Below are 72,089 nucleotides of genomic sequence, written 5' to 3' on the forward strand. Positions count from 1 at the left end.
GTGATACTGAGGGGCCAACAGAAATGTTAGATAAGCGTGATTTTTTTGTAAATGGGCAAAAGATTTCCAAACCTGTAAATGGTCCGTTAAGGCATGTTGTGTCCAGCCTAATACTGTGTAAATCATGGTCCTACTGAGTAATTATGACAAAATAACCAACTTTGAACTATATTTTTATAGCATAGCATATGTTTATTCTATTCGGAGGCTGTACAAGGATGTAATTCAATAAAAATGGACATTTAGCTGTGTCCTATTGATACATTTGGCCCTGGATGTGGCACTCCTGAAAAAAATAACAACAATTAATGTTATTTATTACACCTGTGCTAGTTTGGTCTGGGCATTATGATCTGAATATATATATATTTTTTTTTTACCTCCCTGCATCTCTTTCATCTGTATTAATTTAGTGCCCCCAGTGGTGTCTCTCCAGTTTGTAAATGTCCAACCACTAGATGGCAGTGTTGTTGTAGCAATACTGGCCATGGCACTGACAGTGAAATGGACGTCACTTCATAATTTCTAGCTAAACACAAAGGAATTATTATCATAAAACGTAATGCTAATTTAATTATTTACATAATGAATCACAGTGAGCATGATGACCATGATAATGCTCATATGTCTGGATGATATCGGTCAGTATTGAGTTATCTGACTTGCCACAAAAATAAGTCTTTTTTAAAGTCCCTGAGGACTATATTCTGAACTTGATTAGCTGTCATTATAAAGTCAGGAATATTAATAGGAACAAGATGGAGCAACTTTAAAAAGGCAAGGATTCAAAAAAAGATGTAAATGCACTGATAAATTGCATTCTTGGGATTAATTATGGGGATGACAGGTGTCTCAAATGTATCTAGTACTTTTCCATATAGATTAATAGCTGAATATCTGGCCACAGCTCATTTTAGGTCTTAACTATGTTAACAGAACATCCAAAGGTCACCAGTTGGGGCTCGAAGATTTGATTAAACTCATAAGTTAAGTTTGGACAGAAAGCCAGATTGCCATCACAGTTTCCCCCTTCTCATGATGCTGTCCTCCAGCTGAGCAGCCCGATTTTAGAAGCCCCTTTATCTTCTGATTCTTGGTGCATCAAAGTTTCTAAACTCTGCACCTTCAACGTGGCAAAGTGGAAAGTTGTGGTTGCTGTGCGCGAAGTAAATCTTAAGTAAATCTTGGGTGTTGACAACAGGCACGCATGGTTTCTTTTAGGTCTTATCAGAGAGAGAGAGAGAGAGAGAGAGAAAGACAAAGACAGACAGAGAAGGTAGGCTCGGTTGCCCAGAAGTTAGTATTAAACCCTCTGGTGGAATTCAATGAAACATCTGCCATGGGTGGTGACCTCTCTGAACCCCCTCCCCATGTTCCTTCAGCCTTATAACCACATAACAAGGCCTCTCATCACTTCAAACGCACGAGGAATAGTGAGTGAGCACCGATATTTGTAAAGGCTTTATTGGACAGAGACACCCCCCCCCCCCCCAATCGTTTTTTTTTTCTTCTTGTCTGTGCGCGCGCGCAGGAGCAGCTGTCATTGGGTCGAAGCGGGTGCCCGCGCGCTGCATATAGCGAGACTATCCTGTTTGAAGATTATGCTGCAGCTCCTGGCCATCTTGTATCAGACAGGATGAGACGTTGAACAAAAAAAAAACGAGTATAGGAGGCCCTCTTTTTTCAGAATACGGGTCGTTGACAGGCGAATACCACAAAGGCTGGAAACCACGTCTGCTGCTGTGTGTGCTGAAAACACCTCATACGAGTTGAGGATTATTTCGAGGACATCGTACTGAAACCATGAGCTGGGGGTCAGAGCTATGGGTGAGTCCCAGGGCACTTGTATGTATATTTATTGAGCCTAACGGTTCTCAGATAAAATAAACCTGCGCCTGAGAAGGCGCAGTGGCTCCATGTTTGCCGCTAAAACGACGTTTTGTATGCTATGCGTTGCTTTGCGGGTGTTCAGCCTCTGTGACGCCGGCCAACTAATTTGTAGCGGTAATCGTTGAAGCTTACATGTGTGTGTTTGCTCTGACTACCGTTACATTTCGCTTCAATATCAGTTGACATGATTTAGCTAGTTGGTCAAAGGAGGGGGTGCCCGGGAGGACAATCAGAGCTAGCGAACCATCCATTTTAGTTTACATTTGGGCATTTCAAACCACGCTTTGCACACACCCCCTCACCATATAACATAGATCCTGCGGGGCTAAGTTGTTGAGGGCTGTATGTTCATGTTGCAGTGGCTCTTGTTTCATAAATATGTAACAGTCTATTAAATTATGAGTGCATTGCACAGGCTGTATTATCACTGTCAGTAGAGGAAGTAGATAAGGTTAAGTTGTCTCTCTCATCTGCACACAAAGGATTGCTGAATAACTGCCGTTTCATTATTAACTAAATAAATAGCGTGCTCATTTTACTCCAGCTAAGCCCACATTTGTCGTCACAGTGATAAAAATGAGACATGGTTTATGGCATGGATTTTGTCAAATTTTTAATTTTATTCACAACTTTTGAAATGTAGTAGCCCCCCAAATCTAATAATAAACTATTTGCGTCTACAAACGGAAATGTCTGATAGGTTAGTTTCATTTGAACACAAATTGCATTTAGTTTGACTCCACCTTGGATGACCTTATATCTTACTAATGTTTGATTTGGTTCATCAAGCTCTGAAAACCTAGCACACATTGTGAGCAACAATAGAGGACAAAGTAGAGGCCTAGTGACCTTACTACAATAAATTCCTGTGCAATGATGTCACTTTTCATCCCACTTAAATTCACTTTTAAAGAGCTCTGAACTTCTTACAACCCGGTAGTACCAAGCCAGCCACTGAAACAGTGCTATTACCCCATATTCAGACACACAGATACTCACACATTTAGGGCAATGTGTTGTAAACTACAGCAGCGAATCATGAAAGATTACATGACTATGTCAAACAATTTTTACGACTTGATAATAAGCAGTTGTGGCGAGTTGAATTCCTGTTGTCAGGGTTTGTTTCAGTGGCTCGTGCTGTTATTTTGTTGTGGAAATGATGCACAGGAAAAGCAGTCATCCTGCTGTCTGTGTGCTGACAAACTGCCTGGCAGAGGTGCTGGCTTGTTGTTACAGGATTCATTACACATTTAGTATGAATGGTGGTATGTTTTCAGTATATGTGCGCTGGTGTGTCAGTGCAAACATGCATGAGTGTATGCAAGTTACTACATGGAGTTTCCATTTGAACCTGCAAGAAGGGCCACATTTTATTGACTCACTTTTATAGTGTAAGTATACGACGACAACTTTATTTTTCTCTGATAAAACTGCAGTTTTAGCAAAGTCAATATTATGAGTTGGATTTTTTTCCTTCTCTACCAAGCAGCAAAGGGGTCTGGAGATAGTTAAATCAGGGATGTGTTTTCCTTTCTAAGAAAAAAAGGAGGGGGAGGCACTCCCCTGAATTCTCCAGTAATTTACCTGGTCCAAAGTTCACAGAGAAAACCACTAGTACTCCACATTCTTTGCGTTTTCCCAGCAATGTCAGTCAGTATTTTTACTTTACTACTGCAATGCTTGACCGAGAAACACTGCTGCCCATGTAGTCATGCAAAGCGAACACAGCCTGAAGGTATTCTACAGGCTTTCATATGTCTGGAAAACATTTGAAAGTTTTTTAAACGGAGACTGAGCTTTTGCAGAAAATAATGTATTACAACCAGATGCTCGCTTTTTTCCCCCTTAGCAGGCTGAATGGAATCCAGACACTTGTTCCTTAAACCTTACTCCTTGCAACAGGGCAGCAGACAGAGTACAGTAATACTCTACAGGTGGCTGTTGCAACTGGAGAATGCATGCAGCTTATTTTCTTGTTGTCCTAAAACACACAGTGACGCCAGCACTGTTACTGTGGCAGCACCAACACTTTTATGTAGAGCAAGGGCAGGATGTTGTGGCTTAGGCTACAAGTACCTTGTAGTTATTAATCCAAGGTGACTAAATGTCTAAATCTCTAAGTCTTGTTTTGTCCGAGTAACAGTCCAAAACCCAACACTGATATAACACAGAGATAAGCAGCAAATCCACACATTTGAGGAGATGAAATATTTGGCTTTTTTTTATCATAATAGTTTCTGATTAATATTCTGCTGATCAACTAACTGATTAATTGACTTGCTGTAGTCATTAGATTTGTATAATTGCCTATGCATCCTAAATTAGGCTTATTTAATTAATCATAGTAAAATTCCAAGTAAACACCAGTTATTCTGGATTCCTGTAATGTTATTTTTAAGGGCAAGATCCAGTATTTTGGACATCAAATACATTTTTCGGTGTTTCTGATCACCGTCTTTTAGGTTAGTTAGCTAAAGTTGAAAAAATGTGATGGTGCAACATGACAGATGAAGGATTAGGCACGGCACATTTTATCATGCTCATCCTGTTCCTCGCAGTGAACAGGAAAGTAAATGATATTTCAGGAAGTGAAGTCACAGTCGAGCAGGGTTTCTCAACCTCTCATGAACACCATTACTCTGGTGAGGTGGAGTGCAAACAGGCCTTGCTGTGATATTGTCCCCCTTTTGTAGTTCATAGAGACAATAGAGAGGCTGAGTTCAAGCTGTACAGAATCAATTTACATTGATCAAGTAATTTACGTGATTTGAAATTGCGAATGTTGAGCAGGTTATGGCTGGAATGGCTATTGTTTAGGCTTTGTGAGTAAAGCGCCACAGTCAGTTGATGACTCCAAAATATCGAATGCCTTTGGTGCAACATCATAGCACTGATTATAGTCTTCACCATCCACTTAAAGACAGAGTCTGGGAATGTTTGCTGCCATGAAAATTATGACCATCACTGGCCTGTCCTTGTAACATTACCAACAAGGTACCAAAAGAAGTTTCACAAAAACGTTTTTTTACTTAAGGAGGAGTCCATCCTCCATTGACCTGCAAATATTCAGGGCCTCAAACCTCACTACTTTGAGAGAGTTGTGCTTCAGAATACTGAAAATGTACTGGAGGATGGAAAAGTTTTGGTCAAATTCTTAGGAAAAGACAGTTGTTTTCTTTTTGAATGAAGTAAATGTATCATGCACAGTAAGGACCCCAAACCCTTTCCAAAAGAGACATTATGTACAAATGTAAGCAAGGAAGAAGGAAGTCAAATGTGGTGAAACATGTGACTGTTTCTCAGTGGAACAGTCGTCAGAAAAAAAATAAATTATCAAAGACTATTTCATGAATAACTATAGAGGCATTACGCTCTAGATAACCATTCTAAATCAGGTTAGCTGTGCTTGTTGAGTTCGAAGAAAGTGAGGCCGCAACATCTCAGAAGTGTTTCCTCTCGGGGCTCTGGTGTCATAACTAGGACTGGTACTCTGAGCAGCAGAGGTGCCACTGACCAGGCCAAAGCTATCTTGTCAGGAAAGATCAAACAGACTGGTGGTTATACCACTCACACAACATTCGCAGACTTAATATCAGCAGTACATAGTAGCTTAAAATGAAAAAAAGAAGTTGAATCTTGTCCTCCGGTTTTGTGACTACTACACCTTTCCACTATGACACACCTTGTTTCACTTCACTTGAGTGGTTTATTTGAGAACTGGATGTAAGCTACGTTCGCCGCTAAATCTTCATAGTCTGTAGGATGTAAAAGTATGTTCTCCTGTCCCACAACTTATTGACAAGGCAACATGGACAAGGTTGAAACTCTACTCAAGGAGCAGCAGCTTAAGGTGAGTTGAACTGTACAGGGGTCATCAGCATTGGCTTTAAAATAGCAGGCAAATGTGTGGTCCCTGACTGAACCATGCTTTGCTAGTTGCTTTGTTCAAATGGTGCATTACTTTGTTTATTCAAGGTTAGTTGAGGCGTGAATATCTGTAGTTGTCTTGCCATAGGGGACAGCTTGAGAGATGAAGGCTCTAGTTTCTCTAGTGGTTTTTAATTTTAGGCACACGCCTATCTGTTAGCCATCGCCCTTAATGTAATTAAGAAGGGAAAGTGGTATTGTCTGGAGAGGCCTTTTAAAGTCGCTTGTTTTTTCTCATGTCGTTAAGTGGTGCTCCAGACTTTGCCCGAGGGTCACAGACAGAAAAGTTCAATCAAAACCTCATGGTCTTGTTTTTGTGGATTTCAGTCATGCATTCACAGCAGTGAGATAGCAGGGCGGATCTCCTGGTAGTGTTGTTTGGAGTTTGAAACAGTCTGATGCTAGACTGAGATTTCCTCAGTGTTTTCTGCTGTTGTATCTCATCTTGGCCCAGACTCCCCCAGGGTCCTGCCTCATCCCCTGCTGTTCACTTGACATGCAGGGCACTTCCAGGATTGAAACTTGAGCTAGTTTGTTTCCTTCTGTCAGTGTGCTGGAGTCAGGGGGGGTCAGAGACTGAAACCTTTGGCAGACTACGACTGACATCCCTGCAACCCCCCATTAAATCTTCTACTCATTGCCACCCACCTGCTGACTCAGTGATACCACCCCAACCCCATTTTCTCTTCACCTCTTTCTTTGAACCTCCATGACGGTAAAATCGTGATGAATGGATCCACATCTGATCTATAGGCCCCAGACTTCAGCCCGGGGAGTGAGAGGCAGAAAGAAGGAGGATGAGGGGGGTGGGTGAGGAGGTATTTAAGCAGAGGAGGTTCACATTGACATAAGACATGTAAATTAATTACAATAAATTGGCATTTCTTTTTTGTCTGATCCTTTGTAATACTTACAGACTACCCCTGCTTTTCAATTTGGCCGGAAATACGTCTTATTGAATGAGATTTGGTGGAGGTATAGGGGTTCACAATTTATAGTTTGGAATAGTTAGTTAGTTTCGTTTATTATTCTTTCGGAGATTCACTTTGTGTCTGTGGTAACTGTCACACAACAGCAACAAAAGACATGGCACAACAGCAGAGTGCTCCACAGCGACCTCACCAACAGTCAAGAATAAAGTACAACTAAACACAAATGAAACACCTATCGTATCAAGAGGATTGTAAACATCTGTTTTTCTGTATATTTTTCTTGTCTTAACATTACAGCAAATGGAATATTTTGGGGGTTTTGTTCCATCTTCTTTGGCTCCAGGAAATTGTAAGAGGCATTTTCACTGTTTTTTGATGTTTTATACACCAAATGATTAATTCAGATATTCTGTCTTGGGCGTTTTCTGAACACAAGTGTAGTCCTTCCGCTTCCTCAGAACTGAATAGCAGAGGTCTGAGCAATTTTGTCATCTTGTCCATGAAAAGGTGACTCAATCCTTCCCACCACAGACTGTTGCAGCCTCTAATCTTGTAGCCATTCCCTCTTCTGTTATTTGTAAAGTCAGCCTCTAATCAGTGCTGTGACAGTGGAAATTATACCGCTGTTGGGTCTCAGTCACATGAGCTCTGACATATTGTCACCTGAGCTTCATAGCCGTCCATGTTCTCCTAATTACTGCTATATTGTGACAGCCTCAACAGAGTAATGGAGTAACACTAGCACAGAGATTGCCTGCAATGTTTTCTGTTTTACGACTACTCAGAGTGAAGGATGGTGAACAAAGGGCTACAACCTCTTTTCTTTGCAACCTCTCCATTGAAACTGCAAATGCTTCCAAGCCTAAGTGTACCTCATTGTAGACAAACGTGTAGCATATAAACTAGCAGTGATAGCATAGAAAGACACAAATAGCAATAGAAAATATGATTTCTTGGAAATGAGCGCATATCTAAATGTACAAAACAACTGCTAAATAAACAAGAGACATCAGTGTGCTTCAGGAAATGATAAAATATGTGTGTCTCTTTTGCATATTTCACTTCTGGAGTGTTTTCACAGTCTGTGTCTATTATCCCCAAAGAGCAAATGGATGTGACAGCACAGATGTTTACTGCGGCTAGCTAGCACCCACACCAACTGCATGTGTGTGTGCTAAAGTGCTAAAGATGCTACTGTACATTTTATTGGCTCTGCTTTCTCAGTTCTCCATCTGTCCTCTTTTGTGATCATGACTTAAGGAGACGTTTCTGAGGCCAAGAAACGGTGGGTTTGCTGCTCGTCTGACAGTAGTGGTTTGTTATTTTGCTTCCTGAAATCTCTTTATTTCTAAATGATACCAGATGTGGTCAGTAGACATGGTCGGTACCATGTGAGCCTTTTTAGTAGTTACTTTATGGCTGCTTAATGTGAAATGATTCAAAGCCATAATGAAAACTGGCTCGTGCAGCCATGCAGTTTGCATGCACATTTGTCTCCCACTGCTTGAAAATATTCTTACTGCTGAAGATAGGTCCAGCTTTCACTCCAGCCCACTCTTGCCTTTCTTTGCATTTTCTCATTTGCTCTGTTTTGCTTTTCCTCTCTCTGCTTTCATCACACTGACTCACTGGCTCTGTGAGACTGGATACAATCTTGTGTGTTACTTCAAAATAAAGCGTATACGCAATGAACGTGGTTGTTCAATGTTTCTCAGCTTAGATTTCTCCTCTTACAGTGGAAGAATTAACATTTTTTTGTGATTATTGAGAGGCTGTGTGGGCTTGAGGAGGACTCCTGGCAAGACAGTAGATCATTGTGGTCTGTTACTGCTCTCCACTCTGCAGGATGCTGCATCAAAACCTTTTTGTTCTAGCTGAAATATCTTCCTTAATTTAGTTATTTATAATAAGACAGTTTGTGGGGCGTGTGGACATTTATATGTGCATGATACCAGACAGAGAGGTTGGAGGTCATTGATTGTATTAGTAAATCGTTTTGGCAATAAATGCCATTTGAAATTATGTCCACCACTTCCTCTCGCGAGGTCTGGATTTATTCAATAACAAAGACAGTCTTCCTCACTAACTTAATAAGTTTATGTCTCCCAGCGTAGGTGTTACCCTTCAGTATGTTTTACATTAGCATAGGACTGTCACACATACAAATGTATTAAACACACTGAGAGATCTGAGTCTTCTCATGATGAGTAAAAGAAATGCCATCTTTACTCATATCCTGAGATGAGGCATTTCAGGGTGGAGTGAAAGTGCTGCCACACAATTCAGAGAACCTGCCTGAAAAACTGTTAGACATGCCAGCAAAAAAAAGGAACACCCAGAGATTTCAGCTCATTTTGACGACATAGTTAAAGTACTTATGTATTCATAAGTCCTATGAGGCCTTCCCCCCTCTCCAAAAAGGGATTGTAAATATTCTAACATCAGCATAAAACCTTTTGTTGTTTGCAAGAGAGAATAAAGCTACTGTCTCAAAGTCCTTGTGGGCTGTTAGCAGGTTAAAGTGTTGTGTTTTCATCCAGTAGAATAAAATCAGCTGAGTAACTCAAATAGCAAATTATGTGTGGTGTAAGAGGAGGAGATGTAGTAGGAGATCTGACATAATATCTTCCATCACTGGAGGCATTCATTTGTGGTAAAGTGTTTTCTTGTTCGACAAAATCATTTCATTTTGAGTAAATAATTCTTCAGCAAATGTGAGTGAGGGAGTGTTTACTTTACCGTACTAGTCATATGTGCCTGCATGACTTTTATCTTGTCTTATTTCACCTTTGTGCATCTAAATTAAATGAGTTGTTAAGTAGGTAAATACTGCATCAACAACAGAAACAAAGAGTACCTTACACTCGTGTTTACCTGGAGAGGGAAACAAGTGGTCTGAGACTCAAAAGTCAAGAGTCCTACTGTGGTATGAATTGATCCTCTCTTGTCGTCTGAAGCTAACTTAATAAGCTGCAGCTGTAGTGAATGGAGAGCCGTTGCAAGAAGAGAAGTCTTATTTCTCACTGACAGTAAAAGGCAGCGCGTCACACAGATCTATTTATGAACTGAAACTGTAAGCAAGACTGACAGTTGGGTCTAAGTGTAAAACACATAAAATACAAATATGTTTAATCTAGTCTCTCATTTACTACCATCATGTTTGCCAGAAGACTTAATTATATGCTGGTGCTGTTTGTTTGTCTGTTATTTTTTTCCCCTCAAAGCGAAGTTCCATGGCAGCTACAGTATGATTAAATTTAAAGACTGACACCTATTGGCAAGGAAGTATAGTAATCATAAAGGTATTATTTTGACCCACTGCAAGAGAGCATGTAGTTATTATGTTCAAATCATGGTTGTTCTTAAGTGGAAAAAAGGTCTACATGAGACATGTCATGGCAGCACATGGCTCGAGTGCCTTGGCAAGCTATTCACCTGAACCATGTATAGCATCTATACTGTTAGTGGACAGCTGGGCAGGGGTGTCATTTACAGTAACACTGAAGTCTGAAGTTCATGCCATGTGTTAACGTTTTCCTACTGGACAACGAGAACGTGGCTGATACCAATATTGATATTTAAATCTGAAAATTATATGTTGACCAATGGTAATTTCTTTTACATAAGCACATGACATAAACAGTCAATCTTTATACAGATATATACATATACCAAGATTTGCTTTTTTAAAGAATTGTGACCAAGATACATATTGAGCGGGATCATACTGTATAAAAGATGGAGGACATGACAGCCAAAACGTCTCGCCCCCTGGGGGCTGGCTGCAGTAGAGGTCATAAACCCCACCCCCTCCATGTTAGTGGATGAGACGTGGGCCAATCAAAGAATATGTCAAATATATTCTTCCCAAAGATGGGTTCTGTTATTTTAGGTAGTTCTTATCATTGGTGTTTGTTCAAGTGTTCAATTTTGGTTTTAATTAGTTATTTGATGCTATAAAAAGGGGGTGTGAAGTCATGATTGATGGCTGTGATTGACTGTGATGTGCTCACCATTGGGTCCGGCAGGTATATGGGCGGGACGTTGATACAGCGGCTGCACCCCCCGATCATTACTGTGCAGACTCTGCCTCCAAATGACCTCAAACCCAGTCTGGCATTTCTGTACAGAAAGTTCTTGTTACTTATCGGCCAACATATTCACCAATATCTGCACTAAGCTAATATCAGCCGATATCACCATGTCAGTCAGAGTCATTGTGCTCATTCATTTCTCCATCAGTACCCCACTTGCCTCAGTCGTCCATATCCATCTAGTGTTATCAAGCTTATGGGCTAAGAGATGGCCTATCTAAGGCAAATTGGAATTGCTTCCAACTTCTTCACTGAATGAATCAGGGATGAATTCAACTAAAGCTAACAGCTTGCTGTGTTGTAACAGCTTGCTATATAAAGTGTCATTGCGGTTCTCTCATATTCTAAAGTTTGACGTTTTCCTTAATTCCAGAGAATGTGTTATATAAGAGTTAAAGAGCTTTATCCCCCTAAAAGAACAAAAACAGCTCAACAAGAACAATGGCTAATCTGTGTTTGCTGGCCTAGCAGGATTAATCCACAGAACGGTGGCGTCCTATTGGGTGGTAATGGTAGTTAGTAGGGAGGTGTAGTAATCAGATTAATAACGTCATTTAATCAAGTGCTGTACTGGTTACAACATTTCTGTCATTGCCTCTCATTATACGTTTTGTTCGTTTGTTGTTCATTTGGTGTGTTTCAATTGATGAGTGTGTTTTTGGATTGGGCATTACCAGGATATATGGTGTCTTTGCATTGCTATATGCTGGATCTTAAATCACGGCACTGCTTGACCAAGACCTGTTCTTCTATCGTATTTTACTCCCCTGAGATGGATTAACTCCGTTCGGGGCTCCTTTTTTCTACGTGTTGTTGTCACTTGAAAACCTCGACCATGTTGCGCAGAAGAAGTGAGTTTTTCGTTTTCCTGGACAGTGCTCGTTCTGTAAAATCGGAAAAAGAAGAACAAAAGGAAGAGCCCCAACTGAGCCCTTATGATGAGTATCTGCAGGTGCTGCTGCAGATGAAGATGACAAGTGCTGTAAGTGAGCAAAAGAAGAAAAATTCTTGCAGAATTATTCTTTCTATTTAAACATACAGTATCATTAATCAAGTAACAAAGGCTGTGTGCCAGTCACAGAATGAGTGTGGTGTATACCTTTGCATAATATAATATGACAAGAAAAAAGTTTCTGCTTTGTAAAATGAAGAACTCATTAGACACCTGTTTAGTGGACTTTTACAAGGGCCCAAAAAAAGGTTTCTTTTTCATGTCTGTCATGAATGAGTTGACCAGCCTTCTAGTTACTATGACTCAATTGAGAGGCAGCAATTTCCTGTTGCTTAACTGCTGCAATAAGGGTGGGTATTTCTTATGGAGTGAACCGACTACTCATATATGACACTGTTAAGTGACATGGACAGAGGTAGAGTGATTAAATAGCAACTGGGGTCGTGCACAGGCAGGCACAGAGAAGACATGTTTTATGAGCACAGAAGCACGATACACGTGTGCATACACCAACACACATTCTTAAATTTCAGACCAGCAGAGGCGTTGTTTCTATTAATACCTACATGGCATGCAAACAAGAGCTCTTACACATAAGGTTACCCACTGCGCCAAACAGCTGTTCATATTTTGCAGAAAGTTTGGTGTGTGTGAGTCTGTTCGTTTGTGTATTTTTCCTCTGGGCATGCACTTGTTTTGTTCTTTCAGGGGAATATTCTGCAGAGATATCAACCAAATATCGTGATAGTGAAAATCTCCTCGCAAATGTCAGTACAGTTATTAGTGGTTGGCCTTTATTTAGCAAAATTACAGTAATGCAGTCCTTGATGAGCCTGTGACACAACAAAAACTGAAATAAAAAACGTAAAAATCCATGCAGCAAGATAGATTTATTTGCTGTATTCGCTTATTTTGACAAATTGTCACGTGGAGATATAATTTGTTTGCATTCATGTGTTAAATCCTCGTTTAGGGTGGGTGGACAGGGGGCTGACAAACCCATCTCAACCTTTAATAACCCAAAGACAAATGCTGAGGGCAGCTCTTCAGCGGTCAACCACATGATCATGGGTCTTTGTTTATGTGTGTGCACGAGTGTGTTTGTGAGGCTACTGTCCCTCTTTCTATGACTCCTCTCTGACACAGAGGTTACACCGGGCTATGGAGGCATTGTTCCGCCCCTCTTTCTCGCACAAAGCCCGGTGTGTGTTTGAGAGAGGGTTCGGCATCTCCCCCCAAATATTTGTTCTTGTTGCTGGACGCCCACTGTCGCGAGACACAGTGAAGCGCTGCGTTGACCAACTCATGGACGACAGTACGTATCAGTGGCTCTGCTTCACTGAGCACACTGCCTCTCTGAGTCATCTCACTGGCTTGTCTTGTCAGTAAGAAGCGGTATAATTTTGGAAATTTGGATAATTACTACAAGAGTAACTCCAGAGCGTCAGCCTTTTTCTGCCACATGGCTTTATTTGATGAGGCACGGCTAGTTTTGCTAGAACAATAGGCTATTTGTTTATCATTTGACTTGGCAGGACCCTCACAGCCTAATGAACAGTTTGGGATGAATGCAGTTCCTTCCTCACCCTTCTCATTCTCACTGCAGTTTGTGGTTTGTTAGCTAATGAGGCTCCTGAAATAACTCATTCATGTTTACCATAATGCTTCTAATAGACGAAAGCATAAAAACCACCTTCTCTCTTTTAACTACTCAGACTAAATAGGACATATGATGCAATCAGTACAGTAATCATAGTTTATCCAATCTCAAACAATTAATCAGTATAGACTCCAGGTCATGCTCTTCATGGGACAGTGAGGCACATGGGGTTTCAGTCAGTCTTAGATGTTTTCAGCAGAAGCCCATACCCACCAACCCAAGCTACTGTCCTTACAAAAAGACAAAGGCATCTGTAGGCCTCTTGTCCCATTGTTCTCCTTCCAGCAGAACATCTGTCCCCACAGCCTCTGTGAACCCCCTCGCCCCCACCCCCCCATCAGCTTTTCTTTGTGTCAACAGGTTTCCTGTCAGGGGTTAAACTTCATGTTGACACACTGACACAATCTGAAAGCTTGAAGCTAAATTTGGAAAGTGTAAGTTTAGTTGTGAAAACTCAATGCCAAGTTTTGGAAGGTTAAAGATCAGTTTTTTAGTCCTTGCAAGAATTAGCTCATTCATACTACTGTGTCCAGCTTCATACTTTGCACACAGAAAAAGGTTTGATTGAAATGCTTGGAGGTTAACAGTTCTATTAATCTGATTAATGGTTGCATGAAGGTAAAGCCACAAATGCGATTTCTCATCAATTATATGTTTGTTGTCAGTTCATATCAGGTGATGCAGAAACTAATCAGGCACACTATGCACCCATCGGTGAAATCATCCATAATAGCATCCATCTGAAATCTGTACTCTCTTATACCAATTAGATTAATGAGAAATCTATTCACTGAGACTTGTTCTGCTTGGACTTTCTAATTGTAACATTTGTGATTACATTAAATGTTATTTTTGCCTTTTGCAGGTATCTTTTAGGGACATGTGGGATTTTTTATTTTATTTCAAACATTATGAATGTGTTAAATTGTAGTGTTTTTTGTTGATGCTGACTCACTCTTCATTTACATGTTTTTGACTTAGTCAGCGATTTCCAGTTTCCTGTTCATTCCCCTCAGTCTACCACTGAAACATCTCCCTTTCTTCCTCTTCTCTTGAGTTGTAAATGGCACATTGATTTTTGCTGTGATCATCAGAGCAGCAAACCGACCTCTGCAGAGGTGGTAAAACTGTAATAAAACAAGAAGCGTCCCCAGGAGCGTTTGTTTTAAAAACAGTGCAGCCCTGTTATCACCAACCATGTTGTAAAATGGTCACTTTGCTCCCTTTCTTTGTGTCTGGCAACTTAACGCTTAATCTGTCTGTTTTTGAAGGTCTTGATCCATGATCTCATTATCTTGCCTTTATCTCCCCAGAAAACAGAGATGATCAAATGGTTCTTATTCAGTGTTGTTTGCATTCCTGCATCATGAACCAACTTGTTTCGGAGGTTGTCAGGTGCATTATTATGTGAAACCCATCTGTATTTAGGAAATTTTTCAGGTCACAGAACAGTTCTTCTACATGCTCCATTTATTCCAGATCGTGTGTCTTTGAAAAAAATAAACAGCAGTGCCACGAGAGCTACTTAATGTGCCAGAGATTTTGTCATTAAGTTGAATGTGTCATCTTTGGTCTTAGAAGATCATATTTTCTGTAATAGATAATCTCTTCACTATAACCCTTGTTGATATTGTCACCATTAGTAGTAGTGTTATTACTCTCTACTGCCTCCTGTGGTAGAAAGGACAAAAACAGGAAGCCACATAATAGTTTACGTGCTTTTATTGTGGTACTCAGACATTGCATTTGTTTGTTTGTCTTTTTTGACAATGAATGAAAGAATACACAGACTGTTAAGGGTACTGGTGTATTTCATACTTAATAAGCTATGACAAAAAGGGAAAGGAAGTTGTAAATATTTCAGCATCTTCAGATACTGTAGATGGGTTTCAAAGTTTCAAAGAGCAGGACATGGGATTGATATGAGCCTGCATCTGCCTGCACCACTATCACCTCTACCGTATGCTTGTCCTTGTATTTGTGCTCTGTCTATGTTAAACAGGGAGGAGGGGTAGGGATGCAGGTCAATGGGCCCTCACTATATGTGTGGATGCGATCAAGAGATCTGATCTGGAATGGTAGCTAAATAACGTGCATTAGTTCAGATTAACTGGCAGTCTAATACATTAAACTGCACCATAATCTCCATCACCAGTTGGGAAGGGTTGGAGGTCATGAGGCTGATCCTTAAACAAGCATGTGTTTGTTTTCTTACAGCACATGGGCAACCTACATTTAGTAACTGCTAAGTGTCTCCTTTGTTCTCTGTTTGAACCTGTTTCCCATTTCCTGGATAATAAAAAATATTTAGCTACGCTGTTCTATTTATTTTCTTTCATGTACTACCACAATAGTACATGCATCACAGTGAGTGGGACTGTGTCCTGAAATAACAAGCAGAGTGGGGCTGGTTCGTCTCCTGAAGGGATCCCCCCACTTGCTCCCTCCTGCAGGATCAAGGTCAGGAGTCAGAGGCCGCAGATGACAGAATGGAAGTCTAGAGTTGGAGCAGGAGTTATGAGTCTTTAGTACAGGGGGCCATAGGAGGAGGTTTTACAAAAATTCCTTTGCAGGTCTGAATACGAGTCTAGTAACTGTTCGGCCAACTGTGACAGAATTCCTGACTATATAATTTGCATGCAGTGCACACATGCTAATTTAAGGAACCGGACAGTGGAATAATTTTACGATTTTTGAAATTCGCCTTTTCTTATTGTTGTTCGTTTTGTTTGACAAACAGTCCAAAACCCAAAGATACTCAGTTAATGATCATGGAAGACTAAAAGAAACGGCACATATTCACACGTCATTTTAATTTCTGGAATTAATGCTTAAAAATTACTTAGTTGATTCCACTTGACATGCTTGTCTGCTTTGCTTTTCTTTGCATACTGATTCATGTCACTGGATCTGTTTTTTATGTCCAGTGCCAAATTATTTTCAAAATGTATAAAATATACAGTTCTGGGTATTTTCCGTGGGAGGGGGTTGTTGTAGTAAGCACGGAGACTACAAGACTACATGCTCCTGTCTGACACACTTTCACATAATGTGTTGTCGTCTTTGTGTATTTGCTTCACTCCGATTCATAATTTATTAACCTGCTCTTTCTCTTGTAGCTGGAGAATTGCTGTTAATGACTTTTCCATTTTACTTGAGCCAAAGCCGACTGCCTCTTCTATCCCATCTCATATTAGCAAAGATTCATGAGCACAGAGTGACTCATCATATTGCAGATCATAACTTTTACTTTATATATATTTTATTTGATTTTAGAAATGGTGAAGTGAAGAATTTATGTGGTCCTAGCAGTGTAGGATAGCCCCCCCCCCCTAAATTTAATCCCCTCCCATGTAATCCCGCCTCTTCTGTCATTTCTACTCCTTTCAAGCCCCCTACCCTCCCTCTCTTTTTCCGCTCTCTCTCTCTCACCATCCTCCTCTCCCATCCCACTTATTCCACCTTACGCCTGATGGAGCATTAAGCCTGAATGCTGTGGGCAGCCGTGGCCTCAGATTCAGTGTGTGTGTGTGTGTGTGTGTGTGAGGGAGCCAGTGCTGCATTGGTTCCTCCCCTGCTCTCTGGGACTCTTGCTCTCTCTCAGAACAATCGGGAATTACTTGCTACAACTGTGCAGTTTCTTTGTTATTGTGTGGGAGTGGGGTCAGCGGACATTGTTCCCGACCCAGGCACGCATGCTAACTGATCTGTACTTGCCTCGCTTTGGATACCTGGGAAATGGTCTTCTGGATGCCTTCTCTAACCTAACCTCAGCCTTTTGTTGAGCTGCTTTGGCGAGTTGGATGGACATTTTCTGGATTTGGATATTTCAAGAGGGTACACATTCCTCACGGAGATACACTGGATAAGATGGTGCCCCTGCAAAAAAGGGTAATGTGAGTTATGTGTGTGGAGGAGTGTGTGTTAGAGAGGAGGAGGGTTTTATGTGCATGATGTGGCTTCAGTGACGTGGGCTGATTGTTGTCTGTTTCCTTCCAAGAGAGTTTGGTGCCTACTAGTGATAATGAAGTAAATGCTTTCTGATTACTTTAATTGGCACATAGGTATGAGAGTGAGCGTGCTCTTGGGCGTTGAAGGGGAAGGAAAGCTTGTTGTAGAAACAAGCAAAACAGGGGATAGGTGTCTTGAGGGATATAAACAAAGAATGATGAGGCTGATGAGTTTCCTCATTATTTCAGCAAAATGTCCAATTGTTTGGTTTTATGTTGTCACTCTTCTGTTGAGTGGCTTGTTGATGAGTGATTGCTCATTGAAACTGACTAACAATGCAGACTGGAAAGTCCCTCTCACTCAAAGAACTCTCCATTGTTGTCCTTGAGTGCTTCAGTTGGAAGTTGTTTAATTTGCAAATGCTGCTTCAAAGGTGCTTGAGAGATTTTTTATCACAGTTAATACGACATGATGAGACTCAATAAAGCTGCAACAGTACAGTCTCCTGAATTTTCAGAATGCTCTAATTCTAACAAAAGGAGTCAGTAACACTTAAAGAGACCTCAGAGTGCTGTATGACTGTCGTATAACTCTCAAACTTTTCATCACCACAACCACTTCCTGTGTCTTTGACATGTAAATGCTTTTAGTGCAGAGATGCTTCAAGCTGTCCGAGAGTACATTTCATGGTTTGCTCAGAGAATCAGACGAACCTTTTTCGAGCAGACACTTCACATGCTTAGTGCGTCGTGCTAGAGGAACTATTAGCTGGATTATTAGGAAGACATGGTAGATGCGAGGATGGGGGACTGTTGGAGCTACACCAAGGTTGTTTTTATTTTTGGTTCATCTTTAAAATGACACCCACACTGTCATGAGAAGTTCGTTCGGACGTAGCCATATGATTGTCAGTAAATATCAGCTGTGGTGTGTGTGTGTGTGTTCACTGGTATCCCAGATGAAATTCTTGTTTTTTCTGAACTGATGAGCCTCAAGTTGGCTGAGGTCAACTTGAGGCTCATTTTTTCCTCACAAGTCACGAACAAATCATGAATAATGAGTTCAGCCCCAACAGCTGCATTTGGTTATCAGAAGTGAAGGCTGTTAGCCTGTTTTTACTATGAACCACACCTCCCCTCTGTGACAGACCTCACTTTAAGATGATGTTAAGGATATCAAGGGGAAACTCTTGAAAGTGTTTAATGCATGAATTGTAGCCACGAGAGTAGGTCAGATGCTTTTGTTTGATCAGTGGGTGAGAATAAACACATTGACTGACACATATAGGCTAATGTATGCCAAATAATTACTTTGGTTGGGGGGCCACAACAAATGAGGCACAAGGCAGAGTATAAGTGTAATTTTAAGAAGACAGTTTGATTTCATCTTCCGTTATGCTTGACTCTGTACACTTGATGATGATACATTGTGATCTCCCTTGTATGTAATCATTACGTCTTCTTCTTCTTTGCAGGATCAGTTTGACAACTTGGAGAAACATACACAGTGGGGGATCGAATATGTGGAGAAGTACGCCAAATTTGTCAAGGAGAGATCAGAGATTGAAACCAACTATGCAAAGCAAATTAGGTGAGTACTCAAGCTGACTTTTGATCCATATTCAGGGTTGCAGGGCTGTAATTAGGGCGACTCTTTACCCTCCAGGTGGCTTAGATAAAGAAACGCCCCCCCCTCTCCACGACAGGATTTGACCCACTGAAGTGTCCTTGAAACAAGAGACTGGGTCCTTACCAGCTCGATATATAGCTGACCGTGACCTCTGACCTCCCTCTGGGGGGGGGGGGACTGAAAGGAGTATTCCCATGTGTGAAATAGTACATTAGCAGTGTTATATTAATTATAAAAAAATCATCATATTTTCATGGAGGCATTGTTGTTTCTCTTCAGGGAAGCATACTAAGAGCTAAATCAACAGATCTGAAGAGGATGTCTTCTCTGTCTGTAAAGAGTCTCTCTGTCTGTCTGCCTCTCACTCACTCTCTCGTGCATGCATGCTGTCCGTTGTTGCTGGCTTCTGCTTCAGGCAAGAGGAAGTCAGGTTGTGGGGGGATGGGGTGGAGCTTGTGTTTCCATAGAGACTAGTAGGTATCAGCATTATCAACCCCAGGTCTGACCCAGATTTTTTTTTTCCTCCAACCACAAGTGTCGGCCCCGCCCCCTCCAATTCTCACCACACATACTCTGTTTTGATGCAGTCACTGATTTCAAAGGCGATGGGAGCAGAGCAGTCATAGACTGAGGATCCATCTCCTAAGGCCTCTCGCATCACAACACAGTAGGAGATACGCCCCCCAAATCCATAATCCTCATCTTTAAAGAGGCCTGGCAATATGCCTAATGCTCTTAAGAATTGACCCCAACCCCCCATTTCATAGTGACTAGCCAATAAGAATCCAGTATTCACATAGCAACCCCTGTAACAGATCCTCTACAGCTTACAGTACTCCTCTTTTTGAGAATTTAGTCAGCTTGAGATAATAGGACTAGTAGTCTGTGTTTACATGCATGCATTACCCATACAGCATATCCCTGCATCCGTGAACTTTTCACGCTTAAAGACAGATGCACATTAAACAGAAATATATATTTTTCACCCAAATATTTACATGACTTTGTACCTCTTTTACCGTGGTGCTTAAATTAGCTTTTGCTCATGTGTACAACTTCTGGATAATTCTTAATTTTATCCAAAGTACATTGCTTTAAAGCCAAATTAACATATACAGTATATATTTAGCATATATTGATGCACTCACAGATTTGCACTTGCATTTGAGCACATACCTGTCACATAGCATCTGTTTACAGAATGTTTGACAAAAGAACGGGGGCAGACTCATCTTGCTATGGCGGGTTGGCTTTTATTGAACTTCAGGCTCCACAGATGGTGCAGACACACACACACACAAATTGTCAGAAAAAAAGGCTAAAATTAGGAAATTAGGATGTACAGACAGGATAGCCTGAGTCATAGGGTTTTCCTGTGTTCTCAACACACTGTGCTTCTTCGTTGTGGTGCTACTTGGCCATACCTCAGGACTAATTATCCTTTATAATCAACTTAGCTCATGAAATCAGGTTTAATCTAACGGGCACGCTCAAACCAAAATAAACGCAGGGCTGTTAGATCTAATAAAGTAATTGAATTGGCCCTTTGATCTTGTCCTCTTTTCTCTCATCTGTGTTGTTGGGGAGATTTTTCCTCCTGGTCTTTCCTTTCCTAACAGAAGTAACAGGCCTTCTGACATGTCATAACTCGTAAGGCACAGGTGTATTTAAAAACGGTAAATAATGGCGATATTCCATAGTTAAAATGTCAAGTCTGGTTTTGCTAATGCTAGCTTACTAGTATGGCTCACTAGGACAGATAATCGATTGAAGTCATGAAATTATAAGCCAATTAATCAATCAATCAAGTCGACTGATGGTTATCAATGGTTGAAGTTATTTTTCAAGCAAAAAGACCAAACATTTTATGCTTCCATCTTATACTTCTCAGTTGTGAGGATTTGCTTTGTCTTATGTGAAGGTAAATTGAATATATTTGGTTTTTGGAGTGTTGTTTGGTCAAAACGAGCAATTGACATGAGACATGATTGTGATTTTTCACGATTATTTGACATTTTATAGACCAAATGATTAATCGAGACTATATTCTATTAGATGAATAATGTAAATATTTGTTAGTTTCAGCCCTAATGTTATTAGTTATACTTTCCTTGCTATGACAAGTCAAAATGCTGCTGTGAAAAAGGCCCACAGAACTGGGCCAGTTAAGAGATAGTAATTATTGATCACCAGCTACATAAGTGAGGGTCAGCAGTTATCATACAAATTGCAAATAAGAAATATCCTACATATCTCGCCAACTGAAAGACATCTAGGGCTACTGCACTACTTTATACCATTTCGATCACCATACCAACCACATACTGCACTAATCCATGAATAATCCTCTTCCACTGCATTGGTGTAAACATGCACAATGCTTCAGTCTAGTCATTGCAGGGCGATGCATTAATGCCTCCTCCTCCTGCTCCTCCTCCCCCAAATTCCAGTCTGGCGTAATCCATAACACAGTGGGAATAAAGTCCTGCTAACAAAAGAGACTGGGTGAGGTGGGGGGAAGTGTCTGTCTTTACTGTGGTTACTGTATCAACCAGTATGTAGCAGTCATGCACTCTTCCAGACACACATACACAAACATTCACCAAACAACGCTTGTTTAATCCTCCTACTTAAGTGCTAGTTGCTACCCTAATTTTGACAAGTTTGTTAAATATGTTATAGAGGTGAGCGAACAAATACGATCTGACATATGACATCTGGCTGTGAGTGAATGAATGAGTTAGTGGGAACTAGCGCTATAATTAGAGATGGGGTGCGAGGGACAGGGAGAGAGATAGACAGATAGATCTGCCTAGCAACAGTGCCTAGAAAACACCACCGGGGAGGAGAGGCGTGGGGGACGTGGGCAGAGCGAGCTGGATGGAGTGCAGACACACATTACATGTAGGTTTTTTTGTAACGTGCATTATTTATTTCCGCAGGAATTTTGCATGCTCTTTTACGACATATACACGCCGAGGCATTTAGATTACATCAGTGAATACAGTGCTATAATCTCACAGCAAGGCAACTACCACCGACTGTTATCAACTCTTTCAAAGCAATTAACATTGACTTACAATAATTGTCAATGTCGGCAATTGGCTGAGTCCATTGCCGGTTGTTTTTTTTGGGTGATATTTGTCATTTTATTTTGTTAATTTCATGATCTGCCTCCTCAAGAATTCAACTTGGTAAATAATTAACCTGTAAAGCGCAATTCAAAGCGTGCGTGAATAAGAACTGGCACTTGGAGTTGGGCCATATTCATATTAAATACAGCTTATTGCTTAGCAAAGATCTCAAGGTAGAGAAGCCTATAGGCTGTAATGTTTCAGTGAAATTAGATTTTCACATTAAAGACTGCTGATGTCAGAGGATAAAGTGAAGGCAAATTTGTTCAAACAAAATAAGAGGGGAGTCCCCCGCCCCTATGCGTGGCGCACCCACCTGCGGGAATGTATCAACAATTGCTGTTGGGAAAATTTGAATATATCTCCCAACCCTAGTATGCACACCACTTGGTTGTTCATTTTCAGTGCTCTTTAATTTTTCAAAGGATCCTGAAGGCGTAAGTACACAATGTGCACCCAAATCCATCAGAACATAGTGCATGTTATTATGTTCTGCCGACAGAGTAGCCATCAAACAGAGCATCAGCACAGTTGGGTGGTGAGTGTGTCACACTGTCTAGCGTGACATGATGTACTGTAGCCTGTCAAACAAGGCACCAGTTGCTAGGTTGAGAGAAGGACATTGAAAGACTGTCATAACATAATAAGGGTTGTTATTCGCAGTCTATTTCCAACAATACCCATTCACCTACAGCTGGTACAGTGACATATTTTGTTTCATCCTTACGAAACTCTGTCTACTATTCAGGTCAATTTTGCTCCGCCTCCTCACACTGCACTCATCTTGTGCCACTAACATGCAGCCAGAGTCAAAACAAGGGCAATGGCTGCATAAGAAAAGCATGCTTGTTTCTGGTGACTGGTTCTGCATGCATGTTCCTGGGGGCAATGATTTATGACCTGAAGAGAGGAAGGGGGATGTAGTAGCAGGAGCAGAAAGCACTCTGCTGGATTGAATGGTGCACTGGATGGTCCTTTGGCAGGTCCTCAAGGGCAGTGTCAGGGAAATATAATGGGAATGGTGCACTACCCGTCTGCAGACTGTGCTCTTAGGAAAGATACTGTAAGAAACGTCTGACAAGGCTGAACTCTTTGTCCATACAGGAATTTATCAAAGAAGTATCAACCCAAGAAGAACTCACGAGAAGAGGAAGAGAGCAAGTAAGTCAAAGGATTTTGCACACAAAATATACTTAAGGAATATTTTATTTTATTTTGGAAAATACGCTTACAGGTATTCACTTTCTGACAGAGAATTAGATGATTCAAGAAATAGTCCGGCACGTAACCCACGTAAAACCTCGAATTGACGTTTTCAGACGTTAGTTTTGGTATGGATTACACAATTGTTATAAAACCTGTTAATTAGTGAGCTTTAGAGGTGGTGGTACGTGGAACTTGTTATCATTAGGCAGGGCCAGGCTAACTGTTTCCCCACTGTTTCCAGTCTTAATGCTAAGCTAAGCTAGCCGGTCTCCTTGTATTTAACAGGCAGATATGAGAGTGGTATTGATCTTCTTACTTTACTCGCTGCCAGAAAACAAATAAGCAAATAAGCTACTACTGTGTCTACTATTTCTGATCAAAATGAATGTGTTGACAACTATACCGCCTCTTCACTGACATCACTTCCTGTCTCTCACCAGGTACACCTTTTGTCGAGCCTTCCTGACAACACTTAATGAGTTAAATGACTACGCAGGTCAACACGAGGTTATAGCGGAGAACTTGACATCTCAAATCATCACAGAGCTTTCGCGCTACCTGCAGGAGGTCAAGGCCGAGAGAAAATCGGTGAGACATCTTTTTATATTCACACTGAGTTGCGCTCCCGCAACATCCAGTGTTTTGTTACTATTTTTCTTTCTCAGTTTTGTCCACATCATTTTGTCATTCTTTCAATCGAACATTTACTTAAGCCAGTAGGAGAAGGATTCTGTATAAACAGGCACGTTGGCCTACAAGAAATTAAGTAGCCTGTTCCCTCTGCCTACTCTGTTCTGCATGAACTGAGGTCATCGTTGAGTAAATATAGATACACCCAAAGGCTCGCCAGAAGAGCAGAACGTGACTGACTGAGTCCTTTTTATGGAACAAAGTCATCGTCTCTCTATCATTACAGGCGTATTTCTCTCTTTTAAACCAATTTACAAAAGATTGGTGCACCACACACTATTCTTAAATGTTGAAGTCACTTTCTTCCTCGCCATTATAAAGTGATTTGGAAGAGCGGTGGACCTGCAGCGCATGATTCATAGATAACAGTGTGGTGCCCATTAAATCCATAGAGTTGGTGAAGGATCAGAGAGGAAAGCTACCCAGCTGGATTAAAAGTAGTTTCTGAAAAATCTGTCATGGACTCTTGTGTCACGGAAGTCCAGCTGAGGGAAATGGAGTGGAAAACCCAAACCGGAGGGCAGCGCAAAGCCACAGTGACCTTTTTTAGAGTATATGTTCATGTGCGCAATTGGTGACATCCGGTGTTTTGCTGCATTCGCTGTTCCACCTAAATACAGGAAGCCCTGGGTCATATTATTAGTGATCAGTTTTGATTTTCAACTTTTTGTCGCAGCAAGCGCCGATAGAAAGGGGATTTCCAGTGGTTCTGAAGGGGAATCATCCAACCCCTCCAGGCCTGATTTGCTCTTTTGGCTTGGTTTGACTTGGCAGAGCATCTGTCTCTCTAGTGTCCAGATCGAGGGTCCATGGACAGACAGACAGACAGACCCCTGCAGCTGAGAGGCTGCAGGATGTCACTCTGACGCTGCTTCCTCTTCATTTCTTTGCACTTTTCCCCTATTTACAGATATCTGTCTTCTGTCCCCTCTGTCCTTCTCATTATCTCCCCATAGTGTCTCCTTCACAACCTTTGCTCTTCTCAGTTTTCTCAGCATCTTTTTTTTGCAGCTGATATTGTGAATAGTTTGTCATGTGCCTGCCACTCTTGAGTAAACAAGCCCCACAACAGTGTTTCTTCAGTCAGCCAGTGCAGGGGGGGTTCCCTTCTTAGCATGACCCATAACTTTCAGTATCTTTTCAGAACAGAGGATCATTTCATCAGAAGCAAATAGTTTCCTCTGTCGTAATCAGAACAGTGTCCTTGTAGAGTAAATGTGGCCTTTATTTTTCTTGCGCCCTCAACACACTCATGACGGATGGAGAAGGACACTCTTTGAGAGTGTTGAAAAGGCTACCAAGAATAACAACAACCCCGAGCTACAAAGAAAAAGACCTTCATCAAAATTAGTTTTTACAGAAAAACGTTCAGGGTTTCATACTAAATCTGTCATAGCACAATTAGAAAAAGCTGCTCATGACTTTCACAGCTTCCTGTCATTCTTTTCTCTGGTTTCATTCACATTAATTTTTAAGCACCACTCAGTCCTCTTTCTATTGTTGCCTTTTGCTTTGTGTCTATGTCAGACAGTCCCAGACAGTGGGATTACAAGAGGGTCAGAGCCAGCCCCCCCCTCTGGGTTTATAGGGAGCTTATTGGACAGGTAAAATCCACACTTCAAAGCAGAAGGAGAAAAACAATAATACCTCATTAGTTTCTCATATGGGGCTGTTTTGTAACTCTCTCCGCCCCCCTTTGCTGTTTCCCCGAGTGAACCTCTTGCTAAGCTCAGCTTGGGGTTGGCATAGGAGGTGAGGCCAAGAATGCCGCCTTAAAGGATTTTATTTGAGAGCAGATATACTTGTTTTTTTACAAAAGTGGAACCTGGCTTTATAGGTCAGACTTTTCGATTTAATGTGTTATGCAACGATATTTCATTAATTATATTTAGATTATAAAAGCCAGGAAGGAATGTGAAAATATACCATGACTCATTTGCCAGGCATTGCTTGTTTATGGCCTAATAGTATAACAGGCAATGATAAAGAGCAGGCAGGGTTAATATGGGATAAAGAGCCTAAGTCTCACTGGACCGTGATTGTGCTGAGGAATCATAATAAGGTGTTCAGTCAGCGTACTGCTGTACTCATGACGCCTCTGATCACAGGGCTTAGGTATCCTCTCTAATGAGGTCTGATAAAGACCCTTAAACACTAAGACCTCCAGAGACTGCCTGTTTACTGTAACTCTTAAATATCACTATAGTATATTTACCGTATATATATATCGACATGTGTTGAAGGAGTCCACTTGAGGGTTAGTTCAGAGTGTGCTCTTTTGTACCCACAGCACAGTACATAATTATATCTTTTGGTGTTGGGGGAACTTCTATCTGACTTATCCTGCTTCAATGTGACATGTTCAACTAGCTAGAAAAAAAAGAATACATCTTCTTCAGCCAGCAGAGAGAGGAAAATAAGCGTTGCATTTAGCGAAAAGTCAGCTGAAAACCATAATGCGCTATAAAACATCTTTAGGTGGGTTTGGCAGAGGATAGTGCCCTCATTGATCTCAGAGAGGAGAGATGCAGCCACAGTGTAACAGTGAAAGAACAACGTGTCTCTCCGAGAGTGCTCTCACATGCCTTCTTGTGTTGAGTGGAAAGACAAATAGGAAGCAGGGAGAGAGAATTGATCGCTGGATCTTCCCAATGTCGCTGCATGCACACCTCAATCCAAAATGCTATATCACTCTGTTTGAACTGCCACCTAATGGTTTAAACATGAGGAGAAAAGTCTCAGTGGAGCTTTCATGAGGTCTCATCATCTCTCTAGTCTCTAGATCTTGTATGACTTGTGGCTATTTCTAGTACCTAATGATTATATGTGTGTTGACAACTGTACAGGACTGCAGGTGCACATTCCTATGAACCAAGTCACGTCAATGAATGACTAACAGATCAGTTGGAGCTTGCGTGTGCACAGATGTGCGAGTAAAATCCTAAGTGCAAAAGCAGCGCTGGAGTGAAGTTTTTGTTCCTCACTTATTTGTCAGACAGCAAAGGGTGATTTTTTTCACCTCATTTCTTTGTTTTGCTCACTACTTATCATGTAGTTTACTTTATGTACTTGTGGAAGGGAGAGCTTGTGAGTTACAATCAGCCGCATGTCTCACCTCCGCTCAGTCTGGTACGGATGACACTGGAAAGTAGAGAGGCAGATAAGGTAGACACCAGATCATGCGTTAGACCATAATATACACACCTGTAAAAGTAATTTGTATGTGTGTCTGCAGAGAAAGATTTTGTCTGTTGGAATTCTATATACACAGAATCACAGTATCACTTTATCTATTACTACATATAGTTCCTTTCATTCTTGCATGCCTTGGTTCGGTTTCAAACGTCTGGTTCTTGAAGGGAGTCTGGTGGTCTGTGTTGTACGAGGAGGTGCATAATAGCAGGGGCTAGCATGAGGAATTCCTTTGTCTATGAAAATGTAGTCATTGCACAGAGAGCTGTCCTGTTGCGCATTATTAAGTAAATATTAAATCAGCTGTCTCTGATCTAATGTGATCATATTTTCCAATCCCACTTTTATTACAGTTAGTATATTGATGTAGTTAAATCTTGGTGTCCGGGTCAAGAATTTGGTAGTGTGTTAAGTCCATTTTTTTTCTCTCTCTCTCACTGTGTCTTTCAAACGCCTGGGTAACAGAGAGTGGCAGCTTCAGGTCACCGACCTGTTGAAGTACCACAGATGTCCCTGACAGTGCCAGCGGTCACATGCTGTTACTGACAGGGACGTGTGGGAGAAAGATGGGCTGTGTCTACTCTTTATGAACATAAGAGCTGGATGGACCAAGTGTATCTAAACTCAGAGACACTGTGCAACACATGGCTGCAGCATTTATACCTGCGTCACAGATGGCTGTTAGTCACAAACGATGATGCACTCGTTTGTATCGCATTTTAAAGCTCATGTGTCTTGGTTTGGTAACGCAAACACGATGTGGTCGCTAGATCTTCATCCTCCAGCAGGAGCATGTTGTGAATCAGGTGGAGCCTGTTGGGGAAGAGTGTCAGCGAAGTTTGTTTATCTTCGTAGTGATGAAAGATTTGTTGATGCAGACATGGATGAGATGCTGGATATTTTTCAGATATGTTGTTATGGAGACAAATATTTGGTTGAAAGAATGCTCCACAGTAACAATGATGTCACCCAGTCTGGTGCGGTGTGTTGTGAAAAGGCTTTATGGTATCTTCGCTGTATCTTATCATCATTTACTCAGACATATTTTCAAAATTCATCACTGAATACGATCGTGCTTGTCAAACAGGAATTTGAAGGTCAGGGTTAACAGCAGTAGAAAAAAACAAAATGCTTGATTATTCGTAGGTTCGATGGGACTTCACGGGCTCCACAATGTCCCATTTTCTGTTCGAGCTCAAATACTTCCTCTGAAACACTGGAACACTTCCTTATTTTACTCAGCTTCCCTCGAAACTTTGGGAAATGAGAAGTGTGACTACCTGAGGTAAACCGGGGCACAGTCTCACTAACTACTCTCATGTTCAACGTTATTCAGGAGAGATTAACCTTTCAGGTCTCCTACACCAGTTTTAATTTCACATCTCTTGCTTGTGTGTATGAGTCGGTACATAGAATACTGAGGACTTCCTTGTGCTGTCCAAATGCAAGACAAGTACTTTTTATGCTGTTCTTTATAACGGCCTGGGTCTGTTATTGAATGGCAGCATCGATATTCAGCTCAGCTACTGACCCTTGCTTCCGCAGTCTGCGTAACCAGGGGATACCACATTGATAGTCAAGCCTCTATGTCATTTTCATTTTAATTTGGCTCTTTTTGGATTCTTTGGCAGATTAACATGACTCCAGGCAATAGAGGAATCGTTTGTATGCTTTATAAGCAATCACAATCTAATTTCACAACAGCAAAGGTTTAAAAGTGCTGCTTTAAGTTTCCAAGGGATCTGGCTGTGATCCATGCAGAGAGCTGTAGAGAGATATGTTCTGCCTCTGGGCCAAGTGTTCTGGTCCCCTGTAGTCAGATAGGCCAAGTGAGGCCTTTTACAAAAACAGTTCAGACCAGCAACTGCCACCTAGCCCTGTCTACTATGCCACACTTGGCAGTGCCAAATTCCATTGTGACATGTCTGTCTCTGCCTAGATTACAATATCTGGCTCCTTGTATGCTTCCATGTTTTCTCTCATGGTATGTTCACTGTAAGCTTCTCATTGTTCTTTATCAGTTAGCCTCTCTCTGTTTCTTTTTCAAACTTTCTCATCTAACAGTTGTAACTGTCATGTTCCAGATAATTTATATCCCTCCGGTCATTCATATACTTGTAGCATACATCAAATGGAGAGAGAGAGTTTGTTTAGGGGCAGGCCAATCAAACTAATGGAAAAATCCACAGAGAAGTTAACAGTGTCACTATAATGGTTTCAACTGTTAGAGCATTGTTCTTTATCTAACAAAAGAGCTAAATGCTCACAATGACATGTTGTTAACACTTTATATAGTGTTTGAAATTATTATAATGGAGATGAAATTGAGATTTTGCATAGAGAGACAGTAATGATTTGTGTCCTGTAACATGTCTTCCTACTGAAAAGTTGTTCATTGCCTTTTGGACTAAATACATTTATCTGGCATCTTGCAAATTTCTTCTGTTTAGATATTCCCTGTGAAAGAAGTTAATGAAAGTAGTGCAGTTCAATGTGTGCATGAGGCCCTAGCAGAAAGCATAGAGGACTGTTTTTTTAAACAAACTTTGCCTTTGGCACCGCGCTCTGAACATGACATGTGACTTAGCAGCTTCATAAAAACAGCGTCTGATCGTCTGAACCAAACTGTTATTGGTCCCTGGGCCATCATTATTACTTAATCTACAGTGTGTTTGACCTTTTTTACTTTATTGGAATCTCTACTTTGTATAAAGCCTTCATTCAGTTGATTTTTAGGATTGGGTTTGTATGTGGAAACTGCACACGGTGTTGGTACACCTGTGTTGAACTGGTGGGCTTTGATCTGGTTGATCTTTAATCAAATAGACTTATGGCCATTTGCTCGAGCTTGTACAAATCTCTAAGAGTTAAGCCTGTGGGTTTTGTGGTCATCATTTTTAATGTAGCTACAGTATAGTATCTATTTGAATTTGCCCTACTTTCTCAGTTCACATTAATACATCCCTATCACAGTGTGAGTAATATTCATAGTGTTTAATGGTATGGTTGAGACTCTCTCTCCAAGTGCTTCAAATTTATTATCCTACTGTGTCAAGGTTAGGTTCACCTGCTTTTAAATCCCTTAAGCTTGAGAATAGTGTGATAATATTTCAATTTTCTCTTTTTCTCTTCTGACAGCACTTCCATGATGGCCGTAAGGCACAGCAGCACATTGAGAGCTCGTGGAAACAGCTGGAATCGGTAAGTGACCGCATTAATGTGCAGTACCACAACTGTTCACTAGTAGCAGTTGCCAATGGTCACAGTTGAGAGGGTGACCCAAAATCAAGAGAGACAAAACTAGAACACAATATCCTCAAGTCATAACCAGTTACCTCATGGCTTACTTCTGCATGTTGCTCCATCACTAAAGCTCCTCTGCATCTTCATTTCTACTATGATTATTTCACCAAACATTATTTAACTTCAGCAGGTTACATTTTTGAATAGATCAACATTATGAGCTGGAGAAAAGTTTATTTACGGCGCCAAATTAAGATCCATCTGAAAGAGGGTTGTTGCAACAGGTAATATCAAATACCAGTTGATATATGTTCACTATAAATCAAAAGATAAATCTGCAAGTTTAAGAAATACTAGAAAATACTGACACAAGTTTTTACATTATTACATTGCCATCTTTAATATGTAGTCATAAAGTATTTAGAAGTAATATAAAGGCGTGACTACAGTTAGGGCTTGATAGCATTTTATAGAACCTGAATGCAATATCGAATCTACAGATAAAAACTGAATCCTTTCAAGTCCATTATCAAATCTAATTAGTTTTAGCTTTCATCATTTGCAGCCTAATTAATGATCACACCCAGTAGATAAAACTTGAAAACAAGATGAGAAGAAAAGGGTTAAAATATTTTTCATGAGCTACTTTCTCCAAATATTGGAGATCCCAATGCATACTATTAGTAGAGAAACTGAAAATACTCATATGATATTCATAGAAGTTTGACTGAGAGACCCTTTGATTTCATTTGATGTGACGCAATCAGTTCAATCAGTCACCACTCTTCCTTTTGAACTGCAAAAACACACAGTCCATGTGCGGTTGTGGAGCAGTGTTATAAAATGATTATCCAGACACATTTCAGCTATACATCAAGTCTACCATTACAGAATAAAGGGATAAAAACCTATACAAATCTGTGCAGAGATGGTCTATTGACCTTGATCGCCTAAGGCCTTACAAGCAGTCGTCAATGCCACATGATGCTAAAGCACATGCTGCAAGTGACGCATAAGGAGGAGCAGCGTGACATCATCGAAAACTGAATGAGCACATACAGGAGGCGGCAACAGGACATTCCTAAATGAAAAAGACCACATCAGCAGAGGGCCGTGTACAGAGCCCTGGGGGACCTCCTGTTCTGTCTTCACCAGAAACCTCAAACAATGTGCCGTTTCTTTCGCTCAAAATGGAAACAGGGCAGTGGCTATAAGCATGGGATGAATATACAAGGCAGCCTCTTACATCAGGATGGAATCATAAATATTGTTGGTTTGATAATAATAAACAAAAGAATGTTAAAAATCAGAAGACGGAAAACAAAAGTGCATCCTTTCAGTCATCAATAGTAGGCCAGACTAACATGGTTTTACTATACATTACTGTATCATACCAAGCTAGATAAGAGCAGATCCTGGAGTGTCTGTTTTATTTGTTGTAGTGGAGGAGCTAAAGGAGAGATTGCACAGAATACCACTTCTTATCTCTGCCTGGCCCCTTTGACGGGGGAGAGAAAGAGTGTGAGAGAGCGATGCATAACTGCCTTGTCCTCCTCGAACTTCTCTGTGCGTTCAATGATCCCATTGTGTGTGAGGCAGATAGGCATAGTTCAGAGTGCACGCTGGCCCAACAAACTCTGATTGTTCCGTTAGAGGGGTCGAAAGAGGGTTGGATGAATGGTTGTTTTTCTGTCCACAAACGACCACTATGAACATTTGTTTAATCCGCGGGCTGCAGACTTTGACAGACCCCGTCGCTGTGTCAATGACATGAACTGACCTCTGTCGCACACAATACTGTGCCTGAAATCTACATGACGCATATGTACATGTTATGACGTTCATCACTATGCTTATTTAAAGTCAAGTCAAGTTATGTAGTGTTTCCTGCTACAGCTCATGGCAGGAAATTAGTGATGCAATGTCTGTGATCATGCTGAATTTCCTGAAGTTTCCTCTCTTTTTTTCAGTGTAAAAGAAGGTTTGAGAGGGACTGTAAAGAGGCAGACAGAGCACAGCAATACTTTGAGAAGATGGACGCTGACATTAACGTGACTAAGGCTGACGTGGAAAAGGTACGTGCCATCTCACTCCCGTGAAGCAGCCACCAATCACACAAGCTTGTCTTATACCCTCCATGCTTAACACAATTGCCTGGCCTTCCTCGCCCTCCCACCGAGCACCCTCCCCTTTCTCTTGACATTTTCTTTTACGTTTTTTTCCCCCCTTCCATGCCCCCGAGCCCTGACTCGTCATTCCACTGAGCCGGAAAGACAGCAAAGATTGAGTGGCCACATGTTTGATGCCAGGGACTGTGTGTAAAAGCTGGCATTGTCTCAGCAGCACAGTGATCTGCTGCTGAACAAAGCTGATAGCAGTGCCGAGTCCTCATTATCACTGTAGAGCAGCCACCAAACACTCTGCTGTGCTGTATGGACCTTAGCAACAGAGAGGACTGTGTGTCCATGGTGGTGCTTTTGTATGTGTGTGTTGTGGATTATACACATCAGTTGCCTTTGCTTTTTCTTTTTCATAGTGAAAAATCTAAATGTGTAGTTTGGTCTGTGATTATACGTCCTCTTCTTCAATAAATCAACACATGCAACCATCATCCGATTCTCAGGGCTTGTAGACCAGAGCCCCCTGGGGCCTGTGGCTGATGTCATTTCCTGTTGTCATAACCAATTAGAAGAGCCCTCAAAATCTCAGCCTTTAACCCACACAGCTCCCACGCCCGCAAGGCATCATGGGTCAGCAGCGCGTGCTCCTGCTGCTTCATCAGCTGTTGGAGCAGAGCTCGGGCTCAGAGTTGACACAGTTCAGACCCGATTATTATGCAAATATAGGCTGGAATAAAGAGCCTTTCTGCACTCTGGACATACAGCCAAAGAGCTACAATGGGCTTAGGCTAACACTGAACTCAACTGGAAAGACCCGGCACAGCAGCTCAAGAAACTAGTCTTGAAACAAGAGTGGTGTTGTGTCTGAATACAGTTATTTCATTTATTGAAGCATGAAAGACTCATACATTACACAGAATTCAGTGCTGAATGTTTTTTCTCTCATTTAGTTAATGTCTCAGTTTGTGATAATGTAAACAGCTGGATTCTTCAAAAATGTCCCACTCAACCCTAAACGATCAAACAGTGATTTTGCTTTTGTTAACGGCAAAATATTGACTTTTAGTTTCTGCTCATGCCACTGAAATTCAACTTCAGTTCAATCCCTGTCGGTGCTTTAAAGATGCTCTTACATTGAATATTGGAATATTTAATTCCTTGCGTCCAGGCTTTCGAAATCTCCATAATGAAGGTGGTGAAGTTATAACCCAATTATAAATATACGACCTACATTGCAAAATACCATAATTTTCCCTTAAGGTTTGATTTTAACATAGCAGGTGAAGGTGCTTTTCGATATCTCACTCTCAGATAAGCCTCTGATTTATCCTTGAGTTTTACTGAAAACCCAACCTTTACAAATTATAAAGGTGACAAAATGTACCCTGTATTATCTCAAGGATGTTTCTCTGCTATAGTGTAATCGATGAGAGCTAATGCCTGCAATGGAAGTGGGAAATAAATCTAAAAGCCTTTGTTGTGCTTTAGAAAATGGCAAGCAGGAAGGTATATGAGAATTGTAGTTAAAACTTATGTGTGTTCCTCAAGTAGACCACACAATAAAATGCTATTGCAAACATTACCATGTGAATATATATATGTATATGTATACTTTTCAGTATCTCGCCCTGCTTGTGTAGGTCACCGCAAAAAATATCATCTTTCTCATTTGCTGTTCCTTTCTCTGTGGGTAGTTTGACCCACCTCAGCTCTCTTTTTTCACCTACTCACGTTTCCATTGTTCAGAAATGAAGAACTTATAATAGAAAAGACTGAATCCCCTCATGTCAGATGATTGGATTTTCTTCCCACACGTTCTTTTAAATTCTTCTCTTACGTGTGTTTTTCGAACAGATACTTTATTGGCCTACGCTTCCCGTATTGTATCTGTGGTATCTATTCTATCACCTGTGATTTTGTAACTGGAGTGAATGTGCGGATATATGAAAAAAGAAAGTGTGTGCTCTATTCTACATTGTCTGTCAGTTTTGTGAGTCTGTCTGTGGTTTAGACACTCGAGCTGTGATGCTGCATGAGCTTTCCACAGACTTGGTGTTAAAATTTCTTTAGCTCAATAGGACATAAATTGGTATAGAGGTGCTACTCCACTTCTGCTATTACATTTCCTACATTGTGTTGAAAGTAAAGCAAAAGTCAAATGTCATTTTTCAAGTTTGTTTTCATGGTAATAAACTGATGGTGCGTCTCATGATCTTTGCAGAGGCATGCTCCCTTCATTATTTAGAGGCCCTTTGAGTATTTATCTACGGAAAGAATAGTGTGTCACAACCTCAGCCTAGTTTGTGTTTGTGTTTTAGTGTGTTTGTTTAGGTCTGAGCTGGACAGAACAGATGCATGATAGGAGAAGAAGAAACAGAGAGTTTATACATGTTTGTAGGCATAGTTGTGTGTGTACTTGTGCCTGTGTATATTAGTATTCTGCAGCTAAAGGCCACCTCAGGAATTGACATTACTAATGAAGAAATTAACTTTCTCACTTAAGTTACTTGTCAGTAACAATAAAACAGAATCCGCCAGTATTTGACATAGATATTCTTTGTCAAGTTCCAGGCTTTGTCTGTGATGTGATGTCTCCGTGTAATGCAAAGAAGCAGCTGTTTGTCGAGCTGAGGTATTGTGGTTTTCTCTGCAGCTGGAGCAAACCTCTAACTGTTCCCTCTCCTCCTCTGGCAAACAAATCCCTCAATTTGGGGTTTGGATTCACAGCCCCAGATATCCACAAAGCCTGTTACGGTTCTTTGAGGGACCCCCAGCCCTCACACACACTCACACAACTTCCCTGTTGTGGAGATCCTCCGTCACAAAGCATTAGAGAAATAGCACAGTGCCCTCCTCTCCACGTGTGTTCTGCCTCTACTAATAGAAAAAGACTGTGGTTTACGTTACCAGTATTTTCGTAGTGATTGTGTTTGTTTGCCGTGATACCAACTTCCCCTTTTGAGCGATGACATGCCTGGTGGTCCAGGAAGTGCATCTATGGCAACTTCTTGTTTAGCTGGAAACAGCTAACAATCCTTTTTTTTGTTTGTGTGTGTTTGTATATCTATTTTATTTCATGCCTTGAAGCGAAGTTCCCACAAGGTAGGTCCAGCGGACAGAGAGCCTGTTATATCTGTGGGAAACACACACTGTCTCAACTTGTGTCTCGATAAACACACACGCTCACCTGTAGAGACACAAAGCCTCAACCAGGTCACTGTTAACACGCCCTGTCCTGTCTGACTGTGATCTGCTCCCCGTACAGTGGCTTGTCTCGCTGTGTACTGCTGAACACTCTCTCAGTCTGAGGTTTATATGTGTGATGTAAGAAAAATGAAATGGGAGAAATGCCGAATGTATTGCATAAGGCGACAGCTTTCATACCACCTTTCATTCAGATTCTCTTTTTGTTCCTCCTTCTCATTTTTGTTCGTAACCCTCCTGCTGAAGAAATGTCATTCGTTGATAGACAAATAGATAGATACTTAAATAGAGGAAGATATATATATACTGCAGGTGCACACATGCATATGTACACACTGGTGTTAGTACCAGCAAAAATAGGTTATTTCCAGAAAATGACAACAGGATGTGATGTGGCTGCAGGCACAGCAGCTTGTTACGAGGTTTCGTTATCTGCCAAGTTACCATGGTGATGATGTGTACCCTCATCATTTCCCAACACATTCAGCAAACTTTTGCATGCACATTCACCAGCACAGCACATATCCAGAAATGCATGCTCACAGGCCCGCACATAGATTTTAAACAGCTGTACTTTCACATGTGCTTTTAAGCTTTTCTCTGGATTTCACATTCCTTTTTTTTGTAGGCTGTGACTATCATTTTCCACCAAGGTATTAACTGTCACCCCTACTATGCTGGAAAATAATGTATCTTTGTGTCTGACGAGCGTCCTCCTTTTCTTCCAGAATGCCATCTATTACTTGCCCATATGTGTGTGTGAGTGTGAGAGACTCAGCTCTTGCCTCAATTTGATGTGTGGGTGAAAACTGGATGAAGTCCTTTTAAATGTTTCCCTCAGGACTATGACAGATCATGTTCCCTCTACTGCCCCGCACAGCTACATGGCTGCAGTTTTTGTCTGTGCGTCTGCATTCAGTCGACCAAATGCAATCACAGGTTCATAAGGTGACCCTTTGTTACAAGTGACCCAATGAAACCACTATTTATGTGTGGACAGACCTCAGATCTGATGGAAAGAGGAAACAGATACGAGTACTTAGCTAAACACACACACACACACGCACACACCCCACATGCTGTCTAGCTGAGATAATCTCATCTCCATCTGCTTGCCTTGGATCTGTAATAGGCTGCTCCTGCTGCGTTTCTGACTGCCTTCCCTCCCTGAGACCGAACTAGCTTAAAATAATCAACATTATCGACAGTAGAGATAGGCCAGACTGGGTGGGCAATCAAAATCCCAATCCCTCCATTCTGCAGCCAGTGCAGGCTGTTGTTTCTCTTTTTATATGTTTGTTCTGGTCTACATACAGAATAGTCTAAAGCCAATGGCTGTTGCTGCTAACCGACTCGGATTTGCACCTGTGACCGTGCGTCCACAAGCAATATGTTTATGTGTGTACATGTGCATGCATGAACACTCGTATGCACAAATGTGTCAACTCATGTAGGTTATTGTGCTCTGGCTGTGTGTGTATGTGTGTGTGTAACCTATATGTCTGTGTAAATCAGGGGACACCACGGTTTAGTGAGGAGAGCGTGTCTGATGTGCATGTTTTTTTTTCTTCAGGCACGACAGCAAGCTCAGATGAGGCACCAGATGGCTGCCGACAGTAAGAGCGATTACTCCTCCTACCTGCAAAAGTTCAACCAGGAGCAGAATGAACATTACTTTACTATCATCCCCAACATATTCCAGGTAAATACAACAGCAAATACACATTTCACCTGATTTGTTGTTGCAGATAATTGCACTTAGAAAGTTGTTAAACAAACCTACAATTTTGGGGTAACCAGTGTTTCCTATGCATCAAATTTATTTAGGTCACAACCCAAATAGGTTTGCCTCCACCCAGAATTTTTTTTTTTGTATTTTGTGTTTATCATTTTGTATTTTAAAACTCAAATGCAGCCAACTGATTCTGCCAGAATGGTGCATTAATGTGCAGTCATTAGTTAGCTTGTGAATTCAATGCTGTTTGCAGCCCACCGCCCCCACTCCCCTCTGGGTCGACTGCTAAAAATAAATTCTCAACATGCGGGAAACAGTGAGGGTAACAAGCCATCATTATCAAGAGTGCAGTTATTTGGTACAAGCTATTTGGTGTGTTAGATTTTGACAGATTGTGAGCTTGAAATACAAAAATGAGTCTTTCCAGATACTCATGATCTTTGAGTTTTCACTTGTCTTGTGCTGTTTTTTGAAAGTAATTTCAAACATTTAAAAAGATGTAAAGTGCATAAGAGATTTCCCAGATGGTATGTCAGATCTTTGATGCTCAATATCAAACGACAGCTCTTTCAGATAATTTGATTGCAAACTCTGCTCTGCCCACTCAACTCTTATTCTATAACACAAGCTTGTAAAGCTTGTGTTTATGTATGAATATGCCTGCATTTTTTTATGTAGAAACTTCAAGACATGGAGGAGAAAAGAATTGAGAGGATAGGAGTGTGCATGAAGACGTTTGCAGACGTGGATCGCCAAGTGCTGCCCATCGTGGGGAAATGTTTAGACGGCATGACGAACGCTGCAGAGTCCATCGAGCCCAAGACTGTGAGTATACAGAATAAGATATACATGCAGACACGCCACCATATGGGACATATTACTCACTCCACCAGGGTGTCAGTCACAACCCACACACTACCCATTAGGCTTTCATTTAAGCAACACGTGTGCCGGCTGGGTTGGTACTCTAGGGGGGCATTTTGAAAATAAAAACAAATACGGATAAAAACTGTGAACAACAAAGTGCTGTGGGAGGACAGTGTTGCTGAACAAAACGATTCAATTTATGTGTTGATTTCCTCTTGAAAGTAAGAATGAGATACGAGCACACGCTGTAATTCCCCCATGAAGAACTCCTAGGGCTTTGTGTCGCCTACACATTCATACCCTAATTCCCTTCAACAATAAATGACAAATAAGTTCCATGTGAACACATGAATGATTTCCCCTTGAGTGCCAATCAATGAGCTAATAGCTGCAACTGCCTGATTTTCACCCTTGGATGATTTGACAGTGGTATTAATCTTCTCATCTGACTCTCAGCCAGAAGGCAGCTAAAGGTTATTTCCCCTAAATGTTAGGGGAAACTGTTTCTTTAACTGCCTGTACCTGTTCTGGAAATAGGAGAAGTTGAATCACTTTTCTTCCTATAGTCTAAACCTTCTGTTGAACAGAGCTCCTGATTTTCAGTTTATACACTTCCACGACGCTAACATGCATTTGTTGGCTTAAGTTCTATCCCGTGGCTTATTATTATTTATTATTTGGATGTTGAATAGAAGGCAGCATTCGCCTTAATGTCAAAGAGAAAATAAACCGTGTGATATACTGAGATGTCACATGTTGGCTGCTTGCCGTATGACAAAAAACAAGACTGTCCCCAGGGATCGCATAGTATGTGTGTGTGTGTGTGTGTGTGTGTGTCTAGCTGTGTGTGTGCATGGCTCAGCTCCAGGGAGATGACTCTAGCCTGTGACTGGCTGCTGCAGTAAACAATGACGGGGAATAACATATCACATGCTCCTTCCCTCTCTCTGTTTCTCTTCCTCTCATAGTCTTCTTCTCTCATGTACACAGTAGATCTTTGACCCTTGACCCTAGCTCCAACCAGACCCTCTACCCTTATCATTTCAGATAGTCTGATACACTCTGCACTTGATTAATGTGCCTCTTCCTGTGTCTGATGAGCCTGGCTGTGTCCCCGACCTCAGTGATTTTGTCATAACTCCTGCCTGACAGATTTGGGTCTTTTCCTCTTTCTTCTGTGGCCCACAAAACTGAATAACAACGAGGCTCTCTCACTTTCCTTTCATGACGCACTCATGAACTGTTATCAGACAAAAACTACTATAAACAAGAGAGTCACCAGGTCACTATTGTGTTGTTGCATCTTATCTCCAGACCTGCTGATTAGCTGGACAGTGTAAACAAACAGAGATCCCCCTTTCAGTCATTGCTTTGCACTTTATGATTCATTCTTTCATGTTTAAATTAAACAGTGGATAAAAACATATCAAGGATAAGGCCGTCACTGATTGCTGCAACCACTCTCCCCCTTCACTAGGACTCGAAGCAGGTGGTGGAGTCCTATAAGTCCGGCTTTGAGCCCCCAGGAGATGTGGAGTTTGAGGACTACGGCCAGGCCATGAAGAGGACAGCGTCTGACACCAGCCTGTCCAACCCCAGAGAGGCCAAGGAGAAGCCTGCCGGCAAGAGCAAGGGCAAACTGTGGCCTTTCATTAAGAACAAGAACAAGGTAACACATGAATGCACACTTAACACAGAGCCACATTTACACTCCAACGTGCAGCGAAGCCCCCCTGGTTTTAGTGCATTTACAAGATGCTCCTCTCGTGGAGGTCACCTTGCACTTTGTGGCGGGGGGGGGGGGCTGGAGGGATATTATAGGTTGTATTATGTCATGTTGGTTCTGTCTTATAATACAGTGGCTGTAGAAATATATGTGTTCAATGTCGCATTTGTAGTATGTGTTGCATTTCCAGCACTGGTTATGTATTTGATTTAGTTTCATTTTTCGTGTAGATTCTTGGCTTTCGTTAACTTCAGTTAAGCTCAAGAAATGTGTCGCTAGTTCATGTTACTACTGCCATTTTTGTTGTTATTATTCGCCACCCTGTTTCCCCCTCCCTGGCAATCACCCTCACCGGTTTTGGAGCCTCCTTTCTGTAACACACACTAATGCGTTTCTACCTTCACCCTGTGGACGGACTCAACTGTCAGATATTAACTCGGTCTGAAATAACAGTCTCCCTTCACCGTTTTTTCCATTGACTGGTGATAAAACTTGAGTAGCCTCCTTCAGTTTCCTGCTTCTGAACAGCAAAACTGTTCTCTCACTGTCTTATGGGCTGGTGGCACTGTTGGTATTGAATTTGACCAGAGCATGAGTGAGTAATTGGGTGTGTGTGTGTGGGAGAGAAAGGCTGGAAGCGTGTGTGTGCAATGCTAGATGAGAGACCCGAGCATTCTGACTGTATGTGTACAGAAAATGGCGTTTAAACTGTGTGCAAACTCCCAAAAATAAGGTATATTTATTCAGAACAGTATGTTTCTGTTATTTTTGCTTGATGTACTCAGGGTTAATTTTTCTATGAAAGTGTTTGGGAGCACAGACAGCCACACAGAGAGGTATTTCTATCGTACATGCACACATGCATGCAAGCATAACAGAAACACAAACCGAAATAAAACATTATATTGATAACTCAGTTGGAAAGCACCATTATTGCTTTACTAAACAAGGGTTTTTTAGTTATTTGTGTTTGAAAGAAGGGTTTCTGGATCACTTGCATGCGCATTGTGTGGTGCCTTAGAACTCATATCACTGCTTCATTCTCGAACTCCTCAATTACTGGTTGATGAATTATGCAGTCAGATGTTTTAGGACAGCGATAAGCAATTAGATTCCTCTGATGATGACCTCAAATTCAGCTGCTGATATCCGTGGGGATGTGGTGTATTTCTCGTCCTAGCTGGCATGTGATGAGGTCGGGAAAGAGAGAAAAAAAGGAAAAGGATTTCCAAAATGGAAGCCTGCATGCGCTTTGACTGAAACTCTGTTTGCTTTGTCGCAGCCGCTTGCTTTAACACATTTTACGCTTCCTACTCACTCTGGTTGTTTTTCTTCTTTTTAACTGTTTTTTTATGTTTTATATGTTTGACATTTTTTTCCACAACATAACAACTGATACAGTAGGTTTGACGTTCCTTCGGTTGTCTTTTATGTTCTGTTTGGGTTTTCTGTTATGTGTTTATTTTTTAATATTTGTAGGAGGCTTATTTATTTCGTTTTGTGTTCCCTCCTCCTTTTCCTTGTCTTTTTTCGTTGGATTCTTGCCCCCTTCTTCTTCTTCTTCTTCCATGTTTTTCCTCCTCCTCCTCCTCTCCGTCACGGCTCCCTCTCTTACTGGTAGCTTATGTCCCTGTTAACGTCCCCCCACCAGCCCCCACCTGCCCCCCCAGCCTCATCCCCGCCCTCACCCTCTGCTGTTCCCAACGACCCCCAGTCTCCCAAGCAGCAAAAGGAGCCCCTCTCCCACCGCCTCAACGACTTCATGACCTCCAAACCCAAAATGCACTGCCTCCGGAGCCTGAGGCGAGGGGTAAGTGTGTGTGTGTCCAGCAAGCTTTGTGCATGTGTGTGTGTGTCTCTACACCTGTATCTGAGCTGTGAACCTGCTACACTGTATGGGGGAAGTAATAAAAAGGCAGGATATTTGTGTCGATGCTTTATATCTGTTTTGAAGGTCATAATGCCTACATGGTATCATCACATAGCAGGTGATTGAACATTACCTCTGTTACCAGTAACTGAATGCATCTATGTGTAGGCAATGTGACCTCAATTAGAAAACAGTTCTCTCATTGGCCCAGTACAGCTTTCACATTTTTCTGTTCAGAACTGCCTTCAAATTTGGTACTATAATTACAAAAGACTAAAATACCAGCAGTCCAACAGGCCTCTTACCTTCACTCATACAGTGCTCAGCCTTTTCGCTTCTCTAGCATGCTTATGTAGCGCATAACTATGAATCCATGGTACTTGTCTGACTCACCAGCAGTCTCTCCATCTTGTCCCTTCATTCTCCATATTAACTCTGTACTCACAATGACAGTCCCTCTCACCCACCTTCCCCCTTTTGACAGAAATTAGCAAGACGCCTGACCGGTCTTGGCAGTAGCATGGAGACTGCAGTGGCTCCCTGCGCACTTCTCTGCAGTCTATGCTGGAGGGGAATTGTTTTTTTGTTTTGTTTTTTGCATGTGATGTAAGGAAAAGAACATAAAGAAGAGGGTTAAACCTCACAATACGAACAAAGTAATGGGTTGTGGATATGGCAGCAGGCTGACTGAGTCACTCCATGTGGGGGGAAAAGGCCACTAGGGTAATTTTAGAAGGCTTCCTGGAGGGTGGCTTTATCAGCACCAGCCCAGGGTCCTGGATGGTGTCATCACCAGTTACCGCTCTAAAGTCCAGTGTGTGTGTTGTAATGGAGTCGCTGGGCCGGGGCAGGTCACAGCACCGCCTTCCCGTAATGCACTTCACCCTCCAGCTCTCCCTGACCTCAGGAATGGGCGGTAACTCACGTGTTCCTTCCGGACCCCACAAATATAGTTTTTTGTTTACGCTCATATTTTGAAAGGGCAGCAGTTACTCAAAGTAAAAACATGTGTATGAATTGGTGCTAACATGACGTCTGAAAAGGCAAAAGAACAATACGGTGCGACAGTGCAGTGTGCGAGCATATAGTGGAGGAAATGATTGAAGGTCGGCAGAAAAAAGGGAAGTGTGTAGTTTTTCTAGCGCCGGCCAGATCTAGCAGGAAGTGCACGTTTCTGAAAGCGGAAGTTACTGAAACAGCTCTTGAGAAGAGCGATAAAAAAAATGCACAAATGCAAAAAATGAGTTAAATCAGATGCATTGTTTTACACAGATTCAAAAGATTGAAGTTTGACCTTACTGGAACATTCAACACTCAAAGCACAAGAAAAAGGTTGAATGAAGTTTTAGAGTCTACGAGAGGTTAGAAACTATCAGAGTAGAAAGCTCTTTAGAGAATCAAAGTAATCTGTAGTCCTTTCCATATCTCATTAATACATTTAATTAATTTGTACCTTTTCATGTCTCATGGCAGTGACCTGTTTATGTTTTCCACATATATAGATGTTGTTTGATTTAGAATACACTTTTACAGTGTAATTTCTTTCTTTTTGGACTAAATCTAAATTATATTATATATATATATGTATAGGCAACAGAAGGTGCATGGTTAAGCCAGTAAAATGACAACAAGTCTCGTAGGGACACCAGCCCTACTGCCTCACTGACACAGACAGTTTGGGCTAATGCCTCTGAACAGCTGCTGGTAGAGAGTCAGGGCAATTCCTCAGCTCTGTCACAAACCTGCCTGCATCCATCTGGTCAAACCAAGCTAACTAGCAACACCAGTACTACTATCTATGCTCATTTTGAGAAGGAAGGATTATCTTTAATGGGGTATCTGCAGGTCTTGAAAAGTCATTTCTTAGCTTTTAATTCAGTGTAAGATTTTAATTTCCAAACATATTTTCTCTTGCCTGATGTAGGACGCAATATTAGTTATAAAATGCATTTGTATCCGATTGCGGGCTGTCGGGACACTTTAAATTAAAAGTGAGATTGGTGCGACGGTGGATTGCATGCGTAGGAGGCTGTCGTCACTATCAGACCTGAGCTTCCTCACTGCTGGCCACAACAGCTTGGAAGCTCATTGTCTCGATTTTTTTACAACTTAAATTAGCATTTTTAATTGGTTAATCAATCTATCCACTTAATGCCACTTATCCAGGTCCATGTCCTATTAATTGAATTAATTTATCATTAGGAGTTACTGCTATCTCCTGCTGGGAAGTACTGAAAACAATGTAATATAATAATAATAATAAATAATTCCAGGCCATATCATCCCCAATGGTTTTCCATTATACTCTCATGTTTTGGCAGGTATGATCGTGAAACAGGTATTCAGTTGCTTTCTATGTGGTATTAAAAGGGTCTTAAAAAGTTGTAAACTTCACTTGGTGAATCCTGCAGAAACCCTGTTTAAAGACTTTACAGAGCTAAAGCCAGATATTAAACCTGCTTAGATCAAGAAAATACAATACACCTCCTGCAAGGGGAACATAGTATCACATTAGGGATTAGAGTAGCTGTGCCAGTGGAGGTGGGGTGTTGTGTCTCCCTGCACAGTGGAGGGATGTCTACCCCTGCAGGAGAGCTTTTGTGTGGTGCATATTAGCTGTCTGATCCATCCACAGTGACTGTGTATGTGCGTGTATGTGTTGAAAAAGAGAAAGCGTGTGTGTTTTGGGAGCCACAATCAGACCGTATACAGTATAAGAGCTTTAAGACGTCAGTGCTGTTTTCTCACTGACAAAGCTGTATTCTCTCTGACAACCACCACAGCAGCAATCCCCGCACTCGCTCGTTTGTCACAAAGAGCTTATGAAGAGGACTCTGGGCCGACCCACATATGCTTTCGAAGCAAGGCAATATGTTGTAAGTGTGTGTGTGTGTGTGAAGGGCGTCAGCGAGTACCAGCGGTGTGTGTGTGTTTCTGTGAGCGTGAGCAGGTACGTGGTTGGAAGAAAGTGTGGATGCATATTGAATGTGTGCGGATGTGTGTGATTACTAAAAGCCATGTACAACACACGCAATAGCCTCATTAATAATAATTTGTTGTGTGACACATTCAGTCTCTACGAGGAGATTGTTTGTCACCATTAATGAGGCAAAATGTCCTCATAAAGGAGGCTAGTGTCTGTGCCTGGCTCAGTATTGATCACATGGCTCTGACAAGTGTAGAAACGGGACGAATGATCAGAGAAGATGATGACTTCATCCCACATCACATGTATCAGCTTGAGGTTTCCTGTTGCTCGCTGTTGTTCCTGCAGCTGTCTCAGGGCTTCCCCACTGAGCATCTACTAGGGGTCAATTCACAAAGTGTCACAAGCACCTGAGGCTGTGGGGGATTATGGGTGTGAGGATGCTATTCACCCCAGCAATCACCCCTCCTTGCTATTTAAATCTCACTGTCAGGTGGATGTAACATTAGACGAGGTGTTGGTCACACTTTGGATCTGGGTTCAGCCTACAGTACCCAGAATTCACCCCTCCAGGGCTTTCTTCGTGCTGGTGTGCCATACTGCAGCAATGTTATCTGTCTGTAAGGACCATAATATACCTGTATATCTATGTCTGTCTTGGTGGTTGGAAAGAGTCCAGGTAGATCTGTGGAGACCAGGACCTGTATTTATCAAACACTCTCATCACACTAGAGAAAGCTCTAAAGAGCCAATTTAGGAGTAAAAAAAGATTCGCTGAAAGGAGAGAAGGGGAGAATAAAGCACATTTATCATGTGACTTAGAGTGAAGTGCAGCTCTCAAGTGATTGCATGATTTATCACCTGTATGCTCAGAGCAGGAATAGCCAGTCCGGGACAAGTATGTACTCTGCAGCTGCCCCATTGTTTTATTCCACAAAAACATATGGGATTTTTAAAAAGGTACATTTATTTGTATGAAGGTCTTAATGTCTGCAGTAGCAATTAACACGTGAAATTGACAACAATCCAATCAATTTAATTTATTTCAAAAATATGGAGGAAATAATAGGAAATTTACAAAACTGCAAACAAAAAGAAAACCAAACTGGTGCTTGAAAGTAATTCTACTGCTGGTAGACGAGGTGCATCAGAGAAATCATACAATAAACAGAATTTTGAATATTAACAATGACAAGTGCAGACAATGTAGATGCATGGAAAGTGATGCCAGCTTTATTCTGGCTGTTTGAACACCTGATAAATGCAAATATGTCACAGAAGGTGTAGCCCACCTCTGTCTCTGTATTGCGATCATCTAAGATCTACTCTTAACCCACTTAAGAGACCTCTGGAGCTCTCTTACGTTCGCAAGTATGAGTAAAAGTGAAGGATTTTTACTTTTATCTTTTAATTAAGTCCAAAATTTCACTTTTACAGGCCCACAATTTATTATTTTTTTATATTTTTTATAATTAGACTTCAAATAAAAAGTCAGACTTTCTCTTATAGTCTGTAGTCCATAAATGAACCCCGACAAACAGAAAAAAAGGCCCCAAACTAAATCCTAACCTAGAGTTTATGAAGCATTTGTACTACTTATGTTAACACAGAAAATACCCTGAGTGATAGCAGTGTATAAGTATAAATTAGATCTGGAAGTGAAGCTTCACTCATAGGTAATGTAAGAATAATACAGCGGTGGGGAGGCGAGAGGGAGGATCACAAGGCGTCATAGTGAGGACCGTAACAGGCCATTCCAGGTGGATGACTTGATTAGTGGACTAAAGGGAGTAGAGCTCCTCAGTGCACCAGCCTGTGAGCCTCTAACAGGATTACAAGTCATCTGCTCCAGCTCTACCGGCCTAAAGGGTGTTAACCTGCTCTCGACTCTGTTCTTTGTATTCAAAACATAACCACGTCCTCAGCCAATGGTCTAAATGATAATAATAAAATACTTTTGTCTTTTGTTCTTTTTACTTGTTCTTTTACTCTACTTGCCTTTTAGTACATGATTACTCTTATTTATTTTGTAGCTTCATTCAGCCACTTTCATTTATATATATGGACGTGGATATGTGTAGATTTTTCTTCTTAACAAGTGAGTTTTGATAGTTTGGTTTTGAAGGTGTCTCTCCAGCTTGTCTGTGTTCAGTATCTGCCTTCATGTCAACGTATGGATCTGCTAATGTGACACATGCTTTTGGCGCCCTCTGCTGTCTCTTGCGTGTCATTGTGATGGCAGCAGAGAGGGATCAAGAAGTAAAGGGTACATCCGTCCCTGTCGCAGTCACTACCCCTCTACTTCTTTCTTTACATTTATTTTCATCTGTCTCCCCTTCATTTTTTTTCTCATTCTTTACTTCGTGCTTGTGCAGTTGGTTGGCCCTTTTGCCAATTTATTTCTCACTTTTCATTAATCCATTATATTAGAAATGTTAGACTTCACCACATGAAAAAAGAGTGGTGGTGGTCGGGTGGGGCGGGTGTTTATAGCTGATACTGTTGCTGAAAGAGCTTTTTTATGACACAACTAGCATATAAATCCAAATCCGTCAGCCTTTAAGTGCTATACCCTCTTTTCCTTAAATGGTGAAGTTTGGCAAAGCAAAGCCTTATCATAAAACACATGCAAACGATTTTTGTTTAAAGGAAAATGAAACAAATGGCCGCAATATTCTCTTGATGCTGACTTTTGTCTGTTGTCTCTTTCTCTCTCCTGCTCCTCGCCATTTCTCTCTTCTCTCCCCCCCATGAAGCTTTCTCTCAAGCTGGTAAGCATGACCGTATAACCGCACAACCATAGCGGCATGACCATAGCACGCATGTCACGTCCTCCCAGTAACACACTGTTAATAACGTTCTGTATGCCGTTATGTTTTTGTCGTGCTCTCTTTTTTATTTGTGGATTTTAAGTTAACAATTTAATTTTTGCTGTGACACAACGATGGACCTCAGACTCATGTCGTTGTCTCATTTGTATGTTATTATGTTGTTTGTTTGTTTTTATGTCGTGGTTATGTTCTCGTCATGTCTCTCCCAAACTGTGTCTGTGGTCTCTGTGATGCAGATCACACTCAATTCCCACGTCCGGAATCTCATTGAGGTGATCAGATTTGCTCTATGTTTTACCTGTCCGTCTCGTAGTCTGTCTGGTAGTCCTTCCTGTCTCGACAAATCGTATGTACTTGTAACAAATACTAATCAGATCTTATGTAGCAGTTGCTCAATCATGTCCTTACACTGCATGCCGAATTCATTATGTTTATCGAATGCTGTTCTGTAAAGCTAACATACCATACACACAGAAAATCATCTAGTCATTAATATCTTCTTCAGAACAAGAGGATTAGGTATAGTTTAACGTTTTGGGATATAAACGTATTCATTTTCTTGCTGAGACTTAAATAAGAAGGTTGATACCACTCTCATATCTGTCAGCTAAGTATGAAGCTACAGCCAGCAGATGCTTAGCTTAGCTTAGCATTAAGAGTGGAAACAGGGGGAAACAGCTAGCCTTGCACACTCCAAAGGTATAAAAATGTGCCTACCGCGAACCTCTAAAACGCACTAATTAACATGTTATATCTTGTTACCTTGCACCATGTTATTGGAGAATTCAAATTCTGACTGTTAAATGTATGCTTTATAAAGTAGCGTCCAAGGCATGTTCACTACTTTCTGCTAACAATTCACAATTTATAGACGTAAAAATGGCCGACTTATCAGTGATGACGAAAGTGTCCAAAATCAACTGAGTAAATTACTAGGAAGCGAGCAGCAAGTCACTGCTCCTGGTTCACCTTTGGACAGAGCCAGGCTAGCTGTTTCCCCCTGCTTCCAGTCTTTATGCTAAGCTAATCTGACTTCATATTTAGCGTGCAGACATGTGAGTGTCTCTCTGCAAGAACGCGAATAAGCGTATTTCGCAAAATGTCGAACTAAGGTGTTTTTATTTTTGTAAATCTAAACCTGATTCCATACAGAGCAATCAACTTGTAAATTCTTATCCATCCTAAATGTATCGTACTACAAACAACAAATGACCTAATGTTTGCCCATAGTTTTAGTTAGGTCTTACATTTTACCTAGATAATAGAGTTTGTCTAATACATGACGTCTGTACTTTAACTTACCACTCAGAAAGGAGCATGTCTCTGCATGACGATTGACAAATCTTTCTTATGTTGCATGCCTGGTAAGTGTTGCGTGCTGATACAGGGAGAAGGGGTAAGGTTGCCATGGTAACCTAGCTGCAGTGTTTGACCTGGCTCATGTGCAGTGAATCCTGACCTCAAGTCTGTAGCTCCAGCAGTTATATATCCTGTGGTGCCGCTGTGACCCATCTCAATGAGATCCAATCAGGCCTTGACCTATTCAGTCCATCCATGTTTTTCTTAATTGACAGGATTAAAGCAGCAGTTCAGTGACAACATTTTCTTTCTTTCTTTCACTCAAAAACTCAAAGACAGACCCCATGGAGCCCCAAAGAGTTTAATATTGAATAGATAAATAAGACTTGTGATGTGATAAAATGTGATTAATTATTAAAACACAACTCACTTTTATGTTAATGTTATTTTATTATTTCTATAATAACAGGGTTTTAATGGTCTGAAATATCTCAACAACTATTGAATGGATTGCCATGAAAGTTTGTACAGACATTTATGGTCTCCAGAGAATGTAGCCCATTGACTTTGGTGATGCCCGGACTTTTAACCTAGCGCCACCATCAGGTCAAAAATGCAATTTGTTCATGACTTTGGTTTAAGACAAAATATCTGCAAAACTACATTCCCATCAGCCTTAGCTGTACTTTGTGTTTAGTTGATAATCATAAAATGTTAGCGTGCTAACATGCTAAACTAAGATGATTAACATGGTAAACATTATACCTGCTAAACATCAGCATGTTCATTGCATTATCATTGTGAACATGTTAGCACACTGATGTTAGCATTTAGCTCAAAGCAACGTTTTGCACAGCCCATCGCATGCCTCACGCCACAGAGAAACACTGTGGTCTGCACGCAGTTGTGTTTCTCCGAAGAACATCTTTTAAAATCAAACAAACTCACCACACACCAACTCAGCCAGTTAGCTGTGTGCAGCATCGTAAGCAAAAGTACAGGTTAGTTATTGTGTCTGTGTACTGTGCTTATGTTCATGAAATAAAAACAAACCTTTGAAAAGGGCATTTGACAATAAAATCTATAATGAAATAAAAATGAACACCAACAAAACTAAATTATTAAATACATTTCATAATAATGAGTTGAGTTTTCATTTATATACTTAACTTTATTTATTCATGTGAATATTTATTTCATGATGATGTATTTATATACATTTTTAACTCTTCAGGGCTCCATACAGACCAGCAAGCAGTATGGCACAGCAAGTTTCAGAATATTGATATGTCCACAGAAAGTTTGAGAGACTGCCGAGAAGTGTGAGTCATCAGTTCAGTGTTACAGACTGGAAACCTTGTCATCAGGAAATATGACCGTTGGCCAGCCAAAAAACCTCTCACTCACACAACCTCCATTTTAAGAACACACAGTCCTGTTAGAGAACAGCTTCAGACCCATTAGCCAGCTCACACTGAAACACTATATGAGCAATAATAGGATGTAGCAAATCCTTTATTACATTTCCGATGCATTCACAGAGAGCACCAGATTAGGCGTGGCGACTGAATAGGTGAAAGTCTATACACAAACAAGCATCCCAACTCTCAGTGAGTGTGTATTAGCAAGCGGCTGCAGTATCTCCTACAGGTGAATTATGTGGTTAGGACATAACAAGAGCTCTATTTGTGGAGCAATTTTCCCTGGGTCTTGGTTGACAGGGTTTACAGCAAAGGGAGATACTGCACCTAACTAGAAAAGATCCCTGTGAAGACAGCAACACAACAAATAACGAGTTGCTATCCCTCATTTTATGGTTTATCTCCCTCTCTTTCCCATTTGGGTTTCTTTTTTCTGCCTCTCTTCCTCCCTTTTGTTCTCTCAGGGCTCTGGACCAGAGGACTTCAGCCACCTGCCACCAGAACAGAGGAGGAAGAAGCTGCAGGGGAAGCTAGATGAACTGAATAAGGACATTCAAAAAGAAATGGACCAGAGGTACGTTTTAAATTAAGGAGTGTTATTTGTGTTTTCCCCTGTTAATATGCAATAATATGCTTGTACTGACTTGGGTAATTTGCTCTCTCAGGGACGCCCTAACTAAGATGAAAGACGTGTACGTGAAAAACCCTCAGATGGGAGACCCAGCCAGCGTAGACCCCCGGCTATCAGAAATAGGCCACAACATCGAGAAGCTCCAGTTTGAAGTTCAGAAATTTGAGGTTAGTCTGGTGTCTGCCTGAGCTCTCTTTTTTCTGTGCGAGTGTTAGTGTTGGCGAAGCTATCTTGTTTGGTTTATATGAGACAGTAAATAATGAGGAGTTCAAACACACAGTCTCCAGCTGGGGCTGCTTCCAAAGGCGTCTGCCGTTCGTCCATATTAGGAGATGATGCGATGCAGCTGGAGGGGCTGGCTGCATGTTCCAGCTCAGCACAGGGAGAGAGGAGTCCCAGAACAATGGCCTGGTCTAACCCTTTAAATAAATGGCAAACACACTGGAGTGTAAGGCAGAGGTGTTCCCTCCTGTGAAAGTTCCTGCCAAATGTCAAAGGCCACCTGATTCACGGAGAAAAAGAACTCCACGGTCGTCACGTAGGAAAAAAAGATGAGCTGCAGCCAACAAAAACATAATAACTGTGTGTGTTTCAGGGCTGGTTAGCAGAGGTGGAGGAAAGGATGCCATCCAAGAGTGATACACACAGGAGAAGTGGACTCTATGAGACCCAGAACAACACAACAGTGGGCAACAACTGTGCGCAGGACAGAGAGAGGTATGGTATACTCGACCATCTTCCAGTCACATGAAACTTCAGGCCCAGTTGTTACACACCTTATTTCTTCGGAAGAAAACTATGTATGTTTTCACAGTATATTTACTGTGTGTGTGTGTTGGCCCTTGAGCAGCCCGGATGGCAGCTACACAGAGGAGCAGAATTCAGAGACTCAGGTCAAAGCCAACATCAACCCCACACCCATCCCCATCCCCATCCCCACCTCCACCACGCCAGAGTTCGACGACGAGTTTGACGATGAGGAGGCCCTGCCCACCATTGGCACCTGCAAAGCCTTGTACCCATTTGAAGGTACCTACAAATGTTGGAAACAACAAGAATCAAACCCCACACAACTGAAGACTAACTCAACAATGTCTGCTAATTTTAGACATTTCAAAGTACATGTGCCCTTTAAGGTCCTGTTATTTGTGGAAACAGGTTGAACAGGGACCTGACACATGTGGATGCAGGGGGGGGGAGGAATTTGATTACTCTGAATGAGGAGGAGTAGTGGTGTGACCTTTGTGAGGAAATGTGTGGAGGAGCAGAGTGGATAGAAATATAGTCATTTCTCCGGTACACTATTTTCAAAATCAAATCTGGCAAATTCTCAAAGGAAAGAAAAGAAAGAAAAGAGACAAAGACTACAACGACGGTATAGAGCCCTGGTCGATCTGACTGGTTGTTCTTTTTTTGTGACCATGTTTGACATAATGTATAGTAATGTACAGGGGGGTGCATTGAATACAGATGTAGGAAATCCACACAAAGCCAACAAATCTGCAACAAATAAAAGCACAATCCAGAAAGGTCACGACTCTAGGCGGCCCTGTTTCCTGGTCTACATTATTAAAGCCTCTGAGCGTGACAGAGTCAGCATAAAAGGAAAAAAGAAGTATAGCCAACTAGTCTGTAGTCCTGCGACAATGTCACATGTACTGTCTGAATTGTCGAATGCAGTGGCTCCCAACCATTGTGGCTTGTGAACCCTTAAAATTAAGCAACAGTGACCCCCTCATGACCTTACTGTGGTCGATTTTTCCATCTTTTTTTTGTCTCATTTGAAGGAATTTTAGAGTCCTGAAAAGGTGAAAGTATCTTCTTTAGAGCCCTTAAGAGATAAAGGCATCTAGTATTTTATGTATTTGCACGTTTTTGGAGGCGTGAAGAGATGAAAGTGTCCAATATTTGACTCATTTTAAGAGGCCTTAATAGGTAAAGACATCAAGTACTTTATGTAGCCTATTTTAAGGATTTTTAGAGGCTTTTTTTCTTTATACTATTGATCTTCTGGAGACTCTCTGTCTTTATCTCAGGGTCCTGACCTCTAGGATGGGAACCACTGGTCCAATGTATTCATTTAATATTTTTAATATAACGGTTTAATAAAACCATGCAGCCCTGGAGTTGTCAATTCAAATTTGAAATATCCACAAACATTTATACCCAATTTTGTTTCAAAATTGAGACAATCATTCTCGTAGCTGCTGTTGTAGCCATGAGTAATACATGTCTTTCATTACTGGACAGATTAAATGTCATTAAGTAGTTAGACTGACTGTGGCCGTGTGGCACCAAAACTGGTGTTAAAAAAGTTGCGACTTCCTTTCATAAGTGATGAACTGCAGGCCAAGTTTACAGGTTGACGTTTCGCTTCATTGATGTTAGCCTCCTCACTCTGTAGGATAATGCACTTTCTGAGCAACATAATGAGTAAGTTCCAGCTGGCTTTTGCTTTCTGCATGAAGTAAGTCCAAGGTAGTTCCTCCAACTGTATTCATGCTCTTATCTTGCCTTTTTCTCTTGTTTCTCTTTTGTTTCGCTCCTCTTGCAGGTCATAATGAGGGCACTATTGCTGTGACAGAGGGCGAGCTGTTGTACGTCATAGAAGAAGACAAAGGCGACGGCTGGACACGAGTGCGCAGGAACGAGGACGAGGAGGGATACGTCCCCACATCCTACGTTGAGGTCTTTTTGGAAACAAATGCCAAAGGTGCTATGACATACATTTAACTCAGCAAGTGTGTTTGTGTTACTGTGAGTCAGTAAGTTTCCATTCACTGGAGATTAAAAATGGTTACAGGTAGCTCAGATAAGAGAACACCCCCCCCCCCCACACACACACACACACACACATTTCCTGTCTCAACCAGTCAGATTTGTCCATTGTGCCTCATGTGAGTCGGGACAGTTGTGGCAGATAGTGTGAGTGTCGTTATTCTTGAGCTCTGAACAAAATATTTGGTAATGTTTAGGGAATCGCACTGAAAGCTGAGCCAGACGGATGTTGTGTGCAAGAAGAAGTGTGTGAAAAGAAGCTTGTTGTTCCTCACGTCCCATTCACTGCAGCGCCACACAGTGGCCTAGTAAAATATGACACCCCCAGTCAAAGCTTAGCATGATGGGACGAATAACCCACTGACAATGATCACATGTACATTTGAAACGCACACTACTTGATTTTTTGTTTTGTTTTTTAATATTTTTTGTTAAGATTTAGAATTTCAATCAAGAGTCTGTTCCGAGACCTCGGTCAAATATTTGAGTCAGTGTGGTAATAAATCACTAAACCCAGCCGAGTGAATGTATGCACCATCTGAAGTGACAATGAACGTCAAGTTATTGTGTTTTGGTCACTTGTTGTACCTAAAAAGAAAGCATGCTCGATATGCAATCATGCAAATGTAATTTTAAATCTGCTGTAAAATATGAATACATATTAAAAGATATTTTTGTAGGCTAAACAGAAAAAAATAAGTAAATAAAAATTGCGCCCCACCCCCCCCACCCTCCTCAAATGTTGCATGCTATAGGTTAATCATAGTGCTGTTACAACAAGAAAGTAATTATTCCCCCCTGGTTAGGGGTAATTTTATAAAGTGATTGATCAAATGAGTAACTAATAGCCCCCTTAAATTGTGTCTTCTTTTCTTTTTTAATCCACCTTTTGATAATGATAGTGTTGGCCTGTTCTGGTCCTTTTCTCCAGGCCAGTGTTAAAGGAATCAAGGACTGAGAATTAGCTGTGCTAAGCTATATGGTGAGACTGGGCTGAGATATGGAGCCGGTCATGACTTTAAAGCCTTGTGGTTTCTTGCACGGGTCTTTGAGCAGCACCTCTGTCAACGGTGCATGTACTGTAACAGCATGGTGTGTGTGTGTGTGTGTGTGTGTGTGTGTGTGTCATTTCATTTCACCACTACAAGAAGATATTCTGTGCTACTTTTTCAAGATTGACTCCGAAATCATGTCTTTCATAACTCATTAAGTAAGCCTTTGTTTTCACTTCCTGTCACACTTTAATGGGCTTGGATGGCTTGTTACTGGCACAGCGGGGGGTCCTTACGTGCAGGATGTCATTTTACATCAGCGCTGTAAATACACATTTCAGGCCTCCTTTACTTTTTATTGAGGAGCGTTTGCAGTGCGGGATTTTTTTGTCCTTGTCATGACATGACTTCAGCATGTTGTGACAAAGTAAAGTGGCTGCATTCTAACATGCATTCAAGCCAGATGAAAACTAATAAGCTGAAAGTTTCTCAGATAAACAGACACATCTTTGGGTTAATGCAGGTCTGTCACACATACAGTATGTGCAGATTACATCAGTTTAAAGTAGTTTTATATATGCAATGACTTCTTTCTTCCTCCTCTCCATATCTGAATATGTGGGTTGCTGTCTTTTTACTCGATTTTCCTTTCTAACTTTTCTTTTTGTCGTTTTTTTTTTTTGTTTGTTTGTTCGTATTTCTTTTTTTTTTTTTTTTTTTGAATTGCAGATTCCTAAAAGTGTGAGGCTGGCTGAGGAATGGCAGGGCAAGCAGCCTCGGAGAAACCACCACGTTCCTCACGCGCTCACAGAGTCAGAGAGAGAAAGTGAAAGATGACCTGAATCTAAACGAGAGAGACGGCCGATTAGAACGCATCTCAATTTTTCCAAACCATTACAAAAAAAATAAAACTTATCGGCACTGTTGCGCTTCCTCTGCAGAAGTCTGCGATGTGAAGCGACGATAAGAGAAATCCATCTAAATTTTAGCGCTCATAACCTTTTCCATTCTTAACACCCATACAGCAGTCACAACCACAGTATTCAATTTGCTGTTTTGTTGTTTTCAGCAAAGCTTTGCTTCTTAATGTAACTAACTCCGCTTGCACCACGCGCGGTCATGAACGTGGCTGTTGGCTTCCTCGCTCTGAACGCCCCCCTCCCCTTGGCTATGCCACTTCTCTTTTTCCTTACCTTCTCCCCCCATTGCACACACGTACACACACACACAAATGGCAGAGGGTGTGGTCAGAGACAGGACGGAGACCAGCAGGAGCCTAAAGGACAGAAGGCCGGCTGTCAAACACCTTCATCCAGCGGCGTGTTTGTGAGAGACTCCTCGCTCACTCAGAAGAGAATCATCCTGAGCTCATCTACCTTCATCTGGGGCTTTTAAAACTCTCATGTCCACCCCTCCCACTAAAATCAGCTCCATATTTGCAGGTTTCACCCAACTGGAAATGGAAGAAGTGAAGGTGCTAATCATCTATCTGTATGTCATGTGCTTCTGGTTTATCGTGTGTTTGGTTTGTTTGATCCGAATGCTTGTGTGTAAGTCTTCTTTTAAAAGGTCTTGTGTGTTGTATTGTCCCTTTTTCTCCACAACACCGTCACCCCCACACATCCAGGACCAACTGGAGGGAAAAGAGATGGATGATGGGTCATCACTCGCCATCACTCATCCTACGAATTCTTGTCTTGTCACTGGTGTCTGTTCCTCTCTCTGACCACAACCCCCTCCCCCCCACCTCCACGGCCCTTCCCTCCTCAGGCGGCTCAGGCTATCCCTCGGCTGCTTTGAGCCCCCCCCCCCTTCTTTTGCAACAGCTCGGGGGTGGGGGCCTCACAGCATTGTGGTGTGCTGCATGCTTGCCCTGTCTTCCTCCTCGCCCCTCTGCTGGCAACCCGGAGGAGGCGGTGGGGGTGTTTGGTAAGCTCACGCCCCCTTGCCTCCAGCCTTTCTGTTCAGTTAACCCTCATTGCCTGGTTGTACTGTTTGAATTAACCTGAATGCTACTGTTTGGGTTCAGTGCCTGTGGTTCATTTCTTTTTCAATATCTCTTTTTTGTTGTTGTTGGTTTCAGAAAGCATGTTTTCCTGTTTTTAACAGCGAGCGAGCGATCTCCTCCTCCCAGTGTTCCCCAGTTTAGTCTCAAAACTGTCAGTAAAGAACGACAGGGACCCGAAATGTTGTTTTCTGAATGATCTTATGCATAGGTAGGTCATGGATGTCTTGTGCATTTGTTTTACTGTAAGCACACAGTACAGTATGTATGTAAACATGTTAGTATTGTATGTTTTGATCAGAGTGTCTAACGCAAGTTGTTGTTAGTTTACAGTTACTCGGTCCAAGCAACAATTTACCCAAAAATACAACCTATGAAGATATGATTTACACCTGATGGTCCACTTAACTGTCTACTGTATATGAAAGTATACTGTGATCCACTTTTTCCTGTGAGTTTATGACTGAAATGTGACCCCGGAATCACCTTTTGTGGGCCTTAACTGGGTTTCTGAGGGAAAGAATGACGCTGGTGTTAGCTGTGGAATGGTGAAAGGATTAAGATGTGATTATCTCAAAAGATTTGGGGGCAAATTTGAGAGTTTTTATAATCATGAAAGCGTCAGATGAGAGAAATTATATCCACTGTATTCCCCCCTTGCTCAACGGCACATAACTTACGTGATTTAACATTTTTGTTTTATATTTGATGATGTTGAGATTCAGCTTCTTTTTTGTTTTTCTTTTTTTTCCTTTTTTTTTTTTTTTTTTAAAGCTGGAAGTCTATGTTGTAGCTTATTCTGCCTAAACGGGACTGAAATCCCTTAACTGCAAATATGAGTAACAATTACATTGTTTTGGATGAAGCCATTCTTAAATATTCATCTGATGCAGCATCTTACGAACACTTGTTAATGGAGGAGTGATGAACATATTGACCATTTGGACTCTTGATGGAAGGAACGATCAAATCCCTGCTGAATCAAGCTTAAAAATATCACGTTTGCTTTTTCACCTTCGCTCGATATGTCAAGATATCAAACGAGCCACTTTTGTTTCTTTAATTGTTTTCAGCGATTAATGAGAAGATAAATCTGACGAGGCACCGCTTTGAGGGCAGCAGTAGCTTTATAGTAGCCATCTGCCTGCCAGCTCTCTGCAATGAGACCACCACAAACCTTTGAGTCGATGCCCCGGAGTAACCTGCCTGTACAGTGGAAATGGCACGTTGGAATTAGAGAGAATATATATGAATATATAAATAAAGTTTAAAAAGGAAAAACATCTATTTTAACTATTGGGAGTCTTACCATTACTTTATCTGCTTTGCAAAGTAAGACTTCTTTTCCTTTGTGAGGTCTACCAAATGGTGTGTTTTGCACTTTTTCGTTTGTGTTCCATTTGGTAGCCCATGCTTGTGTTTTGGAGCACTGAATACTTTGTATTGTGTTTACTGTGCCAATTAAATATGCCTGGAAAGTAAATGATGTGTTGTTTGTGTCTTTGTTTTCCTTCTCTTGGGGATTTAGACACAGTATCAATAAGCACCAACAGCAAGTGCAAGCATAATTATCCACAATTATTAATTCTGTGTTCATGAGAACACACTATCGATGTTTGTAGACGGATAAAGATTTGTGATTTAATTAAGTGAAGATTACTGTTCACACAAATAGCCCAAATGTCCCTATTCTTAATGTCTCTTTTGCGTATGCGTTGCTACAGAAAACACGTTTTCATTACCGTTTGATCTCTATATTGTCATTTTTAATTAGTGTATTACTTGTTTAATCTATGAAATATGAATGTGAGTTCTGAGAGCCACAGGTGACGTCTTTAAATGGTCCACAACTCATTTTAAATAACATAAAACACAGAAAAGCAGCAAATCTTCACGTTTGAGAAGCTGGAGCTGGAAAATATTTGCCATTTTTGCTTAATTTAACAACTCTAGTGATTAAGCGACTTATCACAGTAGTTGCACAAATTATTTCAGTTCTAGTAGTAACCATAAACACATGGTAAGAACACAGGCTTACTGCATTATTGACAGGTTATATAAATACATAGATCTTCCATTCACATGATGAAGTAACCCTGATGGATATATTACTCTAGCTCACAATAACTGAATTTAAATTCACAGCTGTCTATAGTTTACCTGATGTCTTCTTGTTAGCAGTCAGCAGCAGGAGGTGACAGGAGGTAACAGTCTACGTGTTCATGTACATGTATAGAGCTGCAGTATAGTCAGAAGAAAATATTCCGAATTTACTGTATCTCAACGTTTCCATCAACTGTATCATGCAGTGGGTCAATATGCTTATATAAGGCTCTGTAAACAAAAACAGAAATCTCATATCTACAACTGTGAGTCATGAAACACAACCTGTACTTCAATATATACTGTGTGGTGGAAGCAAGAGATACACTCGGACCATCATCAGGATGCAGTTCCCCCTGTTGGCCATCAGATGGTAGTCATGTTCCACCAAAGGTCTAACTTTGGTAACTACAAAAGGAGTTTCCAAGAGTGCTTTTCTTTCTTTTTTTTCCCCTTTTTCTTTTTATTGCACTATTTTTCAGTGACAATGCAGAGCCTTCTCAGGGACTGAAGCTACCAGAGGTAGCAGAGATTGTTGAATTATGCAAACTGCACCTCAGAGAAGGCTCTTACCTCAGGATTCTGTTGGCCTTTATTTTAGTCTCTTATGTTCTCAATAAAAGTCTCCTTAAAGGTGTCTTTGTTATACACATTGTCATTATTCTTGCTAAACTCTCTGCTGTTGTTATATTGCATTTGACCATCAGACAGTGCAGCAGCCGCATGTATTGATCCGGCCCACAGGCCGATCTGGATTGCCAATTGATTCTGGCCCGCTGAGCTGCAGCTGTGATCAGTCCCAGTTGCCCCACAGAAATATGCGGGCGCATGCTGTGCAGCAGATGCAGCACTCACCTCCTCCAACACACTTTCAAACAGTCTAATTGGCCTTTGCTCCCTGGCACCCAACAAGCTGCACTGTACAGTGGCTCGAAATGGCAAAATATAATGAATTGATTCAGTGAATCCTGTGGGGCGAGTGAGTTTCCCTTTCCAACAGGATTCAGAGCTTTTTTCTACTTTGCTTTCTTAATTGGTTTAATTGGAAAAGACATTCTACTCATCAATTTACATTGTTTGCAGGAGCCTAGCCTGTTTGCCTAGAATAGCACATTTCCATCTGTAATCCCTGGTCAGATGTTACAGATAGCAGGGGTAAAATGAATATTTAAGAAGATGTTTGCAAACATGTGCGTCACATTTGAAGGCGTTGTAGTGCTAAAACAGACACCAAAGAGATGAAACAGACAAGCAGAGATCCGTAAGAGGGTTGGAAAATACAAAACATTACTGTAACAAGCTGACTGACAGCCAATTCCCCTTAGTCCTACACCTTCATCTGTTCTGTGTGAAGATGAGCAGGTCATCCCACAGCAACAAGCGCCTTCTCTAAAAAGAGCACACCACTCTCAACTTCACTCTGAGGATAGATTAAACCTGCCTCCGATTAATCTTCCATCTGTCTTTAGGCCCGAATAAGTCAGAGAAGAGAACAATGTCTTCTCGCAAACTTATGAGTAAGTATCATTCCATGGCTGATGGATCATTCACACCTTTTGTAGACGGTCTTTTAACTATTATTGCACCCGCAGAGACATGCTCAAGATGTTCATTATTTCAATTCCAAATAATGTGCTGTTTGTTACTTGAGGCAATTATAAACCAAACTAATGATTTTTTGCCTTTAGTTCTAAGATTGTGGCTGCACATTTAAACAGCTACAGTTCATCACACACTTAACTCCACCAGGTAAAAACACATTGTTCCGTTATGGAGGTAGAGACAACAAATGCATTTATGTTGAACTTTCTCAGTAATTAACACAAAAAGGTGTGTTGCGCTGTTGAGTGTGAACAACATGCACTCCATCTGAGACAACACATCCCTTTCTACCTACAGTACTAAGTATTATTATGTTATTATTATCATTACAGTACAGCACAGAGTGTACAAGGAGCTCCATGTCCAACAAAAAAGAAAAAGATAACATTTTTGTACAGATATTCATGTTGCCCAGAGGACGAATCTGACTCTATTTTGTGCTTCTGCAGATTTTCTAAAAGTTATTTTGCTGCAAACATCATGATTTTGGTTTTTGATTTCTAGATCCCTGTGAAGTCCTTTCAAACATGCTGTGAATATATTTTACTTGAGTTAATCAATATTGATTGAACAATTTGCTGCTTATTATATTACTGCGAACAGCTGATAATATGCATGTTTTGGGGTCTTTTTGTACTGACGTCATGGAGCTTTGTTACATGCAACAGCTGCCAGAGGAGGGGACTGATGCCACATGACTCAAACCAGATGACAGAATTTGCACCAGCTTCAGTTAGCATCTTTAAACTCTCCTCCACAAACAATGAATCGGCACAGGTTTTTTAAGACAGTCTCACCCTGACGTCATTGTTGAACTTTCTCAGTGAATCAATAAAACTTGGGGCATAAATTCAGCGGCCGGTTTTTAAGGTTGTAATGGGTTTTTGGCTGGTCACCACAGTGTGTTTTACCTGCTGGTTTCAGTCTGTTCCATTACTGGTATGTTCCTGTCTGGCCTGGTGTGAGAGCAGGCAGTCTGATGGGGAAAGCACACCTCTGGAGATCAGCCCAGTCTGTCCCGTCATTAAGGGCCGGTGGGGGCTGGCGTCTGCCTGTGAAACGCATCAAGGGCCGTCACCTCATGCCCTGTATGTGTGTATGTGTGTGTGTGTGTGTGTGTGTGTGTGTGTGTAATGGTAGAACAGCAGCATGATCCGTATACAACTTGTTTTTTTTCCTGGACTGAATTTGAGATTTAGTTTCACCTCATTTTTTAAAATTCTGTTGAAGCTATTTTGATGCTTGTAGGCATTTTATACCACAAGTTAGTCCAACTTCCTGTATGGAGCTGTCGCTACATAAGATCAAACTCCACGATTGATGATGATGATTTCATGCTATTCATGTCCTTTAAGCAGTGTTAGCCAGAAGACCCTGAGGGCCTTGTGGACCTCTTTTACAGAACAGATACAGTACAGGTGTGCAGAAAGAGGAAGGTTATTATTCCCAGTCTTTGTGATGGCAACGTCAAATCAAGCCTGGAATGAGTAAACATCTTTCAATACTGAACAGCTCTCAGCTGCTGGCCTGTTGTGGCTTTGTCTTCTTCACTGGAAGATCTGAAGCTTTGGTGAACATTTTCAGATCCCCAACGTATGAGAAGCGTGGGGAAGGAAGGACCTCAGGACCGCCTGGCGCAAGTTAAGCTTCACGTCACAGTCACAGACAGACATGCCATTAATAGGCCATGCGTTAATATTAGAGACAAACACACAATGGCATCCATGATGACATTTCCAAAAATGAAAGCACAGACATTTTGCCAGTGTAACATAGAAAGTCTCTGAAAACCAAGAGAAATGTGCAAAAAGAGATCAGTGGGAAGCTGGTTCCTCCATCTGGAATAGATATGCTGTCCTGAGCAGAACTGAGATAATTCTTGGACTGAGGCTTCAGTTTTCTATAATATTCTGCACATTATGGTCCCAACTGACAACTCAGCACTGTGCAATCCACTCACACAACAACAACATCGTGACCTTATTGGGCTGCCATCTGGCAATAAGGCCTCGACAAATATCTTTTTCAGAAAAGCATAAAGGATAGTAAATGTGGTTCAAGAGAGGAGAAAACGAGCTATAAGTTTGCTCTGAATGTGCTCTTGAGTTGATTCACTGCACGTACCATTTTCAGCAATAACTTTCCCGGAGCTGTAACAGCGGGGGGTTAAGGCCTCATTGCTTTGTGCTATATGTTTACACTAAGCCTGGGGTGGTGTCAGCAGATACTTTTCACTCTCCCCGCAGCATGCCCGGCCGCTGCTAGCCGCTCATCTCTGCTCTTTAATTAGCTGCTGCTAATTAGAGACGAAGGCGTACAACCGTGGGTCAGAGATCATAAAACACCTCACAATCTACCAGAAAATCTGCCGCCCACTCCCTCTCACTTTCCTTTTCTCTAATTTTTTTTTGTTCTCTCCAGGCATCATCCCATTTATTCTTTGGCAATATTGGAAAATATGCTGCCACTGAATGGAGAAAACTTGAGCTAGGAAAAGCTCCCTATCAGAGTGGCAAGCTCAGCACTGCTTCATTTGCGTACACATTTACGCAAATTTAAAGTATTTTTCTGAATGCACTCTATTAACAGAAGCTTGTTCTTTGGAAACTATAGAAAGTATCGTTAATTGGAGGAAACAAAATGAGACCAGGACTAAAAAAAAACGCCCACATGCTACTATGGTTTTGATAGATGTCAGAAATGCTTATTTTCTGGGATCAGTAACCCGATGATCTCCATATTTCCATTCATAGCTCGCTGGATGTTTAAGTCCTCTCTGTGTGGTTTTGGAAATGTGTGCTTGGGAGTTCCTGTGAGAAAGAAGGTGGCAGTAAGCGAAGTTGTCACCTAAAGAAACCACCCGTAAAAAACCCCAAACAAAAACAAGACTGACCAACAGTGAAATTCCTCCGCTGACCTCTCCACCTGGAGTTGTAATTTGGTTTCAACAGTGGCTCCGAGCCACATGGTCAGATTGCACTGTGACATTTTTACCAGAGGGACAGTTCATATGACCCCCCCCCCCTCAGTGTCATCATCCTCTTATAGGTCCCACAGTAAATCACACACACATGCACGCACACCATTCTGGAAAATGACATTTGGAAACAAACTGTGCATATTCACAGTGAATACCACAGCGTATGAGTGTAAGGAATGCCTTCACCGCAGGACAAAGGAACGTCTGTTGCTGCAGCCGCTCTTTGTAATCTTTGGACAATTTCATAAGGTCTTTTTCTACCCAGTGTGACTGCAACTGTGGCAAACGTCCAGACCATTTGACCACCTCTGACTCCAAGCATCCGTACCACAGAGGACTCATCGCACAACCAGAGATGGTCCCAACCGCGCTCATATGGAGCCAGCAATGAACCCAGGGTAATTAAGTGCATAGATCCTCCCCAATCCTTCGAAGCTGAGGACACGGATACACACAGACAGGCAAAACCCTAATGGGGATGAGGCTTGTCCACAAAACTCTTTTCCTTTCCTCCATGAAAAGTTTCTCCTACATCAAATACTTCATAAATGACAAACTCAATTTAATTGACACCTTTCTGATGCAGTCAAAATAAGAATTTGGAGTTATAAACTACACTGGATTGCATTCGATTTAGCCCAATGTTTCAGGGCTTCCGGTCTAGCCAGCGGATATCCGGATAATGGATACCAGAGCCAAGATTTCTTCTTCCGAGTGCTGGTCATTGTTTACAGTCTGATTAGCAATCTTGGAACCCATGGGTTGATAAAAAGCTAAATCGTAGTCAGACGATAGCTGATGGGTTCCGAGATTACATTTTGGCCAATGCGTTCGGCCTCTTTTGCTCTCCTCACGGACTGTTGCAACCAAAGCCCGCTCAAACTTCATTGGTCAATACCACTCACTAAAAACGGACTAAAAACAGAACCAGAATGATTCTGATACCAACATTTTGTCTGTTGCCTACAGATAATGCCTTCATATGCAAATATCTGTATATAGAGATAACATTAGATTCCACAGGTGTTCACGTTATTGTGTCCACCCCTTGAAAATTAAAAAGTAAATTGGCATTTTAATGTTCTGTTATGTTCGTTGCTGATGTTATTTCGCTTGACGCTGTTCCAATTATATTCAGTTTTCTTCCCAAGAAAACAGCCAACAGGTCTGGTGGGTGGACAATGTCCTACATTCAGGAGTCCTGTGGGAAATTATATTGATGTAACAAAAGTCCAAAGAGTCAACGTGACCAAATAGGTGCTTTTAGAGATGACTCAGGGTTGCTGTTATGAATCATACACTAAAGCTGGATGCCGGTCCAGCTTCTGAGGGAGTCTCTGTCTACTACTGAGAGATGGCCTCCACCCTGGTTGACCCAAAAACACGATTTAATTAAGAGGCCCTGTCACCAATGAAATCCCAGGGTGCCTGAAGGACAGCCGATCTAATTTCTTCTCCAGTTAATTCATGAGATGACTCTTACCGCGGGGTTTGTCTCATTTCAGAACTGATTACCAATCACAGAACGAATTCCAGAGACTCCACTAATGAAAATCTGGCTGAAAGCAAATCAGTACACGCATCTAAATGAGGGATTACTTCTTTTGTTTTTATTACTTTCTGTCCTTTGAGAGACAAAGAGAAGAAAGGTTGGATATATGATTAAGAGTATGTCTAAACATTATCTTTACACCAGCATTATATGTATAAATATATATATATATATATATATATATATATATATAAATTCTCAATAACTTGCTGTTGATGGTTTGACTTAAAGTTGAATGTGAAAAAATGTTGGTAACACTTTATAATACAGCCTGAGATTTACAGTTTGAGCACCAATAAAATACTTATATCATACTTCTACTTCAATGTACTGTACAGTGGAAGAAAGATTATGGGGAACAAGGGCATTACAGAGGGCTTTTAGAGGAAAGGAGAAATGAATTATACTTAAATACCAATGTTTACTATTTCAGCTTCAGGTTAATATCCCAGGAACTGTATTCAGATGAGTTTTGTATTTCTTTTTTTATTTAAAGCTGCATCAAATTTCTTTTGGCCACTTGGCAGCACAACAAGAAGTAAAGACAACACTGACATGATCATGTCATGTCACATTAAAAAGTCATGGCAAACTGTCCAGCAGGCATGTAGCAACATTAGCATTCATTTAGAGTCATATTTATGGCCACTTGGCAAATGTAAATCCAATATTCAGTCTTCTTTTAGCTCTATTTTGGTCTCCACCTATGAGGGTCCTATCTTTAACTGTTAAATGCTCCACTATGTTCACCAGCTAGTAGCTAACTTTGTCTGGCTACCATTTGATCCTGGACTAGTCGGGTACAGTGGGGTTTTTATACAGCAGGCATTGATGAGAGCAGACTTTGTCGACCAGAAAAATCTGAGAAGCTACATTATAGAGGCAAAACACTGGTGGCTTATGATGGCTAATAAGCTAGTTACGCTAAGGTTAAGCATAGTATTAATGCAACCTGTTTCCCATCTTTAGTCATGCTTTGAAAAATGAGCTGTATATTCAAATTCCCCTCCTTGTTGTGTAATTTCCCTCCAGAGATCAATAAAGTATTTCTGATTCTGATTCTGATTGGTTACGTATTTATCTATTATAAGACATATCTGAATTTCCACTTTGACATTTCCATCTGATTAATCATCTATAAAGATGGTATTCTCTTCCATTCTTATGCAGATGACATACAACTTTACACAGCAATAAAACCTGATAATATGACAGCTTTATTTTGGACATCAAAACATTAATCGAACGTTTCCGTAATGCAGGTGATCTTTTGCAGGCTTGATCCACATTTCCTCTTTGACAATCACATAACGGCAAAATCCAAAACAAGCAACTTTTTCCATCTGGGAAGCTTCTCCTGGAATATGTTTCCTCTTCTTTGCTGACCTAGAAAAACTGATTCATGTTTTTGTTTCTTCCAGAGTCGCCCAGTGAAATGTCTCTGGCTGAGCAGTCTTCTGTGTCAGAAATGTCAAACCTAGTCAAGATTTAGCAGCTTTGTGAGATTACTCAACAGTGCAGGAAACATGAACGCATTTCCCTCCTGCCTCAGCTTTAAGAGCTATTTCATCAGTTGGTTACAACAAACATCCACCTTGTCTTCCACCTCACCAGCCAGCAGTGTCCTCATGTTTGGTTCCCTGCTATCTTCTCTTTTCTTCTGTTTCCTACTGAGTCTTGTGTTGTTGTCTGGTGGCTTCATACCACCTCAAATGTACATCATGTACAACATGAAGGCATATACCGCAGTGTGTGTTTGACTGCATACGCAAATATATTTTTGTGGACAAAGTAACAGGCAAAACTGAACAATTGGTAACTCAGGTTAAAGTGATGATTAATTCATGGACGTTCAGCTCTTTTCTGCTGACCTAGAAAAAAGAAAAACATCTCTTTGACTATGTTCATGGAAAATTAAAGGCATCCTGTGGACTTTTTCTCGTCAACACGTTAAGTTATATTTACATTCACTGTTTCTCTCCAAAACACATTGTCTGTATTCCTGAGGTCTAACAAACATGCTGAATGCAGTTCTTTCCTCATAAAACATTTGCAAATCCGTATTTGTGGATATTTTGGAACGAGTATTGTTTACATCCATGTTTATTAGCTCTCCGTCTTCTTCTTCTTCCTCTCCTTTTGCTGGCACATTGCTACATTTCTTGGCATGTTATCGCCACTAACTGTCCATCAGTGGCACAGCATAAAACCATAGCTGGGAATGTGCATCATGTTTGCCATGTGCGAGTGCACGAGATACCAACAAAATGGAACCCGTCCTTAAAAACATTGCTCCATAGCGCTAGCTACTAGTGAAAAATTCCTCTATGTAGCTTTAAATCTACCATTACATTTTATTCCAACTGAAGAGCTCTGTTGTTTTCTTTGTTTTAAATACAAATTATGGAGACAAACACCCTCATGTCCTGTGAAGAAACAATACAAGCACGTTATTATCTTATCTTACATACTGTTTTGGGTCTGTAAGAATATTCTAAATGACCTGACAGCACACTGGATGATGTGGACACTTAAAGGAGGCTACAAAGTCCACCTAATGGTAAAAAACTATTCCCAGCATAGACGTTTAACATTCATGAATGCTGCCATTGTGACACTAAAATTGTGTGCTGAATGTGATTCAAGTTGAAATTTAACAGCATTGTAATTGAAAGGAGGGCAATGTGAGTAAGACAAATGTTTGTGATTAAAATGACCTTTTAGGGAAGTACAAAAAAAAATTCCATCAAGTCCCAGCCTATTGGAAAAAGTTAATATGTGAACTATTGATATTGGCCTGTGTCTTGAAACTGTCGGACCAGAGTGGCTGGCTTCTTATTTTACAAATAAGATTTCTTCCCTCTAAAAAATACAGGCAAGTGTTATTAAATGGAGCAAGACTGGCTACTTGAGAATGTTTGGAAAGATTTCAAATGGCCTCTCAATAATCTATCACTTATATGAAGCTTGCTGTGATTGTGTTTGAAAGAAAGCATGCTGAAAGTGCCCCAGTGGTTCTCCAGCTCGATGGAATCACTAGTGCAGTAGTGATTTCCTCCATGAGGTTTGAACTTCAAAGGCAGATTCTGGCCTGTGCTTGAATTCACTATTCACTATCACAGGAAACTAAAGCCAGGTGTGAGATTCTCCCTTTCTTCCATCTCTGAAAACTTTGGACGACAAAGCAGCCATTGTGTCAGAGGGATTCAGAGATTACATCTTAAATCAATTGAATACCAAAACATAATTTGATTATGAGCTGTGGCTGAGAATAACAGAGCACCCAAAGGTGCCATACAGATCAGGACAGATTAGCCTCAGCTGGGAGATCCGTCACACTGCCTTTGTAGTGAAACCACCCAGCAGAGAAAAACAGAGAGGGGATTTGGATTTAGTGGAAATAAAGCCAAGATTTGGTCTTATTTTTAATCACAACAGAGAATCAAAAGCAATTGTCTGTGGCCTGGTTGGATCATTTGCTTTGAGTTCTGTGTCCTCACAAGATCTTTTTATAGAAGAGAGGAGAGTTTCAGATGCAGGCTGTGTTGTATGTGGGTGGGCTAGAGAGCTGAGCTTCATGGCTAAAGTGAAGTAATCTGATTAAAGTCAGCGATTAGCTGCTAAATTGATCTACTCAGCTGTTTTAAACACTAATACAGAAAGGAGTCATGTGCCAGTGCTGCTTCACATTGTTAACAGTGGGTAGTGATACTGAATTACATTTTCCTAATAAATCTGAAGATGTGCGCACTACGTTGTTATTAAGACTAAAGAGATTCAGGCACAGGTGGAACTAATGACATTAATGACCCATCTGTTCCAGTGAGTCATCATGCACAATAGCAGAGCCCTGGAACTGCAACACCTTGATGAACTACAGCCATTGTTAATGGTATTAGTTAGGCTTGTGGCTGGCAGGTCAAAATGTCCACCCTAAAAGGTTGATTTATTTGGTTGTCCCAGTTTCATACTACATACTACTTAGTTTGTACTATATGCTACTTGTCATAGAATACTGTTTTTGCAGTTAGAATACAAAACAAATCTACGTATTTTACTGCGTGGTGCTAGAAGGAAATGACAATATGTGCACTGAAAGATGCCAAACAAACTGCAACTTTAGAAAGCCACACAGTTAAACTTTTCAAAGAGAAAGCATCATGTTTTTCCACAGAATTAATAGTTCGTCTTTGTTTTCGGAGGTGTTCCTGGAGCTGTCTCAGCACCACAATTAGTTTTTAATGTTTTGCAGCTGTGAGCGGCTCCTCCGTTTCTTTTTGCACTGCAATGTGGGACACACATTTAAAGCCGCAATAACTGTCTTTTTGGCCATTTGGGGACAGCGGAAACAAGCTGAGATAACATTGACTTATTATTCGTCTTCACCTTTTAAGTTGATATGGTGAACTTGTTCGCAAACAGTTGCTTTTTTACACATCCAGAAGATATGGAGTAACATTGCTACGTTTGTAAACACCGGTGATGAGAGCAGTAACGTTGCGGGCCATGAAACCAAAACAACGAGCTGAAAGACACTAAAACAGTGACATTTTCAACACACTGCATATAGATTTAGTATGTAGTGTGGAACTGGACACAGAAATGGTCTTCAACAACAGAATTACAGATACCAAAAATATGAAAATACCAAATGTAACTGAGAAAGAAAATCAATTTAAAAAAACAAACAAATAAAAATGTGGTAAATTAATTTGGTAGCAAGTTACAAAATAAGTATGTAAGTGGAATTCCTCCATGAACAAGTTGCTTTCATTTCGTTGCATGACCTCTTTTATTGTTATTTTTACACTGTGTATACAGTATTTGCTCTGATGTCCGGACTCGAAAGTCTTTTTGTCTTCACTGTCACACGTGTGACAGGGTGGTAGGTGGGTTTCTTCCTTCCAGCTGGTGCCTGAGGCCCAAATTCAGGTCCAGCTGGGGCGTGTAACAGGGTTAGGGACAGCTCATGTTATCCCTCACCAGCCATCCCCCTTTTCAGACATCTCAGACAGGCCTCACACTGAGGACCAGAGTTTACATGGCCCTTTTTTTTCTATTGCAATTTATTTACGCTGCAGTTGTCTAGCAACCATCACAACACTCAGCAACTGCTCCTCCTCTTATATTCTCTGTGTCATCGGTAGTTAACCCCCTTTTGAGCAAAGCCACATCTGTTGAGGACACGTTTTGGGATGTTCAGGTACCATTGGTAGACCAGGAGTGTGATATGCGCACAAATAAAGAAATACACATGTAGACACACTTTTCCCAGGCCGCCTGTAGGCTCAGATGGTGGATAACCCTGGTGGGAGTTCAATGACAAACAGGCTGTGACTCACAAAAACCTACCCACTTGACTAATCAGAGGGAGATAGCTCTGACAACTCACAGTGTTGTCTGGGAACTTATCAACGCTTCGCTCTTCCGCCTCGTGCTGCCTCGTCTGCGATGAATGTTTGCTGGAGAAAAAGAGAGAAATCAGAGTCCAATGCCTCCGGTCTGCCATGACATCATCCCTGTACACATCTGGAACCGCTAGAGAGTGTGTGTGTGTGTGTGTGTGTGTGTGTGTGAGAAGGGGGGAGCTGAAGAAGAATAGGGGGGCTGGTGACACATCAGCAGTATGGAGGGGGGGGGGGGGGGGACTGTTTATCTGAGGAACATAGACAAAGATGAGATGTATAACCACTTTGTGTAAACACATTATTTTCTGCCACAGCACTAATGGATCAGAAACCGTGGCCTATGCACAGTAACCCGAAGCCAAACACTGGTTCATGGTTTCTTTGAGAGAAAAAAAAGCACATGATGTTTTTCCTCGAGGAAATACTTTGGGGAGTTTTAAATTTTTAATTTATTTCCAAGCCGTGTTTTTTTAGATTTACACTCAGTTTACAAGTTGTCTGTAACTTGTGACACCACCACATTTATTGGTCTGTTTTATGTTTACGTTTGTCTGAAGCTCAAGCATTTCGCATGTTATCTGTTTACATGTTTTGCTTCTGGAACTTCTGTGATAGGGAGCGAGACAACGAAAGGAGATTTGGCTTCTCATTCTCACCACTAGGGGGCGACACTTCACTTATTGTGTGTTAACAGTTGGTGATCTGAAATCATGTAAGTGACTGCCTGTCAAATCATGAGAACTGGAGCCTTTTATGACTGTTATAAAACTGCCAAAGACAAGAGGAGAGAGAGATAATATTAATCAGACTTCCTTATTCATGCTGCTCTCATGCCGAATTTAATGAGAATATGTTTATTGTATCATACAAATCTGTTAGATAAAGGCAAATAAAAAGGGAGTAGCCCAAAGTACAATGCACACATATTTAAACAATATCTCAACATCCACTTCACATTCATACAGAACTGTAGAGATGTGTTGAACGAAGGAAATACAAGGAAGAGGAGAGAGAAGTCCATGGTTGAAGGGATGCGGAGAAAGCTGTTTGCCAGATGTTTGTTCCAATACTGCAACATGCTCTGGCAAACACAATTTGAGCCTAACCCCTCATTTAGTATTTTATGATCAACTTCCACTCTCCATTTGTGCAAATAAGTCAAACTGACACGATAGTATCACATTATTTTCTGTACCGTCAGAAACCCACCATTATTTCTTATTCTTCGCCCGGCTATTGTCTGGTTTTATGCTCCATTTTCATGACTGACAAGGAAGGAGGAGAGAGAGCTTACAGTAAGGAGGAAAGAGAGAAAAAGTTAAGTTGATGTGTGGTGGGGGGGGGGGGGGGGGGCAGCAAAGTTGTAGCAAGGCGTCCAAATATATTACGCAAGAGTACATGAAATGATGAAATGGAGGGTCACAAAAAGAGAGGAGAAAGAGGAAGGAGGGAGGGAGATCTCCAGAGCCCACGTGTACAGTAAGTTTAGGAGATGATGGAGGCTCTTTCCCTCTAAAACGGAGTGTAGCGTGACCC

At 41.2% G+C, this 72,089-nt stretch overlaps 1 protein-coding gene across 1 annotated transcript; it reads left to right on the plus strand.

The window, feature by feature from the left end:
- Positions 1-1,704: 1,704 nt before the first annotated feature.
- fnbp1b (formin binding protein 1b) lies at positions 1,705-53,866 on the plus strand. Its single transcript, XM_070924172.1, has 14 exons — positions 1,705-1,827; positions 18,884-18,999; positions 23,277-23,333; positions 23,819-23,966; positions 30,399-30,461; positions 32,474-32,578; positions 37,401-37,529; positions 38,241-38,387; positions 39,907-40,098; positions 50,967-51,076; positions 51,168-51,300; positions 51,729-51,850; positions 51,984-52,162; positions 53,688-53,866. The coding sequence occupies exons 1-14, from the start codon at positions 1,804-1,806 to the stop codon at positions 53,864-53,866; spliced, it is 1,704 nt and encodes a 567-aa protein (XP_070780273.1). The 5' UTR covers positions 1,705-1,803.
- The last annotated feature ends 18,223 nt before the right edge of the window (positions 53,867-72,089 follow it).

The sequence above is a fragment of the Enoplosus armatus genome, chromosome 18 (genome assembly GCF_043641665.1).
Source record: "Enoplosus armatus isolate fEnoArm2 chromosome 18, fEnoArm2.hap1, whole genome shotgun sequence".
NCBI lineage: Eukaryota > Metazoa > Chordata > Actinopteri > Centrarchiformes > Enoplosidae > Enoplosus > Enoplosus armatus.

Bases quoted from the DNA above. Each gene is read 5' to 3' on its own strand.
- fnbp1b (XM_070924172.1), top strand. From the start codon at position 1,804: ATGAGCTGGGGGTCAGAGCTATGG. The intron at 23,334-23,818 runs GTAAGTCAAAGG...GTCTCTCACCAG, and splicing joins CGAGAAGAGGAAGAGAGCAA to GTACACCTTTTGTCGAGCCT. The intron at 23,967-30,398 runs GTGAGACATCTT...CTCTTCTGACAG, and splicing joins TCAAGGCCGAGAGAAAATCG to CACTTCCATGATGGCCGTAA.